Consider the following 72,089-nt stretch of genomic DNA (forward strand, 5'->3'; position numbering starts at 1 on the left):
GGAGCATTTAAACATATTAGGTAATCTGAAACAGATGTCCTTAGGATCAAGATCAGGCTCTCTTTCTTTAGCAGAGAAAGGCCCTACTTTGATGGATTCCATGTGACAATCTACAGTGCTGCGACACGGATCGTATACATACAATGTAAGATGCCATTCCCAAAAGTCAGTCAGCATTATGAGGTTACAGACAGCCTATCTGTGAGTAGATAAGGAAATACCGAGCATGCTTTCCCCTAATTCTTATGAGGAAGAAAGGCTAAGGTATTTACTTACTTTAACGCTTGGCTGGAGTAAATATACTTAATATGTAATTACAACACTAAACTGTCCATTAAATGTGACAAATACTTCTCTGTTGGAATTGTGCTGGAACACAAGGTAATCCCAACTGTCACTGAGAGACCATATGAAATTTGCCTTCCAAAAATGGCTTTCCCTCCAAGGCCTCTCCCATGTTGTAATAAAATTCCAAGGAGCTTTATCAGTTAATTGTAAGGCAAATACTGGCAATCCCTTCGTACCCAATACTTAGAATTTAACTATAATAATGCTGAAGCAAAACAAATGAAGTTTGCTGAAATTGAGTTCATAGAGTGATGTGACTATGACTCATTCTTGGTGGATAATATAGAAAAAATGTCATAGGGATGAAAGTGGAAAAACTGAAATTTTCCCCCAGACGTTTCCAGGTGAATGTCCACTGACCTCTGAGATGTCTTGACCTTGGCAGAGAAATGATATTTTGAAGTAAATGACTATTGACCTCTCTTCTGTGAGAAGCTGCCCTTTTAGCTCTACTTTTAGTGTCCAGGGATTTGTTTTGTATTAAAACATTGATGGGCTTGGCTAAAATGAAGAATAAATACAGAGATTTTTGAATATTGCCTGGGTATTCTTGATATTCATGAAATAATTTTCTGTGAGGGAAGGATGTTAAAAGAATTAATGACATGGGCACACCTTCGAGTCCTCTGGAGCTGTAGAAACCAAGAAGAAGTTATAATAATGGCAGAGAGCAGGAAGAAATGAATATTGGGGAGGAAGTCAACAAACCAAATACTTCAGCCGGAGCCCAATCCCAGACTCACAGTAATGAGAGCAGCAGCAATTTCTCTGTGTGGCCCTGGTTCACACCGTTTGAGCTGAAATGTCTGGTGAACTCCTCATAACTACTACCAATCTGAGGAGCGTGTGTGAGCGGGCTGAGCCATGTGTAACAACTCTCAGTGTTTTAGATCCCTTGCGGAGGCTGAAAGCTTCTGACAGGCACTGCATTCATTATTATTCTGGGTAGAAAGATAGGAGCCAAAATATTTATTTTTATATTATATTGATTGAAAGAAAGAAAGGAAAGAAGAAAGAAAGAAAGAAAGAAAGAAAGAAAGAAAGAAAGAAAGAAAAAAGAAACACCAAGCCTAGAGAAAATAAGATTATCTAGGCGAGATACTGAGAAAGTACTATAGAGTTAACACCTCAATATGAAAAGGGTATTTGTTGATCCTGACAAGATGATGAAACATAATGAAGCTTACTAATATGTACTTAAGGCATATTATTTGTGATTTAAAAAATAAAACCACCCGAGCAAAACAACGAAGGACCACCAAATGGACACTGAAGACACTGGCCATTCTTTATTTTTAAAAATAATGTAATATTGGAAATATTAATGTACTGACTTGTCAATCATGTGAAATATTAGGCAGCGAGTGTGTCAATGAGGTGACTGAATTATAAGCTCTTGAACGGATTCCAACTTTTCTCCTTTCCACTATGCCCCGATAGGAAGCCTATTTGTTCCTGTTACATTTTGCCTCTAACGCCAGACAAAAGTGTTATCTCCCTCCCTGAATTCAGAGGCACTTACACTATTTTAATGGAACAGATTTCTTGAAAATAATGATATGCTCATATTCATTTTTAGTCTATGGAGCACAAGTTAAACGCCTTGCACAATGTTTGTACAAGTTTTTGAAAGAATGACTTAATCAATGAATGTGTATTCAGAAACTATTTCACCAAGATTGATACAATAAATAGCAATTAAATGACAATAAAGTCACATTAAAATGACAAATTGACATGCCCTTTAGTTTTATCATAATGGTACCCAGAACAGATTGTAAATAGACAAGCACCTACACTACTCTGCATCTTAATTTGTTTTAATTTTAAAGACAAGGTCTATTTACACGAATAACTCATTGCAGTTTCCATTATCATGTGTAGCCTCATCACAGTGAATTGTATGGTTGTCAGATAAAATATGGAATATCCACTTAAATTTAAATTTCAGATAAACTATTGTTACCAAGTGTTCATTTACCCAGTACTAGCAGATTCATAACGCCAAGAATTGCAGTGGGAAATGATTGGCTACTTCGTTATGAATGGTGCACTCAAGAGAAGGGAAGATGGTGCGGAAAAACTTGAACTCCGCAATCCAGGGTTTTTAAGGATGTAGGGGGAACAGGTATATGGAAGTGCTAGTGGGGCAAGTTTTAATTGGAGGATCTTGGAGGTTGGCCATTTATAGTAAGGGGAGTCTGCACTCGATTTTCCTGAACAATGGACCCCTTGCTTCTGAAAGTATTCAGTGTTCAAGTTCCAGTTGTGTGTGTGTGTGTGTGTATATGTGTGTGTGTGTGTGAAGGGGGGTATGGGAGTTGAGACTTTGGTTCCTGGTGCAGCTAGAGATCAATGTTCTTCCCTCTGCCCATGCTTGGGCTACATGACTTGCTCTTTTACTCTGTTGTCTCTGAAAAACAACTCACTATCTTATTAAACAGAATAGGACCATTTTGAGCAGGTTCTGTGCTTACATAATATAGGAATTTAATGTGAATAAGTTTTTAGTATAAGAATTCCATGGGTCACACACATTTAAAACATTTGTGTGGAAACTTGTATATTATTTATCTGAAACTTAACTACACTTATACCACAAAATTATTCACTTTTTAACCCAAAATTCAAATTTATCTGTGCATCTTATATTTTTGTTTGCTAAATTTAGCAATCCTAGTAGTGACTAAAAGTCAAGGAGGAACCAAATATAATAGTCGTGCCATATGTGGAGTAATGAGAAGTTCCTCGCTTGCTAACGACTGATCAAATGTTTCTGCTTGTTTGATGTATGCTTTTCCCGAAGAAATACAGGAGGCTCACTCCTCTAAGGACCCTACTTTTTCCAGAACAGTGCCGACATGGGCAAACCCTCAAGCAGAATGGTCCTTGCTGTGGTTCTTGTGGAAACCTCTTACACACTCTCCTTGTAGGAGAGCAGTGTTGCAGCTAGCTCAGCAATAGCGACTTTTTCTCACAGCACTTTTCTTTCCATAGGTCTTTTAAATGATCAGATGAGAGGGAACCAGAGTTTATGTTGAATAAAATGGGTTTTTTTTCTAACCAAAATTCCCATTTTTATAATCGGGAGCAATAAAGCAGACTGTTTTTTCACTCAGAGTTTGAGCAAACAGGTTTGGGAGACAATCTGTGTAGGATGGAGAAGAGGAAAAGACCAGTCTGGACTGGCTCTAGGGGGAAGCTCAAAAGGCTCGAGGAAGGAAGACTGATCTTAGAGCCAGCCAGCCCTGGGTTCCAGTCAGGGTTCTACAGTTGCAACACGACTTTTAGCAAGTTACATACGCTCTCTGAGCCTCAATTTTGTCATTTGTAAAATAGTAAAAATGGCTGTATTCTTCAGAATATTTTCTGATGTTAAATGAGCATAACTCTTCCTTGGCATATATAAGTGCTCGGTCAATTGTTTGGGTAGTGACTTGTGAGCCCTTTTTTCTCTTTTTCAACAAGATGAACAAATATTTCCTGAAGATAGTCAACTTTCTTTTCTCCAGATTAAGATAACTTATGCTACATTCACTTTTCTTAACTTCAGTGGTCAAATACCTTTTTATTTCATCATTTTTTGATAGTCACAGCACCCAGTTCTTAGCCTGCAGCCTGACTCTAAAAGGAAAGGCTACACATATCAGTGAAGGGCCTCAATCAAGTCAACAGTGCCTTCAGGGTTAAAGGAGGAAATAAGAGTAAAGCTAAGTCAGAGCATCAAACTAAAAATTCAAACGAAATTCAAACTAGAAAAAGAAAAGAATGTGTAAGCTTTTAGAGAAAAGATCATTTGATTTCTAGAAGTTGCATGCATCAGAAGATAACCACTTTTACAACAAAGCTGGATGTCCCCTTTCCTCTTACTCACCACCCATATTGGGAAGACTGGCTAAAAGACGAGTGTGACCAGTCTCTCCCTCAGAAATGCTGAACAGCAAACGTCTCCCTTTAGGTAGACTGAGGAGACCACAGACCACCCTACCGAGTGAATCTAAGCTCTCTCAAATTTTTGCCAGTAGACATGAGGAAGCATTGCACAGTATAGAAGTTTCAACCTTTCTTTCTCTTGTTTTTTACATTCTTTCATTCTTACTCCCCTCTTGTCTTTTTTTTTTTTTTTTTTTGGTTCATAATAAATGCACCTTCTAATCACTACCTTTTCAGATAATCAAAATGACTTTGTTGGCCTCTGATGTAGAATTCCTTTAAGCAAGGCACTAAAGAGTCTTTGTTTTGCCAGATTCCTATGTCCATTAAGGTTCAATGGAGCCTTTGCCAGCAAACAATAGTCTTGATCCGAGGCCTTTCTGCTTGGCTAACTGCTCCTAAAACGCTAATGCTGAAAGGCAGTGGAGGAGATTCATATTACCAAAACCAAATTAGCAACAAAAGATTCTGACAAAAGGGCTGCACAAACCAGGGAGATTCTTTGCCATGAAGCTATTGATTGTTCCCTTTTCTCTAATTTTTCTACAGATGAAGCAAAGGGCTTTGCCTAACCACTGCACTGCCTACTGATATTATTGTGAACCGAAAGATGGTCTGGATGTCGTTTCCCTGAGAGTGATTATAGTAAAGCTTGCTTTCTCTTTCCTGACTCTAATGAGTTCTCTAACAGCACTGCTTTCATCGCTCTCCTTTTGTTCTGCCACTGATGAATTTAAACAGCAGTTATCCCAGAGCATGGCATTTATCTATTGGATAAACACAAGCCTGCGATTTGGTTGTGTTCCTTCAAAGCCTGCCAGCTCCCTGTTTGCTTATCAGCCAGCCTGGTTTGTCTCCTCCCCTCTGAGGGTAATTTTGAGGTTCTGGTCCTGCTTTGTAAAGGTAGACAGGGAAGGGGCTACAGAACCCTGCCTGGCAAAATGCTAAATCTTCTTGGGGTAGAATTCTAAAAGTATCCCCAGATTCTTCTAGGGCAGAGGTTGGGAACCTATGGCTCATGAGCCAGATGTGGCTCTTTTGATGGCTGCATCTGACTCGCAGACAAATCTTTAATAAAAAAATTAAATAACGTTAAAAATATAAAACATTCTCCTGTATTACAATCCATTCATTTCCTACTGCTCATGTTCATGGTTGTGGGTAGCTGGAGCCAATCACAGCTGTCCAGGACAACACCAAATTTTTATTGGATAATGCATAACATACACGGGTCGTTGTATGGCTCTCACGGAATTACATTTTAAAATATGTGGCGTTCATGGCTCTCTTAGTCAAAAAGTTTCCCGACCCCTGTTCTAGGGTCTCTTTATGGATCAATAAAAATATATGAAATTAGAAAGACTCGGCTTGTCCAGAAGACTGTAGACAGGTTCACTCAAATAGTGAACCGGCTTAATTAAAATCCCCTGAAACATGTGGCTGAACATTACAAGAATGGTAGCATTTTATAGGTCCAGTGCAGCAAGGTTTGACATTTAATGAGAGCTATGATTAGATTTGTATCTCTACCATTTTAAAGGAATCAGTCAATTTGGATAGAAGAGATTAGGCTTTTTCACCACATAGAGAACAGAAGCACCAGCTGAAATTACTCTAGAATAGTCATTCTCAACATTAATTGCACATTTAGAGTTGTCTGAGATTTTATAAAATCTAAATGACCAATTTGGGACCCCATCTCTTACATTTTTGATTAGATTAGTCTTGGGAAAGGGCTCAGCACTGATATATTTTTAAAAGCTCCTCAGATTATCTTACTGTACAGCTGGGAGTGAGAATTACTAAATCTTTGCTGTATGTTAAGATCACCAGTAAGGCTTTCTGAATAACCTGTATCTGGTGCCACTCAGACCAAATGAAACCAAATCACCGAAGCATGAATTTACTCATCTCATTTTGTAAAGGGCCCTCAGGCGGTTCTGACACACAGTGAAACTTGAGGGCCACTGTTGTAGGTGAAGAAGATCAGAATATGCCACCCTAAAATATGACACTTCGGCATGGGGACTATTTTGAACTAGAGGCAACTGAGAATCAGCAGATGCAGGGAGTTCTCCATATTCTCCTGATCTGCTTTAGAGCAGGGCATAAAATTCCTTTTATGGAAGGTGCTTCCCTGATACCAGAGGGAGAGAAGAGACTCTTATTATCAAAATTAGGGAGTCAATACCAAGTTGAGTTTGCACTGAAAACTTACTAAAATAGGCCTTACCTTCCATTAGTTCCCCAGATATTTTCTAGTCAATTCCCCACAATTTATTACCCTGTGAAGTCCAAATTCTCCTTCCTTTGTTAAAAGAATATATAGGGTTCTGAGTCTGACTACTTCTTGGTGTTTCACTTCTTTTCTGTGAACTCCTCCTGTGCATGTAAATATATATGTATGTGTATATGTATGTATGTATATATATATTGTATTTTTCTGAAGCTGGAAACGGGGAAAGACAGACAGACTCCCGCATGCGCCCGACCGGGATCCACCTGGCACGCCCACCAGGGGCGATGCTCTGCTCACCAGGGGGCGATGCTCTGCCCCTCTGGGGCATTGCTCTGCCGCGACCAGAGCCACTCCAGCGCCTGGGGCAGAGGCCAAGGAGCCATCCCCAGTGCCTGGGCCATCTTTGCTCCAGTGAAGCCTTGGCTGCGGGAGGGGAAGAGAGAGACAGAGAGGAAGGAGGGGGGGGGAGTGGAGAAGCAAATAGGCGCTTCTCCTATGTGCCCTGGCTGGGAATCGAACCCGGGTCCCCCGCATGCCAGGCCGACGCTCTACCGCTGAGCCAACCGGCCAGGGCTGTAAATATATTTTTAAAATTTCGTGCTTAGTCTTCTTTTTAATAGTTTAATTTGCAAGCCCTCACAAACTTACAAGCGCAGAGAAAAGTACTTCTTTCTATACATAAAGATATAATGCAAAGATAAGTTTTGATTCAATGTTAGGAACAAAATTACGTAATTGAGGACTGACTACTATGGACTGAATTCTGGCCACCCAATTCATATGTTGAAACCTTAGCCCCTGATGTGAGGTAATTGGAGATGGTGCCTTTTGTGAAGTGGTTAGGTTTAGATGAAGTGGTGAGAGTGGAGTCCTCGTGATGTAAGTAGTGCCTTTATAAAAAGAGACCAGTAAGATATTCTTTCTCCCTTTCTCTGCAAGGCAGGAGGAGAATTCTCACCACAACCCAACTAGGCTGGCGCCCTGATCCCAAACTTTGTAGACCCTTGAGTTGTGATAAATAAATTTCTCTTGTTTAAGTCATCCAGTCTATGGTATTTTGTTCCAGTAGCCCAAGCTGACAAAGACACTGACTCAAAATATCTTTTTGTTTTATGAGATTATGATGAGCTTCTTCCCAGGATATTTGACATGGATGGGACTCGACAAACACTGGCTAGTAGGTTTGAATTGTGTAAGGATACAGATCAAAATCTTTTTCAAATTTTCGACCTCAGGGCCACTACTAGGGCACACACTCTCACACACAAACCCAGACACAATATATGGCCAGGTCTTTGCCTGTATCAGCAGTTTTATTTTTTAAATGCATTATTTTTATTTTTATTTTCTTAAACAAAAGAGAGAAACCAATAGGCAGACAGGAAAGGAGAGAGATGAGAAGCATCAACTCACAGTTGTGGCTCCTTAGTTATTCACTGATTGCTTTTCCATATGTGCCTTGACCAAGGGAGGAGCCTCCAGCCAAGCCAGTAACCCCTTGCTCAAGCCAGCAATTTTGGGCTCAAGCCAGTGACCATGGGGTCATGTCTATGATCCCATGCTCAAGTCGACAACACTGTATTTAAGCTGGTGAGCCCGCACTCAATCCAGATGAGCCCACGCTTAAGCTAGTGATCTCATTGTTTCGAACCTAGGTCCTCAGAGTCCTAGGTTGATGCTCTATTCACTGTACCACTGAGTGGTCAGGCTTTAAATGCATTATGAAATGCTTACATTATAGGAAACAGGTATAGAGATTTATTGATGAAGACATAATAAAATAATAGGCAGAAAGGAAGTACTTACATGTTTATTATCAATTCAATACAACTGAAGCATCCAGGCATCATCTTTTTACACTCTCTATTTAAGTACACTCTCTTCTGGCTAATTCCGTATCTCCCACCATGAGGAAAAGGGACCCATGCTTTTATTTCTCAAAATGCCATGGTTCTTTAGTATTTGTATTTGAAGCAATGCAGATTTCTTTTTTTTTTTTTTTTTTGCTTTTGTAGTTGCCTACTACCATTTATGTAATGTTGACCACATCATTACTCATGATGCTGCATCATCCATTGAGCCACCTGTGAATACTTGTTTCCAATGACTCTATCAGACAAGATTGTTCCTGGATTTTATTGAAGAGGGCCACAAAGTCTTAGTCATCATATGCAGAGAAATGTGAAAAAATATTTGTTTTTTGATCACTGAATATTTACCTTTCAGAATGTTATAGCATAATTATAGAAAAACACATCTTTTAACCATGCTTTGACTTGTAATCATTGCATTCCTAGAATGTAAAATGCTGTTTATATATCGCCATCAGTAAGGACCACAGGCCAGGGACAGTGGGCAGAATGAAAAGAGCAATCTTATTTGTGCAAGCAATGGCCCTCCTTTCTCCAGCACAGCACTTTTTTTAAAAAAGATTTTATTTATTTAGTTTAGGTAGGAGAGAGAGAGAGAAAAGGAGGAGCAGAAAGCATCAACTCCTTGACCAGACAAACTCAGGATCTCAAACTGGTGACCTGAGCACTCCAGGTTGACGCCCTATCCACTGTGCCGCTGTAGGTCAGGCCTCCAGCACAGCTTCAAAGAGTCTGTAGTGATGCACAGCAGCTCAAGGATCAGAGGCAAGAAAGAACATGGACTGCAAAGTTTGTTGGCTTGTGGAACAATAATCTGAACGTTCTAGGAAAAGGTAGGTGTAGCCACCCCCAGGACAACCTGAAGAGTGCTGAGGAGGCTGTGAATGAGGTATGGCTGCCCTGGTGCCAGCAAGGCAAAGGAAATCCAACTCCATATTACATCCTTGGTGCTGAAGACAAGGAAAAACTTCAAGGTCAAAATATGGATGATGGATGTTTGACATAAATAAAGCTCCTGCAAATCAGCCTATCAACACTTTTCTGGAAGCTCAGTTTCATATGATTCTGTGAAAGAAATCTGATGCCAGAACCAGAGTGATCTTCTTGCCAAACTGTCCTCCTCCCTGAAATCCAGGCTTGCCACAAGAATAACCCCATAGGTATGAGTCTGAGTTCCTCAGGGCATCTGGTCAACCCCATGTATAGAGCTAAAGGTTTTAAAAAGAGTCCAGAAAGCATCCTAGAAACCAGGACTGAGGACCATGCGGGTTCTTGTCCAAGCTTGGGGTACCCCATCCAGGTGGCAGTGTTGGCCCTAACCAGCCAAAGACACCTGAGGGGTCATTGAGTGTGGAGTCCTAGGCAGCAACCCAGTTGTCTGGATTTAAGTGTAGTATTGTAGGACCACCGTGGGATTCTGTGTCTCAGTGATACAGTGGCTGTTTGTGTGTGGCAAAAGGTATCAGAAAATCTTAGAGGAAGCATCTGGCGTTCTTTGTTTCTAAGAGTAGGTAAAATTAATCTGATTTTTATATACATCAACTACACATTTTCCACCTTTGGAACTGAATTTTAAAAAGCTATCTATTTTAACCTTAATTTTTTATAGCAATTTCATATTTGTTCCACATAGAAAAACCCCCAATAATTTACATTTGACTTGGTTACACTGACAAAATGCAAATTGCATGATGGGGGCATTGTCTCTCTGTGGTTTGGTGGTGGTGACTTACTGGGATTCAAAATAGAAGGGATCAAGAGAGATAACTCAACATGTAACTATTTTAATAAACTATTTCAATAAATGTATAATTATAGTTGTATATAAAAACCTTCTTTTATGCTAATGGAAGAATACACTAGGTGATATCTTAATCTTTTCTCTAACTTATTGATTTTCTAGATATAATGCCCTCATATTTAAAAATTTAAAAAGTTCTAAATCAGATTCCCAGAAGTAATAACTTTACTGTTAATCTGAATCCTTCTACAGTTCATCTAATCATTATTTGATCAACTCTAACTCTTACAGAGTTATGGTCTCATAGGAGCAAAAACATTAATGATTTTTCTTTCAAAATGAACTTACTTATTAATGAATCGCACCTGCTGATAAAAAGAATTCTCTTATTGACATCCATTGAATTTCTTCTTTGTTTTCTTCTTAGTAATTTGTAAATAATATGTAATATTAATTCACAATAAAAAGATGCTTAGAGCAGCAATGATGGGGAGATGACTTACAACCCAATGAGCACTTATTAAAACAAAATACATAGTAGATATTGGGAAAGCAATTTGATGATCTGCATCTAAATCCAAGCTCAAAAACGTAACAAGAACAAATGAAACTCACTAATCAGAAGAAGGTGCATGTGAATTGGAAAAGGACTTAATAGAAGCTATTAGGCATTGCACATGCATTATCAAAATTACTTGCTCTAGTTTCAACCTAAGTATATTTCACTTTAAAGAACAAACAACTCAAACCAATCAATATTTATTAGTGCCCACTGTGTTTGGACAAGGCAGCAGGCTGAGTTAGGGGCTATGAAAATGGGTTAGTCATATCTAATTTGTTTAACTGAATTGACTAAATTTACTTAATCACTGAAATGTCTGTCTAGACTTCAAACTATTAGGTTTTAGAAACATTTTAAGAAGGCATTCAGTATTTTGACCATCATGGTTATGATTAGACAAAAGGGTTTGCCATTTTATTAGCATTTTTCCTATATAGGTCAGAAATTTAGAAAAAAATGCATAACATGTAAAGACAGAAAGTGGGCATCATTCTAAAATATTTGATATGTGTGATTTTCAAAAGGTTCAAAAGAAATGCTTGTATAGAAACTGACACAAATTCACTTAGGGTTTATACTGCGTCCAAAAGAAAAAGGAATTATAAGAAATAAAATACTTATTTATATAAAGATGGCTTTCATTTCAAAATTTTCACTGTATTATTTTTATCCCTCTCAAAGTGAAAAAACTGAGTAAAATTGCCTATTAAAGGGCAAACATGGCATTTGTATTATTAAGTGTCACACAAAGGCTTTAATAAATATGCAAGTACCTTAGGGAAGCCAAGGAACCATGATTCAGTATATGGTACTAAATGATTAATCAACTCAGCTGTGTTTTCTATTAAATTATTGTCATCCACTTCTGTAAATGCTCAAAGGGAGTACAATCCAAGAGTGGGGTATTTTATCACCCGGCAGGAGCTATATAAAGACATTTTTGCAGGATTTCTGTTTGGGTTAAGTTTCTATTGTATTATTTAAATAAAGAAACAAGAAAATAAAATAATCCTTGAAAGAATTAAGTTACACCTTTAAGGAATTAATAATAGTAGTGCCTAGCATTCACTTGGCTCTTAGCTATTGATAGATAGGTACTCTGTGGAGTTCATCCTACTTAATATGGACAACAGCTATGCAAAACAAGGATCATCTTCATTTTACAAAGGAGGAAGATGAAACTCAAAATTTAGTAATTGGTCCCCAATCTCACAGATAATGCATCATAGAGATAAAATGTGGATTCTAGTCTACCTTGTTGACATCAAGCAAGAAAGGTTTGGGTGGAATTGGTCTATAGTTATAATTTAGGACTCATGGCTAAGCTACGTTGATTGATTGGTTAAATTGGTTGGTTGATTTATTCATTCAATGCACTTACATTGACTACATTTTTTATTTCAGAAAATGGCCAAGGCCCTAAATGACAAAAGAACTCTCCTGAAGGTTAAAGTTTAAAGATTACATTTGATATCAGCATTAAGTCTCTCAGAATTTATACCTTTCCAAAGCACTTGGTGATGAGGACTCTTCCATAGAAATTATGCTCATTCATAGTGAAGGACCACTCCCCCCAACCTATTGCAGCCTCATTCTCAAGAGATAAGCAATGTCTCTTTGTATATTCTAAAAATTTCCTAGATATATGGAAATAGGAAGATAGCATCTACATTTTACAATATAAAAATAGCAGACAAAAATTCTTCATTTTCTTAAGCCCAAATGGGCAAAGCAATAGAGATTTTGTGGGGAGATTTTTATGTTGCTTTGCCTTCTTTGCAACCTCTGCCAGCTCGCTCAGCTGCTACTGCTGTCTCTGGTTCTCGCGTGCTATGGGTGACCAGTCGTTCTCCCGGGAGTGCTGAGAAACAGGCTGGCGAAGATCTGTTTTAGGGTCTGTAGATACCTTCTATACTTGGACAGATGTTATGTGATTTCAAAACTCCATCGTTGGGGTAGATTTAATCCTTCTAATCCTGTGGTCTCTAGACAGCCTGCCTCAATCAATAAATAAAAGTTGACATAAAAGAAGAAACTATTTGTCATTTAGAATCTAGTTCCTGCTGTCCAGAAATGCACATTTCCCAAGTGTAAACACAGAAATTACATGCAAGTTAGAATTTTATCAGTGTCTTAGAGTAGGTAAAATAAAGTATTATTGAATAGGAGGGTGTAAGGGAAAAAAAAACACCTTCAAACATTGAGAAACTTGGACACTCCTGGGTCAGAAGTAACTGATTTTCTATCACTATCAATAATTTAGTTATCAGAAAACATAGTTTGGAATCGAGAGGGAACAGAGCAGGGTGCATATTATAACATCCTGGTCATTGCTTTTTCCACAAGAAATATTAAGAGCCTACTATATAAAGCTACTGAGATGTTCTGATTTCAAGGGGCTGGCAGCCATCTTCAGCCTTCCTGTTTAGCTTATCAGACATAACTGGACATCCACCAGCCACAGACCTTCAGGCAATGTCTCCTCTGATGAGCAATGCTGTCTTGATGCATAATATGATCTACTATCTTCCTCAGAAAGACTTACTTTGTAAAGCATATTTTTAGGAGAAGGGTAAGGACTGCATTGAGCTATACTCATCACAACCAGTCCTTTTTTTTTTTAAGGCAGCAAACTATGTAAGTAGGCTGTTTTGAGCTGGGCATGCAATCGTATTCTGAACCTATGGAGCAGAGGAAAGCCAACTGGCCTACTCAGGAAGCAAGCAGAATATAAGGTAATTTTCCTTGTTAGACTTTAAAATTACTTAAGATGTTAAAAAATGTAGAAAAAGATTAAGTTCTGAAATGATCTTTTACTTATCTAGAGTAGACACCCATGGAGCACGAAGAGATCCAAGAGGCCAGTGGTCCTGAGACACGAAGTGTAACTCTGGGCCCCTGGGGCTTTTGGGCAAGATGTAAGGAGATGATCCACCACTTTTCTTCTTCAGATTCTCAAAGAGCCTATAGCTCAAAAAGACTCCTGCATCTCTCTTTTATTTAGTCCTACTTCACCCACAGCCAAATTGAAGTGGTTTACTGATGGTCATATAATGTTTTTTCTATTGTGCCATCTTCCATCACCTTAACTAACCTGGGAAATGTGTGTGTGTGTGTGTGTGTGTGTGTGTGTATGCACACACATACAGACATACAGTGGAACCTTAAGATACGAGCAGACCAACATTATTTTTTTAAGATATGAGCTGCGACTCAAACCATATTTTTGTTCCAGATCCGAGTGAAATTCCGAGATACAAGTCATGATTCGGGAAGCTGCCGCTAGTTGGTGCGTTGGCGCACGGGTCCAGTATCGGCAGCACAACACCAGCATCTCGTTCTTTCTCACGTGTTACCCGCAGAATCAAGTCAAATCCTGTGCGCTGTACTCGTTATTGCATTATTTTTGCATTTTTTACTAACTTTTCTTTGTGCTATCATGGGGCCAAAGAAAGTGAGTGTAAAGGACAGTGGTGAGAAGAAGAAGAGAATGATGTCGATAGAAGTAAAGCAAGAAATAATAGAAAAACATGAGCGTGGTGTACGAGTGATTGAACTGGCAAGTCTGTACGACCGCAATACATCTACAATTTGTACCATCCTTAAACAAAAGGATGCTTTCAAAAGCGCAAACCCAGCAAAAGGAACTATAATTCTGTCCCAATTAAAGACAAATATTCATGAAGAAATGGAGAAGCTTCTGCTGGTGTGGGTGAAAGAGAAAGAGCTGGCAGGAGATACAGTGACGGAGACTGTAATGTGCGAAAAGGCACGTATTATTTACAGTGACTTGAAGAAGAAAGAACCATCAACCTCAAAAGAGGCAGCAGAAGATACATTTAAGGCAAGTCACGGCTGGTTTGAAAATTTCAAGAAGAGATCTGGCATCCATTTGGTGGTGAGGCATGGTGAAGCTGCGAGTGCTGACGTTAAGGCAGCTGAGGAGTACATCACATGTTTTGCTGTGCTTATCACAAAGGAAGGCTATATCCCCCAACAAGCATTCAACTGTGATGAAACAGGATTGTTTTGGAAAAAAGTGTCCTGGAGGACTTTCATCACTGCAGAGGAGAAGAAGCTGCCAGGCCATAAACCCATAAAGGACTGTCTGATCCTTGCATTGTGTGCAGCTGCTAGCAGTGATTGTAAAGTAAAGCCACTGCTAATGTATCATTCTGAAAATCCTCGAGCCTTTAAGACTCCCAAGATTCTTAAAGAAAAACTGCATGTTATGTGGGGTGCCAATGCTAGGGCATGGGTTACGCGGCAGTTTTTGATTGAATGGGTAAATCTCATCTTTGGTCCTGCAGTAAAGAAATATCTTCAAGAAAATAAACTCTCCTATGTATGGAATCATATAGTTCTTAATTTTTTCTGATTTACTTATTTCACTCAGTATAATGTTATCAAGGTCCATCCATGTTGTTGTAAATGATCTGATGTCATCATTTCTTATGGCTGAGTAGTATTCCATAGTATATATGTATCACATCTTCTTTATCCAATCATCTATTGAAGGGCTTTTTGGTTGTTTCCGTGTCTTGGCCACTGTGAACAATGCTGCAATGAACATGAAGCTGCATGTGTCTTTATATACCAGTGTTTTTTAGTTTTGGGGGTATATACCCAGTAGAGGGATTGCTGGGTCATATGGTAGTTCTATTTTTAATTTTTTGAGGAAACACCATACTTCCTTCCATAGTGGTTGTACTACTTTACATTCCCACCAACAGTGTATGAGGGTTCCTTTTTTCCACAGCCTCTCCAACATTTGTTATTATCTGTCTTGTTGATAATAGCTAATCTAATAGGTATGAGGTAGTATCTCATTGTAAAAGTCAGACTCAGGACATGGACAAGAGTGTGGTGGTTACTGAGGGTGGGGAGGGAAAGAAAGGGGTGAGGGAAGAGGAGGGGCACAAAGAAAACCAGATAGAAGGTGACAGAACACTATATGATGTTGGGTGATGGGTATGCAACATAATCAAATGTCAAAATAACCTGCAGATGTTTTCTCTGATCCTAAGTATCCTGATTGATTAATGTTACCTCATTAAAATTAATTTTAAAAGAAGAAAAAGAAAATAAACTCCTAATGAAAGCATTACTAATCCTTGATAATGCTCCAGCCCACACACCTGGTCTTGAAGATGACATTCTTGATGAGTTCAAATTTGTGAAAGTCCTCTACCTCCCACCCAATACGACTTTAGTCTTGCAACCTATGGATCAGCAGGTCATCTCCAACTTTATAAAGCTTTACAGAAAGCACTTGTTCCGCCGCTGCTTTGAAGTGACTGAGAATACAATTCTAACCCTTCGAGAATTTTGGAAAATCACTAAAACATCGTGATATTTTTATGCATTATTGACTTGGCATGGCAAGAGGTTACAAGAAGAACCTTGAACTCAGCATGGAAAATGTTATGGCCTGATGTTGTTGCAGACAGGGACTTTGAAGGATTCGAACCACAGACCGAGAACGAGGTAGAAGCATTTGAGGAGATCATGTCCCTCAGAAAGTCGATGGGTCTGGAGGTAGATGAGGGTGATGTAAACAAGCTTGTCAAGGAACATGAGGAGGAACTCTCAACTGAGGAGTTGAAGGAGCTACAGATGATGCAACATACAGAGCTTCAGCAAGAGATTAGTAATGAGGAGGAGGTAGAGTCGGAGGAAGTGATTTCTACAAGTGAAATTAAAGACATGCTAGCAATGTAGGAGAAGCTTTCAAGCTTTATTGAAAAGAAACACCCAGAAAAGGTTTCAACTGGTTGTGCTTCAGCACTTTTTTTTTTATTATTATAAATGATCCCTTTTATTTTAAGTAATGCACGACACTGGCCTGGCTTTGCTCTGCAAGCCCTCAGTCAAGATACAGTCAAATAACTATGGCTTCAGCACTTTTTAGTGACACTTGTTTGTCACATTTCTGTAACATTTTAAAAGGCAGGCAAAAGCAAACCTCTTTGGATGGATTTTTATTCAAAAGTCCTGCAAATGAAAGTGCCCAAAGTGCAGCCAAAAGGCAAAAACAGGTGATGATTAAAGGAAAAATGCATAATGTTAAACTTAGTTTAAGTTTAAAGTTAAGAAAGTGCATTTTTTTACAATTAAGTTTTTGTGGTTTCATTTTAACTAAAGAAAATGCAGTTTTAGTTTACATTTAGTGTTAAGAAAGTGCAGTTTTAGTTTACGTGTCTACAGTGCCCGCATCCCTTCCTCCCTCCCTCCTCCTCCGCCATTCACCTCCATTAGCCGCACTCATCTGTCTCCAAGGTAAGACTACAGTACTAAATAACACTTTTTTTCTTTTATTTCATATATTTTGTTATGCATTGGTAAAGTATACATGTGTGTTTCTTAATTACAAACATGTCTTTTTTCATAATTTAGGATGGTTTGGGGATGTTTCACAGGGCTAAAATGGATTAAATCCATTTCAGTTATTTTAAGTGGGAGAAATTTGTTTGATATGAGTTGACTGACTTATGAACTCGGTTAAAGAACGAATTAAACTCGTATCTCAAGGTACCACTGTATATATATAAGATTTGATCTCTTTAAAATGAAAACAACTTCAACTTCTTTTGAGTTTCTAAAATGCTTAACATGGGCTTGGGGCTCCAGTGTAGACATCACCTTGTAGAGTAAGCAATAGAAGCTTCTTAGATTTGTGCAGCGCACAATCACACAACAATATGTGACAATACTGAATAAAGATTGGCACTTTCCTCAAGAGATTTGGAAATTAGAAAACATCTTATTGGGGTGATTTATCCCAAATTCTTCAATGTCTTATTCACCCATCTTTCTGTGGTTTTATGATATGAAATATCTAGCCCATGGTATTGAAAAGTTTACTTCTAAATATTCAAAACTTCCTTATACAGAATTTTTAATAAAAACTTCTTCAGATCATAAAAATTGTGTTATAAGAAAAGAAGGTTCTTAGCAACATTTTTATATATATACATTGAGAAAATGGTTAGTTTCATGGAAGAAGTTTATTATTATTTTCAAATAAATTAAAGTCATAGTGAGTTTTTTGATTGGCCCTTTAAGTTGCCCCCCAAAATAGTAATCACTTGAGAATAGAAGATGTTCTTTTCTCAATCTGCCTCCCCATCCCCACATTTTATCTCTGTTCTATTGATGTAAAAACGTTTTCCATAAGTCAGAACTGGAGCTCAATATAGGACATACAGAGAACTCCTGAGAGATCAAAGAGGCCACGCATACAAATTTTGTACCAGTGCATACTGAGCCCCATAGAACCCCCATTTTTTTGTTGTTGTTTGTTTTTTTCATTTTTCTGAAGTTGGAAACGGGGAGGCAGTCAGACAGACTCCCGCATGAGCCCGACTGGGATCCACCTGGCACGCCCACCAGGGGGCGATGTTCTGCCCCTCTGGGGCGTCACTCTGTTCATCCAGAGCCATTCTAGCGCCTGAGGCAGAGGCCACAGAGCCATCCTCAGCGCCCGGGCCATCTTTGCTCCAATGGAGCCTTGGCTGAGGGAGGGGAAGAGAGAGACAGAGAGGAAGGAGAGCGGAGAGCGGGAGGGGTGGAGAAGCAGATGGGTGCTTCTCCTGTGTGCCCTGGCCGGGAATCGAACCCGGGACTCCTGCACGCCAGGCCGATTCTACCGCTGAGCTAACCAGCCAGGGCCCCATTTTTTCTTTATGTCTTTATTTATGTGTTATTTATCTTTCAAAAGGTAATTCGCAAGTTTTGTAGAACACACTAACTTATTTTCCCTCAATGGCCCAGCCCATAACTAGATGGGGTGAAAGAGTTCTGAGTTTACTTGGGCAAAAAGTTGAAATATAGCCAAGGGAGAAGTTTTCTAAATTTCTTCATGTGTTGAAGTGGAAGAAAAGAAAAATTCCATAGGATGTCTGTAGTTATCCCATACCTCTCCAAGAAAGCATTTTACGTATCACCATAATTGCATACTTCTGAAGTATACGGTACTCATGCTCTGATCATTTTAATGGAGAAGCTGGACCTGAGTACATTGAGCTATAGGGTAGTGGGGACCTGGAGGTATTTACTCCATCTACAGTAATTTGAAGGAAATATGGAAACTCAGCAATATGCATAAAGCGTTGGTACTACCATGCAGTTATGGAGCACTTGAACACCCACAGGTAAGTACGTCTTCAGGGTGGGCATCAAAAGATCATTATTTATTCTCTTTACTGTTGCTCTTCTCATGCGGGAAATGGAGAGACGGGCTGGATACAGTGTTCTCAGTCAGCCAAGGAGTAAGAACAAAAGGAAAAGTAGAATTTGGACAGTTTTCAATACATCAAGTAACTCTGTAGTTATCTCGAATTCCGAAGCGTTTGAAAGGACTGATTTTAAAATAGAACAGCAATTGTCTGGAGGGTGATGACAGCAAGCAGAGTAGTCAGAGCCTTCTGTACTTGGCTTGGGGAAGTGGAGCCAAGTCTATTCATACACCTGAGAGAGATGTGTTTCTGAAGAGATATTTCTCCAGGGGACCAAGCAAAGCTACAAAGAGAAAGAGTATGTATCTGCTATAGACAAGCTTAAGTGAAAAGAACTTTGCACCATGGTTTTAACTTCAATTCACTTTAACCTGGGAATTCACTTTTGATATAGAAATGAAGATGAGTATGCATTTGGATTAACAACTATTTCATTTATTCACTTATCATTTACTCTCTATTGAGCAAATGCTGTATTGAAGACCCTGAGGTGATGTTGTGGGGATACAAAAATATAGAAGATATCCTCAAGGAGTTTATAACATTATCAACTTGGAGGGAAAGTGAGTATTTGGGAAAACAAAAGGTCCCTAGACAAGAGAGACTGCTATTTTCAGGCATAGTTTGGTTAAAATGGGGAACTATGGGCAATGATTTCATGCCAGTACTTAGCATCTCATCACAGCTCCTGGAGATCTGATGGAACTATCTGCAGATAAAAGGTTGGGATATTGATCAAGGTATATTTCATTCACTTCGAAAATTTGCAGGTACTCTGTATTGTCTAAAGCAAGAGACATCATTTCAACATAACTTCAGCTTTTTACCTCCTCATGATTGCAAGAAAAAGGACAAAATTGGAAAGATTTAGTATTTATCTTTTTTGACATATCACCTATAAAAACATCAATATTATATTTGCAGCTTACAACCTGGTGCTCAATAAAAAGTGCAATGAGACCTATAACAGTGTTAGACTATATATCTCCTGTGCCTACTCACATTTTCTTTCATAATTTATAACTATAATCAATGATCTACTAGATTGTATAAACATTCTGTGTACGATTCTTTCTTCTATTGAAGTGAGATTAGGGGAGACTAATCTTATAATAGAACAAAATTAAAAGATAAGAATAAAATAGTGAGGACATCTTGGGGCCAGAGAAATAAAGTTAAGGTCCAGAATAAAGAAAGGATGGCTGTTGCTATGATCAAAGTCAGAGCACCTGACAGGAAGAGCTTTCATGGACTCTAATGAGAGACCATCACGTCAGCTAGCGGGCAGTCAGTGAGAAACATACACATTCAAGATGCTCACATTATAGTTGGCAAGAATGATGAAAAAAAAGAAACCCATACCTCAACATACTATGATTCTTTTTTGTCCCAATTATGAAGAAAGAAGGGGAAAAAAACCTTTAAGAAAGTCTTAGAGTAAAACCATCTGGACAAATTTCCTACAAAGGAACAAAAATCAGATTGGTTTTATATTTCCCTGTTTTTTTGTGATATAAAGGAAAAGTAGAACTCTACTCTGGGAAGGGAAAAATTGTAGCACAAGAAGTTTATACCCAGAAGCTTCAGGTATGGAGGCAAAAACAAGGCATTCTTTCAGAAAATGTTCCAGGAAAATCACTTTAAGGCGCAGAAGAACCCAAGGTAAAATTTCAGAATCACAGAAGAAATGACTTCTAATATTTAAGTCAGTTAAAAATAAAAATAAGTCGACAACCAAAAGCAGACCTTGCAAGTGCTAAATTTCCAGGTCATAATTATAAAAGAAACATGAGGATATAATGAATGAATACATGTCCTAAATACCTAGATTTATATTGGCAATATTAAAAGATTGTTCATACTTGACTTTGAGGACAAAGAAAAATGCATAGTTTTGAAGAATTTATAGTTTCCTGTGGAAGTTTTAAAAATAACAAAGTATGCATATTTTGAAATCTTTAAATGCAAATCCCTAAAAAAGAAACAAGCACTGTCCTTATAACAAAAGTCAAAATATAAAGAAAACATATAAGAAGAGCAAAAGAATTATTAAAAACTTAAAATTTCAAAATTAAGATTAGATATAGTAAGTGCCATAAAAATGAATAGCTTAAACTTCATAATAAAAGACAAAGAATTAACAGGATAAGAGAATATACTCTAACCAAAGTTCCCTACAAGAGATAGAAATAAAGCTAAATAGCACAAAAACATTTAACAATGTAAAATTAGGAAAAGATTTATTAGCAAATATGACAAAGGAAATACTAGCTGATTGGTTAGTTGGTTAGCTTTGGTCTGGATAAAAATAATTACTTTTAAGTAAATAGCCAAGAATCTCTCCTCATTTAAGACAACCTAATTCTTAGGTACAACTAGGTCTGAAGCGTAAGGGGCCTGTTTGCTTTGTATGAATGCTTGAGATAATATTTATTTGACTATACTTGTAAATCAAGGTAACCCAAGATTTGTTCTATTGAGTGATGTGTTCACTCAAGGAAGCCTAAAAACTGCTCTGAGCTACTAAAACGTATCAGTTGATTTTATTCTGGAGATTTTTTATATTTGGGGCATATGTTTTGTCGAATCCTTATAAATGCATAAGGACTTTCATGCCCACATACAAATACATACCCACAGTGCACTGGGCACCCTAATAATGTAAAAAAAAAAAAAGCACAGTGAATTTCTCAGCCTTGTCTGTTGTCTCACATTCATTTCCTATGAAAGCTACCCTTCCTAATTTAAATAGTCTAAAGAAACTTTGACAGCTTTCCAAGCAGTTTCTCTGCAGAGACACAAATAACATGCATTTTCTTCTTTCTCCTTACTTCTGCTTTTTAATAGGAACAAACGATTAAAAGCAAAGCTATTATCAACATAGAGATACTGAAAACCCAGATACAACAAGAAGCAGCATTACTTATCTTTAAAAAAAAAAAGGTTTGTGGGTTAGATAATACATATAATACATACAGAAATAGCTACATTTTTTAATTGGAATTATTGCTATCGTTACAGATCTACAGGAGTCACAGTGTTGCTGAATAAGTAAATTTTAATTCTAAGTTAACCAACTGGGTCAGACAGACAGGTGCAGCTGACCATTAATTTTATCCTTAGGGAGAATAAAGGACAAAGAGTCAGAAAGAGGAGGGAAAAAAAGAATAAGCAATAAAGACATGCAGGACTTTTAGTCTCTAGGGTAAAAAACTCCCTGCCCACATAATTTTCCAGACCAATAGAGGGTGTGCTAGGACTTTTGAAAGTAAATCCTTATGCCTTTTAAGAAATCTTCATTCATGAGGCTGAAACACTTGTTTTAGAAATGAAACTATGTGACTGGTTTTCAATAGCATTTTTAAATGCATGCAGGTGTAGTGCCTGAATGTGGTAGTTTAAAAACTGTGACTAAGAAGTATCACCAACCCATAGTTTTGCTTATCCTCATGGTCCATTAAAGAAAGGTTAGTGTATTTAATTCATCAGCCTTTTTCTCCACCTACTGTCACATGACAACACATAGAATGTATCCTTTCTGATCTGTGGTGGCGCAGTGGTTAAAAGCATAGACTAGAATGTATCCTTCCATATTCTCCTCCATGTACAGGATTTCCAGTGTTACTCAGGTTTTTTAAAATGTTATGTTACACACTTTTCCATATCTTGCTTTTTTTCTCTTGAAAACACCTCTTGGCCCTGGCCGGTTGGCTCAGTGGTAGAGCGTCGGCCTGGCGTGCAGGAGTCCCGGGTTCGATCCCCAGCTCGGCACAGAGGAGAGGCGCCCATCTGCTTCTCCACACCCCCCCTTCCTCTCTGTCTCTCTCTTCTCCTCCCGCAGCTGAGGCTCCATTGGAGCAAAAAAAAAGATGGCCCGGGTACTGGGGATGGCTCCTTGGCCTGTGCCCCAGACGCTAGAGTGGCTCTGGTCGCGACAGAGCGACGCCCCAGAGGGGCAGAGCATCAACCCCCTGGTGGGCTGCCAGGTGGATCCCGGTCAGGCGCATGCGGGAGTCTGTCTGGCTGCCTCCCCGTTTCCAGCTTCAGAAAATTAAAAAAAAAAAAAAAAAGAAAACACCTCTTGGAAATTCCTCAAAGATAAATTACTATAGGTAACATTCATTATTTTTAAAAGTTGCATACTATTTCCTATGGATATACCAGCATCATTTAACTATTTTCCTTTGAAGTTTTATTTTTTCTTGAAATTTTCTTTCTAGAAGATTCATTGCCAAGAATGATACCACTGAGTCAATGATATATCAATCATAAATTTTATAAAATATTGCTAGATTGATTTCCCAAAAGTACCAAAGTTCATATTCCCTCTACCCTTACTATTTTCTCCTACTATCACCTACAATACAAGTATGTTTTAAGCCTTGCCATTCTGATGGGTATAAAAAGATATCTAATACCTTTAGTTTGCATTTCTCTGTTAGTGATTGTGAACTTCTTTTCATATATTTTTGGCTATTAAGACTGTTTGCTTGTTAATTGTTTTTATAACCCATTGGTTTGCCTGCTTGACAGTATGAGAAATAATATCTTTAAAATTTTAAATATTTGTCTTATGGCTATCTGCTTTACCATTTAAAAAAATATTTATATTTTATTGACTGACTTTGTTTTTAATATTTTTTCTGTATTTATATTGTCTTTTATCGTTTTCTGTTTTTTTTTAAACTGGATAAGAATATATCTTTATCTTGCACTTTATTATTTTATTTTTTTACATTAAAAATTTATCTGGAAATTTGAATTACATAATTTCAAATTTTATTTTCTTCTAGGTAGATGGACAATTGTTCCATTTATTAAATAGTTATTTTCATACTTAACTGAAACACTACCTTGTATATTTTATTTATAAATAAATATATGATATGTGAAAGATGATATACTTCTCGATTTTTCAAGATCTTTATTTATTTCTAACTTCATTGAATTATAATCAGATATAAATACCTGTAAAATATCAACTTTTAAAAAATTGTAAGGGTTTTGTGACCAAATATACAGACTACCTTATAAATTTTTCAAGGACAAGAAAAAATTATACATTCTGTTAGAGAGATGTATGATTCTCTCCATGTTGTTATTAATCAAGTTTACTAATAGTATTTTTTATTTACCACACTTGTCTTATTGTAAGGGAGGTGTATGAAAATCATGCATTACAATACATTGTAATTTTATAAAATCTGCCTTATAGTTAAAATAGTTTTTACTTTAGTTATGATGATATAAGGAACACATATGCATAGATCTATGGTATTTCCTTTATATGTGATTTTATCAGTGTTCTTCTTCATCTTATATTGTGCCTTTAACTTCAAATTATACCTGTTACAATATTAATATTATCTGTTACATTGTTTATTTTTGTTTGTATTTGCTTTTCTTAATCCATTCTTTATACATAACTTTCCTTGATTGCTTAATTTTAAGTACTTTCAGGTAAACAGCATAGAGCTGTGTTTTCATTTTGACATACCTGGTTATCTGTGCTTTTAGGGGTGAGTTCAGTCCATTCATATTTAGTATAATGACTGATATTCTTACCTAAAAACTTCCATCTTACTTTACTATTTATTTCATATTTTCACTTTTTTTTTTTACTTTATTGATTTTCTAGAAAGAGGAAGGGAGAGAAAGAAAGGAACATTAACCTGTTCCTATATATGTCCTGACAGGAATTGAACTGTCAGCCTCTGAGCTCCAGATCGATGCTCTAACCAACTGAGCTATCTGTCCAGGGCTTTTTATTTTGGGGGGGAGGTTAATTATGTTTCTGTTCATTTCATTTTTTTCCTTATAAATTAGGAAGTTCTTTATTACTTTACTGTTCCATTAATAATTGCATTTTTATACTTTTATCACTTACAAATTTCTCTACTAATATTGGAAAACTCTCAAGAGCTCCTATTTGCCTCCATTTCTACCAACTCCTTGGTTTTTACAAAATAGTTCAATACTTTAATTTTAAAACTATCATTTATGGATTAAATAATTTATTATTATCTGACTTCATTTTTCACAACATCTGTACTGTGAGAATTGTCATTGTAGTAGGTCCCTTCTGTTCCAGGAGACCTATCATCAATCACATTACACGTTTAAAATCCTCCAATGTATCTTTAATCTGATGCTCAATGTTAATTTCTCTGCAATTTTTCACAATCTCACCTCCTTTCCTTTTGTCATCTTATTACATGCCATTTTATTTTTAATCAGTTTGTCCTTTCATTTTATAATTCGTGACGTCAATTGAGACTTCCAAAAAATTATCTAACATTTTGTTCTGCTCCCTGTAATAAGTATGTTCTCGCTGTTTCTGAAGATATCACTAAAGGATGGTTTACCTTTCCCTTATTCAATGACATTTCCTTCCTCTAGCCCTGTAAGTGTTTTTTGTTTTGTTTTCCTTTCATTCTGTTTTCTAACAAGGAGCCATTTCTCCAGAATCAGTTTGTCAGCAAAGGTGTGAATTTTTCTTGTCTATTTGAATAACTATTTAATTCTCTTCTCAGACCTACAGCTGAAAAGGTGACCAATGGCTACCTATCATATTTTTATAATCTAGATAGTACTTATATTTTAAGACTTGGGTGGAGGAAAAATAATATCTTCCTCTTCCTCACCAGTCGGTGCCTCTCTGATATCTGGATTTGTGAAGTGTAGAAAGCTGCTGTGACCACCGAGCAGGTCAACAGAAAGCACCCAGAGTTCTTCATGCTCAGGCTGCAGGATGCTGGTGACCACTGCCGACCTCTGACCTTGATGATTTTCTGAAACCTGTACTCTCTAACAGACACAGTAAGAGAAGTACCAATGGTGATGACAAGGGGAGGACACAGGGACAATGATGTTTATGTTCTGACTGGCACAAACCTCAATTTTCTCCCAAAGACAGCAAACACTGGGGAGGGTCTGGCTGCCCTTCTTGCACACTTATAGGTAGGCATAGCAGGAGTTGAGCCTCAATCCATTTATAAGTTGACAGGCAGGGACAGTATTTTTTCAAAAATTGTAATTTTAGTGCATTTTTTAAACTCTTTGTCTTTAAAGAAACTTTAGTAACAAATTGGGAAAGGCTGCATTGTTGGCTTGTGAGCCATAAGACTGTTTACATTTCTAATTGAACTTTGAATTCAGTTCTCTATCAAAATCTCTGCACTTAAGTTCTAGTTATTATAAATTCTTTCTTGCATAATTCATATTTTCCTCCCCACTCCCTCTCTCCTACTTTTAATAACAGTCCTCAATGTTTTCTATCCTTAAAATGAGCAAGGAAACAGCAAGCATACCCACAAACATCCTGCTAATACCTCATGCCTACCTTTCTTTTCTCCAAGGAAAAACTTTTGTGAAGAACATCATCTCTTCTTCTCCAATTCCCATGATTTTGTAACTTACTTATATTTGATATTTTTAACCTTCTTACTTTACTAAAATTACATTTTTGTTACATAAAATTACATTGTTTGTTAAAATAACTTCTTAGTGTTTCCTATCCCTAAATTCTCTCTATTTGGCTTTTTTGCAGTATTTCATTTCAAAAATTACTCTTTCTTTCCTGAAGAGGTGACAGAAATGACAAGGGCTTTGTAGTCAGAGGACAGAGGTTAGAATTCTGGCTTTCCTTTTCACATACTCTGCACACTTTTTTATACCTTCTGAGTGTCAGTGTCCTCATAGTAAGAAGGATGGACTGGGTTACATTGCCTTAACAATCAACCCAAATCTTAGTAGCTTGAATTAACCAAAGATTATTCTCCTTCATTCTCCATGTGGCCATCACAGCTTGGCTGTGGGCTCTGCTCACAGTAATCACTGGGGCATCCAGAATGAGAGAGGCAGCATCTGCTTTGTGCTTCTCAAACACTGGTGCAGATACAAATGGCATCATTGACATTTACTTTCATTGATTAGAATTAGTCATATGGTTGTGGGGTGGGGTAAGGAACTGGAAATACATTTGAATTGATTGGGAGAGGAGCATGGGCATTTTCATTTATAAAAACAAATTTTATCAAGCTGTTCAATGTGTAATGAGAATTGAATATGAGGTAGAGAAGAGAAATTAACTTAGACATTCAGTCCAGTGGCTAGAGAAATGTGGATGACAGCTAGAATACAGAAAATGAAAGACAGGTTGGAAGTGTGTGAGAACATATGGAATTTGTCCTAAAGGTCAATAGCAAATGGAATCTGGAACTCCGAAGAAGGATTAGGATTAGAGAGAAAAAAAATAATTTACAAATATGTAAATGACAGAGGAACTGAATAGGATTTCTCAGTGAGAGAATTTCCTGTGAGAGAGAGGACTGGTACTAGACCTATGAGAAACAATGGCCCTCCCGGGGTGTCCTCATGGGCATGTGGAGGGAGAGACACCAGAGAGGAACTTTGATCCAGACCAATGCTGGTCAACCTGGTCCCTACTGCCCAATAGTGGGTGTTTCAGCTTTCATGGTGGGCGGTAGTGGAGCAACCAAAGTATAAATAAAAAGATAGATTTAACCATAGTAAGTTGTTTTATAAAGATTTATTCTGCCAAACTTAGTGAAAATTTGACATAAAGTACTTGGTAAGTAATTATTATTATATGCTTTAACTTGCTATAACTCTGCTTTATAAATTTTAAAAAGTAAAGTTACTTCCCTACTTTAATTAATTAATTAATTTATTTATTTATTTTTTACAGAGACAGAGTGAGAGAGACGGATAGACAGGGACAGACAGACAGGAACGGAGAGAGATGAGAAGCATCAATCATTAGTTTTTCATTGCGTGTTGCAACAACTTAGTTGTTCATTGATTGCTTTTCTCATATGTGCCTTGACCAGAGACCTTCAGCAGACCTAGTAACCCCTTGCTGGAGCCAGCGACTTTGGGTTCAAGTTGGTGGGCTTTTGCTCAAACCAGATGAGCCCACGCTCAAGCTGGCAACCTCGTGGTCTCAAAACGGGGTCCTCTGCATCCCAGTTCGACGCTCCATCCACTGCACCACCGCCTGGTCAGGCTACTTCCCTACTTTATAAATCACCATTACTGTGGAACCGGTGGGCGGTTAGAAAATTTTACTACTAACAGAGATACAAAAGTGGGCGGTAGGTATAAAAAACTTGACTACGCCTGATCTAGACTCTTCTCTATTAGTAACAGAAATGTTCAGGGGGCCTAGAGCAGGGTAAAAATCTATCCTTTCTTGATAAATTGAGAACTTTTATAAATCTTGTGCTTTTTAAAAATGATGGTTATATTATTAGGATGATAATTTATAGTTTATATAATATATATTTGCAAATTACTTGGTTAAAGGGAAATAATATGGACAGAAAACAATCTTATCATTTTAAACATTAAAATTATATTTACATTATGTTTTTGTGGTCTATAAATGAATTATTACTAGTAGTTTATACAATACTAAATAAACATTTTTTTCATGTTGCTAGTTCTGCTGTCTTAATCTCACATTTTTGTATTTTATACTAGGAAATCAAAGTCAGCCAATATTGCCACACAGCAGTAGTTGTCAGTGAGGATATAAATCCATGACATTTTTTTTGTGTGTAACAGAGACAGAGAGAGGGACAGATAGGGACAAACAGACAGGAAGGGAGAGAGATGAGAAGCATCAATTCTTTGTTGTGGCACCTTAGTTGTTCATCAATTGCTTTCTCATCTGTGCCTTGACTGGGGGGCTGCAGCAGAGTGAGTGACACCTTGCTCAAGCCAGCGACCTTGGGCTCCAGCCAGTGACTTTTGTGCTCAAGCCAGAGACCATGGGGTCATGTCTATGATCCCACACTCAAGCCAGCGATCCTATGCTCCAGCTGGTGAGCCTGCGCTCAAGCCGATGACCTTGGGGTTTTGAACCTGGGTCCCCTGCATCCCAGCCCAATGCTCTATCCACTGTGCCACTGCCTGGTCAGGTTCCATGGCACTTCTTTTACACCATTGTTAGAGTGTAGTTTGGCATTATGTCTTGAAGTTATCATTCATTTTACCATGACTCAGCAAATCTCAATCAAAGAGAAAATTTTGCACACTTACAAAGGAAGTGTACAAAAATATCATAGTACTGTTTCTAATAGTAAAAACTGGAAATAACTCAAATGCCCACTTATGGGAGAATGGATTGATAAATTTATTCACATGATAGAATATCTTTAACAATGTTAATGGATTATAGCAACAAATAACATAGAAAATCATGGCAATAAATATTATAGGAAAAAAACTGAGTCTCAGGTTACACTTGACATGCTATCTTTTTTGGAACATTAAAAATAACTAAAGCAAATTAACAAATGATACATATAGATGCAACAAATTATTTTCAAAGGAGAGCTAGAAAATGATGAGCACAGAATTTTAGATAATGGCTGTTTTGCATAGTAGAACAAGAAGAATGTGCTGAGGGCATAATTAGATGTAAGTTATACTCAACAAAGTAACTTTGGTTTTGGGATGGTGAATTAGCAAGTGTTAGTCACATTCTTCAAAAAACACTAATTCAGTAAGTAACCAATAAAAGCAAGCCATACATGGATCAATGATATCAATGTTATAGCACAAGGATAGGATTCAACCAATACTGTATGTCTGTAGTCAAATGGGGAAAAATTCAAATGTATAGTTTATGACCAAAACATAAGGAAAAGTTGCTACTCTTGCTCTGTTGTGATTATGAGATAGTGCTGCTTTGTTAACTGAAACATAAACTCTCATTGTGTATATTGGGAGAGGCTGAGGGGAAAGCCTTTTTAAGAGATGTTACCTTTTCCAGAGGCAGAAATATTCTTTTTAAATAGCTTGTGTTAAAATCGAATATAGGAATCATTTTATTCGTTATCTGTTTGCATAAGTTCAGGAAGAGTTCATTTTAATGTTTTTTCTGTCTCTCTAGATAAGAAACTGTTCCTTGAGGCTTATAAAATATTGTTAAAAACTGTAAATCCTGAATTTTTCAAACCAGAGTTTGCTGTTCCTTTTTCCTTCATTTAGTTTTTCTTTTCTGTACAACTATGGTAGGAACATTTTCCCACACGGTCTCATTTTTCAATTTTACACTTTCGTTAATTGCCCACGTTTCTAGTGAATCATTTTGGTAACATTGGCCACTCACATTGTATTTCAGCTTCAACGTACTGTTAGCCTCTGAATTCCGTATTTTTGTGCCCCTTTTTACTCAGTGCTAAACATGGTGAATTTCTTGTGTGTTTATAACAGTATAAATAAGGAGGGGTTCCATCAAGAGCCTTTCTATTTCAATAGGCCTGTTACATTCATTTATGTTGAAGAGTTTCACTCACATCATCATGAGGACTTACTCATTGTTGTTGGAGTAAAAATATTTTTGTGTTATATTTTAGAATAACCTATGTTCTTCATGTTTATTTTCTTTGAAAACTTGATTCTCAAGAAAAGAGAGCCTCTGGCAATTATTTTCTGTGCTATGTTGATCCCATCGGAAATAATATTAAATTGTTTGTTTTACAGAAAGAAGACATTTTATATATAATCAATGCTTCTCTGAATATATTAATATCCAGTTGGTATCACCAGAAGGGCCTTACTGATTATTAAAGTATCAAAATTCTTCTAAAGGTTGTTAAATATTCACTTGCCTAAGCTTATCAAATGCTCCTCCTTTGTTCAAGACTCCTTGCCAAGACCCTAGAAAGTACTCTCAATCCTGCATCCAAATGGTTAATACATGGCAAACAGGATTTGGTCTAGCTCTATAGCAATGTCTATTATTCTTACTATAAAAACTATCGTGTAATACCCATTGTTATTATTATAATTTATTTAACAATAGATATGCATCTTTCACTATATGAGTAATGGTTCAAATCTTTACAGGAAAACTGAAGACGGTCAAATCTTCAAGAAGTAATTTCTAATTAGCAAGTTTAATTTAGGTTGATAATTATTATAATAAATGTAATTCCTGATGCTTACACAAATGCATTTTAATAAACTCAATGTAAACAATACCCATATCATTTTCTATGTTATTCAGCAGATTAACACTCTCCTTGTGCACATTGCCCAAGGAGAGACACTGAGACAAAGTTTCAAGTGAAAGTAATTTATTTGGGAGGTACAAAAACCACCAAAAATGAAATAGGAAAGTAATACAGGAAAGGGAGGTAACCCATACCATATACGTATTAACACAGTGTGTGAGGAGCTAGAAATTGTTCAGATGCAGGCTTCAGAATGAAGGGGAGCAGGATTTGCCACCCCAAAATATGCCTCTTTGTCATAAGAATTATTTTTAAGAAACTAAGATAAGCTGAATATGAGTACTAGAAGTTACCCTTTTTAAGAGACATTTACATTTATAAGAGAAATCTCCACGTGTAAGTGTATTTCCCTCATTGTACCAGGAAAAGAAGTATGATTAAATCTCTAGAAACTCTTATCAATAGAGAAGGCAGCAAATTAAATCTGCATAATGACATACTTGGGTTTGACCAGGTAAACTTTCATAACTGGCTCGCTACCCTCCCCAACATCTGTTTTTATGTTTAGATGGCATTTAAGGTTGTGACTTGGCCATTTTGGGGAATTATTGTGTTCTTGAGTATCTCCAAGTATCTAGGAGGTATACCTTTTATTAAACTTGTGCTTATTTTTCTTCTGCTAATGTCTTTTATTGCAGAAAGGTCTCTGCCAAGAACCTAGAAGGGTAGAGAAAAAAATCACTTTCCTTCCTTAAAAGAATAACCTGACTAAAGGGTCAAAGGAGTTGTATTTATACACACACTGCCAGTCATTGGTTGAGGGCTGCTCCCCAGAATGTTAATGCGTGGACACCTCTGATTGTTGTCTTAGAACAGAGCAGCCTTCAGGAAAGCCTTCAGACAGAGTGCCCAACACTGTTCTTGGAAGTCCTGCCTTCTGAAGTGATAAGGACTGAGGGATATGGACTTAGCACTGATAGCAGCTACTATAATTACTTTGCCATCATCAGTTAGGGTCCATGTTTTGCAGCTCTTGACTTGCTCTTTTCAACTATCCTCATCGGAGATCCTTTTGGCTGTGATAAAGAACTACGGTATATATTTTAGCTTTTTGGGAAGAGATGGAATTAAAAGCTTCTTCCTAAAAGGTTATGTTTTTGATTTTTTTTTAAAAAAATAAAAGGGCTTAGTAAATTTGAAGTTTTTGAGGACTAACTTGCCTTTCAATTTCAAGATTACCTCCTGTGTTCATGTAGAGCAATATTTATTTCCATCTGTGCACCTTTCCATGTGTTCAGTTGGTAGTTTACGTTTATTGTCCCAAATATTTAAAGAATAATAAGAGCTGTGTTTTCTCACTTGCATACCCCACGTGTACATGTTGGTATGCAGAAGGACGTTGTTACGTCAATGAGCACACAGGCAAGCTGACTGTACAGTGCCATCATAGGTAGCCGTTCTGGTTTAGCTGATAATATTAAAAGACCAAAATAAATGTGCTCAATAATATACCAAAAGTATTATAATCATTGCAGAAAATCTAGATAATTCAAAAACATATAAAGAAGAAAATTAAAATCACCTGTAAGTTTACTATCTAGCAATCAGAATAGTAGTACCACCATTTGTCATATTTATTTCCATTCTTGTGTTCTATGCTAATTTTATATCATTAAAATAATATGTCTAAACTTTTTTCATTCTATAACAAAATACATTTCTCTAGTTGAGTGTTCTTAAAATTTAGTGTGCTTCAGAGTCACCTATAGGCTTTGATAAAATGCAAATAGCAGGGTCTCATTATTTCTGAGCTTCTAATTGGGAAAGTCTGGGATGGAACTGGAGAATTTGCAAGTTAGAGAATCTAACAAGTTTCTCTGTGAGGTTATGCTGCTGGTCTGATGACGATAATTCTAGAACTTAGGCTTTTAAACATTTTACATATTGGAATAAAGTTAATATTATGTTTCCTCATTAGGGCCTGGGGACACATGTATGTTTATTTTATAAAAATTCATCCAGCTATTAATTTTTATGTGTATGTTATACATCAATAAAACTTTAAAGAAAACTTCAAAGGCATTATTGTAATCACTTAGTAATATTTTCTCTATGCATGTACCATAATTTATTTAACTATGTCCTTAATTTCATTTGTTATTAATGTAAATATTTTAGAGAATTTCAAAATTGTTTTATAGCAATGCAAATACAAGATAAAAATAGATACAAATATTTTACCACTGTTCATGTATAGTCCCATAATGCTTTCACAAAATTATAATAATACAGTGTGCCGATAAAGTCATGGTGCACTTTCGACCAATCACAGGAAAGCAACACAAGATGATAGAAATGTGAAATCTGCACCAAATAAAAGGAAAACCCTCCCAGTTTCTGTAGGATGATGTGGCAGCATGTGCGCATGTGCAGATGATGACATAACACTGTGTATACAGCGGAGCAGCCCATGGTCATGCCAATCGAGATGTGGACAGTACAGAGGAAAGTTCAGTGTGTTCTGTGGCTTGCTAAATTTGAATCTGTGACCAAAGTGCAATGTGAATATCGGCGCATTTATAACAAAGTGCCACCATATAAGGATAACATTACTTGGTGGGATAAGCAGTTGAAGGAAACTGACAGTTTGGTGGAGAAACCCCGCTCTGGTAGGCCATCAGTCAGTGACAAGTCTGTAGAAGCTATATGGGATAGCTACCTAAGGAGCCCTAAAAAATCTGTGCATGGGCCCACATCGAACTGCACTGAATAGGTATAAAACTGGGAGAATTTTCCTTTTATTTGGTGCAGACTTCACATTTCTATCATCTTTTGTTGCTTTCCTGTGACCAGTCGAAAGTGCGCCATGACTTTACATGCACACTGTATATGTTTCAAGTAAGTTATACTTACACAATCTCTTTTGTATGTGCTGAATGAGAGAGTGGTTTGTTTGGAAGAAGGGAGTATGATAACATTTCTTCATTGTTTACTTAAGTTTTAACATCTAAAGTATATTCAAATGAGTGATTAACCTGTATGGCTTTGTGTGTGTGTGTGTGTGTGTGTGTGTGTGTGTGTGCGCGCGCTAGCGCACTGCTGTTAGAATTATAGGTGATAGCATTCTTTGAAAGATATAAGTTCTTTGAAAACTTCTTCAAAACTTTGTTGTAGGTAAAATTTTAGAGATTTTTTTAAATATGAAAAATTTTAAAGACTGGGAGCTACAACTGTATTTTGACTAGACCCAATAATTTTTATGCATTCCTTCTAGTATTGTAATTTTTTTTCAGAAAAAAACCCCTGAGATTTCTCATTAACTTTCTCTCTTTCTTGTTAAAAAGCAAAATACCATTATGTGAGAAACAGGACTACTGTTTTAGAGGTCAGTAATGTGAAGGAATAGGAGTATAACAAGTCCACTAAATAAGTTTTATATAAATGTATTACTTGAGTTTAGCCCTCTATGAACTCTTACTAATATTCTTTACCAAAAAATAAATATTAAGAACAATCTGATCTTATCTCTAAAGGTATATTCAACACATAATGCATTATATTGAAGTAGAGCCCTTTAAGTAGCGCTCTCTCTCTCTCTCTCTATATATATATATATATATATATTATAGATAGGTAGAAAGATATAAATTTGTATGTACATATTTGTACATATAATTTTCTTTGAATTGTTGAACGTAAATATCAGTATAAACTTAAAGAGAGTTTCGGTGTATATATTTTTTCTATGTTCATTGAAAATTACAGACAGGGTAATCAAATATTGCTATACCACTCATGGTTTTGTATTCAATAAAAACTTCTTACAACTTTGACAATAGTCACATTCTCCAATTAATGGAACAGTGACCTGTTTCTTGTGATGAGGTTTTTCAGGTTTGAGCAAGAAGGAACAGGGTAAGCGTCTTATGAAAGTACAGCATTTCAGAAACTGATGTGATTCTCAGTGAACATTTATACTACTAATACATTAAAACAAAAACTAATTAACCTGACCTGTGGTGGCACAGTGGATAAAGCATCGACCTGGAATGCTGAGGTCGCTGGTTCAATACCCTCCACTTGCCTGGTCTAAGGCACATATGGGAGTTGAAGCTTCCTGCTCCTCCCCTCTTTCTCTCTCTCTCTCTCTCTCTCTCTCTCTCACTCTCTCTTTCTCTCCTCTCTAAAATGAATAAATTAAAAAAAAGAAAAAGAAAAAAAGTGAGACAATGGTATAAACAACAACAACTAATCATTATTTAACTGGGGCATGTTTTTTTGGAAAAATGTGGAAAGACTTGATGATGAATTAGAGTTGCTGGTTTTGTTTCTTGTTTCTAAATGTTTGGGAGGTAAATAATAGGGATAAAATTTGAAGATAAGGGGGGAAAAGACAATACAATAAGTGTTCCAGCCATTGCTTGCTTCCTTCATTTCCTTTTTTATCAGTGATTGCTTTTAACTGTTCCTCAATTAGAATTTAATTCACTAATAAAAAGAAAAAGAAAACATTTTACAGTGATGTATCTATTTTAGGTATATTAAGATTCTGTGGTTTCTTCTCCCAAACCTTTCTCTTTCTTCATTCTTTTTACATTTATAATTTATAATTAAAATGTAGCTGGATGTATAACAGAGATGTTATAAAAATGTGATAGAATTATGTAAACAATAAAAATATAGTGAAATCTGGTGTGAGAGCTTTCTTGGGATTTGTATCCTTTCCTTTTAATCCCTAGCTACTAGTGGTGTTAGGATTTGCAAAAGGTGTTTGATTCAAATTTTAATATCTCACAAATTCTTTAAGAGAGAGAAATGGTAGTCAATAGTATATTATGTAGGATACTAATCAATAGCATAGTTTTATATACAACATAATACCAAGGGTACAGAAAGTTATGTAGCAACAGGATGATGTAATAAAATAGAGAACTACAAGTTTAGTTTGATGACATATGTATATAGTATTTATATATAATATATAATTATAATGGCTATAAATATAAACCATTATCATTTTATAAGTGGACTATATATTCATAATATATATACCATAGTTCATCTAAAAGCATCACTGAACACTTCACAGCCAATTACTGATCTTAAATGTCAGTGAGAGGATGTGTTAATTTTTAAGCGAAACCAAAATGACTTTCTTATCTGAGCAGCCAATGAAATTCTGCAGCTAAGGGATTTTTCTTCCACAAATGCCAAACTGGGTACATTTGCATATGTTCTCTCTGCTGTATCAAGAAGTTGGAATTTGAACATGACTTTAAAATAATTTAAGAAATTGTTTAGCAAACTGGGTGTTTACTTCTGTCTGTGATTATTTTAATTTTTGGTGTTAGGTGATTCTAAAAATATAACCAATAAAGATTACTTCTATGTATGATTATTTTAACTTTGATATTAGGTTATTATAAAAAAATAATAAAAATTAATTTATCTTTTTTAAAAAACTTTATTTATTTGAGAGAGAGAGAAAGAGAGACAGAGAGACAGAAGCACCAATCATTTTTTGTATGTGCCCTAACTGGGGATCAAACCAGCGATCTTTGCATATTGGGACAATGGTCTAACCACCAAACTATCTGACCAGGACAGATTTTTTTTTCTTTTTTGTTACCTAAATGTAGTTAAACTTTCAGTGTTTATAAATTGATAGTCAAGTTTATAGAGTTAATATTAAGTATAATAATTGTTCCTTAACTGAAAATATAAAAATAGTTAAAATTTGATAGATCAGGTAAAGGACTACTATGCTTCAAAGCAAATAAATCAGGTCAGTTTATTATAGTATTTGTAACACTTAAATTATTGGGGACTTATTAAAACCTACTACAGAAAGCAAGTAGTCATGTGGATTGTTCCCTCTTTTGACTAATTGATTAATTAGCAGCTGAAATTCATAATCAAGAATAAACTCAACCTAACTTCTCTATAGGAAACCATTTGTCACTAAGTTAACTTCTTTTGTATTATATCCAGAGAACTAATGAACTTCTTCTGTCCCATCATGAACCTTTTCTGTAGCCGGGAAATTTACTGCATATGTTGTATAAGCTTCTGAATACAATTTATACTTAAAATCACAACATGCACATTATGAGAGATATGGACTTAGTAAAACATACTGGATTATTTTGGTGCATTTTAGGATTTATTTGTATGGAATTAAGTTTTAATTATAGAGCATATAATAAAAATAACAAATATGTAATAACCACTATGACAATTATGAAAACATTGCTTAGTAGCTTATTGCTATTACTGTCTAATTTTTAAACAACCAAGCCACCTAGTACTGCCTGGTGACATGCCAACTTACACTGGCACTAAAGTACATAGTATTAAAAAACACAAAGTAGGTATAAGTATATAATTAAGTAAGTACTTTTGCTGATGGACAGCCATGATTAAAACAAAAAATAATAAAAGCAGCCATAAAAATAAACTAAAATAATTTAGGGAAGGGGTAGATCTCTCCTTTTTATCTTTTTCTGCCAATGTCATCTGTGAACACTAAGACGTAGGATAGATAAAAGGGAAGGTATTTTATTTCATGCTGGGTATGTCTGATTTTTCTTGATAAGGCAGAGATACATCAAGTGGTATCCCCACATTTGCAATATTTCATAGTGGAAAAGGATTCCCTTGAATTTGGAATTTGTATTTTGACTGACTCTGACAAAATAAGTTTATCCAGAAATTATTTATTAACTATCCATTGGATAGCAGCACACTGTTTGGAATAAAAAAGCAAAGATAGCCCTGGCCAGTTGGCTCAGCGGTAGAGTGTCGGCCTGGCGTGAGGGGGACCTGGGTTCGATTCCTGGCCAGGGCACATAGGAGAAGCGCCCATTTGCTTCTCCACCCCCCCCTTCCTCTCTGTCTCTCTCTTCCCCTCCCGCAGCCAAGGCTCCATTGGAGCAAAGATGGACTGGGTGCTGGGGATAGCTCCTTGGCCTCTGCCCCAGGAGCTAGAGTGGCTCTGGTCGCGGCAGAGCGAGCGACGCCCCGGAGGGGTAGAGCATTGCCCCCTGGTGGGCAGAGCGTCGCCCCTGGTGGGCGGGCCGGGTGGATCCCGGTCAGGCGCATGCGGGAGTCTGTCTGACTGTCTCTCCCCGTTTCCAGCTTCAAAAAAAAAAAAGCAAAGATAATTCTACACAGAGCTCCCTTTCATATTTTGCAATAATTATTATGGTTCAGTGAAAACTGTACTATTTTTAACTTGGATCAGCTTCAATTGAAACTTTTAAACTTCGCCACAGATCCTTCCTCTTAATTTTTGTTTCTATTGTGTTAGTGTCAGTGTCCTATACTGATATAAAATAAATTGTTGGATTTGGGAAGTATAATGAATCTTAACATGCCTGTTACATACCAAGCATTATATTAGGTGCTATGAAGAAGAAGTAAATAAAGGTTGAGGCCTTTTCCCTAAATGGTGTTAAGCATTCAGTTAGAGGTGTTAAGGACTCAGAGCTAAAACAAAACCAACCAAACAAATGAACAGACAAAACGAAAAGCAATAGGTCCAAAAGGGAACAAATTCTTCAGAATGGCCTTTTGTTATTAAAATCTTAGATGACTAACAAAGATCTTACCTTCTTTACATCAAGGGATGGTTTATTCAGATCAATAAACCCACACATTTACAGAAATGATTTGCACAGCAAGTATGGAACACAGCTCCTTAAACAGCATGTATTGTGGTGATTGCAACCAGTCCATTAAGAACCTTTTGGTGCCCATATCACTCATTGCTAAAGTGTTGCTGTTAAAAAGGTGTTGCGAGCAAAGGTCTCCTGAGAAAGAGTATACTTGACCTCGTCTGGGGCTTGGGCGCCCGCTCAGGAGAGACGTTGCATTCAGGTAACTGCAGGAGAGGTTTATGTTGTGACCAGAAAAGCTGTGTATAAGCAAGACCATTTTTCATTGAGTCCAGACATTTTCACGTGCTTGTTTTAAATAAGCTGAGGAGTCTATATTGCATTTTCTCTGCTATGGTTTAGCTAAGATCTCTAGTGAGTCACTGAGAACTCTATGCATTTTAACAATGATAATGTTTTGTGTTTCTTGTGTCAGAATTTCAAAGCATTTTATTAAGAACAGGAGCACTTTGCTGGGTTAAAATGAAGAGCAGATTGATCATATATCCAAGGCGGGGCTCTGGTCCCTGAGTCACTCTGCTTTCATTCAGTCTTATGGTCTCCTATGCCAGACATATGGTGGCATCATGGTATCACGGTCTTTTTCCCTTTTTCCTCAAGACAATGTGGTCTCCATTTAAAAAGTGTTTCTGAAGTAGGATGAGTCTCCCGGGATGCAAGCTCTTTGTTTATTTACAGAGCCGGAGGATTGTGTTTCCTCTTTATTGTTTCCTTTAGATAGTTTGTTGCAAGGGCTGCAGACCTGAACGACTGTGGGCATTTTCTTTCATGAACACACACGACCCCAGGCAGAGCCCTTTCGCAGGCATTGGGCACTCCAGAACTGACATCTCCTCTCACTCCACAAAGCATCTTAAAGATGATATGACTTCAGATATTCTCCCTTATGTTAGAACTTTGAAGGGCGGAGGTGTGAAGTCTGGCTTCTCCTAAGGCTCTCTCGTGAGTGTGAGTGTTGGTTTCACAAGCCATCTATGAAAAGGGTGTAGGAACAGACTGCACAGATGCTAAGTCTAGCTTCATTGTGCCAAAGAAACTGAGGGTATTCTGCCATCAGGTTTTCTGTTTCCAGACAGTTTATATATTATTGCTGGTTTAAATTTATAGGAGATATTTTGTTGTTGATAAGTGACCTAAACGTTGTGGCCAGTGAGATGCAAAATGGCTCGCGAACTCCTTTCTATCCAGACATCTCTGATTTGTGAAAGGAATGGAACCCTCAAGTTAAATCACGTGTTCTCGTGGTGAAACATTCTAAAACATGGTTTGCATATTTGAAAATAAGTGAAACTAGTCTCTTGGTCTTTAAAGTAGCTTTATCTGAATGTAAGTTGATTATTTCTCTTCTGCCTCATCTCCCTCTCACAGGGATCACATGCTCATGAGATCCTGCATCCCTAGGCCACACAGGGGGAGATGTGTCTGCATCAGAAGGCACGTTTCTGGCTCTCTTCTCTGTAATTCCAGGGAGTCCAGGACCACTGCAGTTTCCCCTTCTTTATTGGGGCATTTTTAATAAGTATCTTAAAAGCGCTGATGAATTAGCTCTCAACTTGTATGTGACTCTTAGCATTGTCTCCCCACAGGTTTTCTTTCGTGTGTCTGTTCTGTCACCAATGTGGGCTGGTCCAGCCAGCTGCTCTTCTCTGCCTCCGTGAGTTCTAATAGTCGCCCCAGACAGAGTTCTTCCTGGGCAGTGAGGCTGTTCTGACTCACCATCACATAGGAACAAATGGCTCTTTTGCAAATATATATGAAATCTCCAAAAGAATGAAAAGCAGGGACTCAAATACATATTTCTGCACACATGTTTCTAGCAACATCATTCACAATAGCCAAAAGGTAGAAGCAAACCAAGTGAAGACAGACAGATGAATGGGTATACAAAATGTGGCATATACATAAACATGAGATATTATTCAACGTTAAAGAGGAAGGAAATTCTGATACACGAATGAACCATGATGATGTTTTGCTAAGCGAAATAAGCCAGTCACAAAAGCAAGTTATTGTATGATTCTAATTATATGAGGTACCTAGAGGGGTCAAACTGACAGAAGTGGACAAGAAGTGGACTTGGTGGTTTCCAAGGGTTGAGGAGTGGGGAGTGAGGTGTGGGGAGTTATTGTTTAATGGGTATAGAATTTCAGTTTGGAATTTGAAAAAGTTATGTTAACAGATGGTGGTGATGGTTATAGAACAATATGAATGTATTTAATGCCACTGAACTGTACACAGAAGATAGTTAAAATGGTAAAATTTTGTTATGTATTTTATTGTAGAAGAGATGGCATATGCTTCTGCTCTCTTCTTTTTTTCCTTTGCCTGGAATTTAGACCTCATGGGTGGAAGTTTAAGCAGCCATCTTGGACTGTGAGGTAAAAGCCACATGTTGAAGGTGGTGGAGCAATGGCACACAAGGAATTAAGGATCTGATCATTATGGAGTTGATAAACCAGTACTGAGTAACTCATTTTTACATTTTGTTTGAGTGAGAAATTAACTTCTATCTTGTTTGAACCACTATTAATTTTGCTATCACTCTTTGCTGAACTTAATCTTATTTTAATCACTTTAACACTGACTTGCTTGGCTATAAATGAATGTCCTTCAATTTCTAACTTTCAAATTTTGATTGTACTTTACATAAAAGTCTGTTATTATCCACTATAACTGTGACCAACATCAGCAAATTAAATTCACAGGAAATGTCATTAAAAAATGATGATTATTTCTCTTTTACAAAGAGGAGGTACTGTAAACCTGATAAAAATGTATGATTTTTCATCTTCTTTTGTTTCTTTTGAAATTCCTTGTTTTAGGGGGTAGATTGTTTCTATAATTGGCCTTGGTCACTTGTAATTTAGTTCAAGCTTCTGGAATGCCAGCAACCTGGACATGATATGCTTCATTTTCTCAATTTTGTTTTTGAGATATTTATAAAAATATATTTAATTATACTAGACACAGTGTCAAGTCTTCAGAAGCACCATTTGAATTTCCAACCAACTGGAAGTGAGCCAAGAGATTATTCATGTGGGAGGAACAAATGCTGGATCTTGAAAACAAATACAAAAAACAAAACCCAATTCTTATCAAGCATTGACCTGGAACACTGAGGTCGCCGGTTCAAAACCCTGGGCTTGCCCCGTCAAGGCACATATGGGAGTTGATGCTTCCTGCTCCTCCTCCCTCCCTCTCTCTCTCTCTCTCTCTCTCTTCTCTAAAATGAATAAATAAATAAAAATAATTAAAAAAATAAAAATAAATAAATAAAATTTAATTCTCTTCAGAACAATGTTTAAACTACATTTAAAAAATTAGGCAGTATGTATTATGATTCATACAAGTTATGTCATTGAATAAGACTGACTGATAGACTATCCATTAATTATTATGTATTCAAACCCACAATAACTAAAATTGAAATTATAGAACTGTTTCATTCTGGAGAAGAGCACTTTTTATTCATCAGACCCTTAAATCCATGAAGTTTTGAATTGAAGACAGTCGTTTGCACATAATCATGATTACTTCTATAGCTTTGGAATGTAGCTATCATGCATAAAATACAAAACTTTCTAATATCTAGTGGAGAAATATTCCTTATGTCTTTTCTGTGTAAATATTTCTTTTTCTATTTATTTATTCTATTAAATGATACATGTCAAAGAAATTAATATAAGCTTCTGGCAGCATCATGGATTATTTTATATTTATTTGTAGTGTTCCAGGTAAGCTGACACTTGACAATTCTCAGAATGCTAACGAACATGATTGGTATGTTGACAAGACTAAAAAATGGTCCTTCTGGCAATGGCTGGAGTTAAGAATGGGAGAGGGGACTAGGAGAAGGTGACACTGGTGGGTAAGAGCAGTGGTCCTCAACCCTCAGGCTGCAGAGCAGTACCGGTCCGTGGTGGCAGAGAAAGAATAAATAACTTACATTATTTTCGTTTTATTTATATTTAAGTCTGAACGATGTTTTTGGTTTTTAAAAATGACCAGATTGCCTGACCAGGTGGTGGCACGGTGGATAAAGTGTTGAACTGGGATGTAGAAGGACCCAGGTTTGAGACTCCGAGGTTGAAAGCTTGAGCATGGGCTCATCTGCCTTGAGAGAAAGCTCACCAGCTTGGACCCAGGGCCGCTGGCTCCAGCAAGGGGTTGCTCAGTCTGCTGTAGCCCCATGGTCAAGGCACATAAGAGAAAGCAATCAATGAACAACTAAGAAGTCGCAATGTGCAATGAGAAACTAATGATTGATGCTTCTCATCTCTCCGTTTCTGTCTGTCTGTCCCTCTCTCTGACTCTCTGTCTCTGTTAAAAAAAAAAAAAAAGAAAGAAAGAAAAAAAATGACCAGATTTCCAGCCCTGCCCGGTTGGGTCAGTGGTAGAGCATCAGCCTGGTGTGCAGGAGCCCCAGGTTCGATTCTCGGCCAGGGCACACAGGAGAAGCGCCCATCTGCTTCTCCACCCCTCCTCCTCTCCTTCCTCTCTGTCTCTCTCTTCCCCTCCCGCACCCAGGGCTCCATTGGAGCAAAGTTGGCCCAGGCACTGAGGATGGCTCCATGGCCTCTGCCTCAGGCGCTAGAATGGCTCTGGTTGCAACAGAGCAATGCCCCAGATGGTCAGAGCATCGCCCCCTGGTGGTATGCCGGGTGGATCCCAGTCGGGCGCATGAGGGAGTCTGTCTGACTGCTTCCCCGTTTCCAACTTCAGAAAAATCCAAAAAAAAAAAAAAAAAAAGACCAGATTCCCTTTGTTACATCCATCTAAGACTCACTCTTGATGCTTGACTAGGTCACATGATACATTTATCTGTCCCACCCTAAAGGCCGGTCCGTGAAAATATTTTCTGACATTAAACTGGTCTGTGGCCCAAAAAAGGTTGGGGACCACTGGGTAAGAGTACCTCTATGCCTTTAGGTCTCATCTCTTCAGTGAGAAGATGGTCTTATTGTCAGATTAGTCATTCCCTCAACTCTTCGGAACTCCATCTACGACTTTATCTGCTTCTTTAACCCATTCTTCACCTCTCCCTTTGAACTCTGAAGGATGTTATCTGTTTGGAAAGTCAAAGTTAGTCCTCTACATCAGGGGTAGTCAACCTTTTTATACCTACTGCCCACTTTTGTATCTCTGTTAGTAGTAAAATTTTCTAACCGCCCACCGGTTTCACAGTAATGGTGATTTATAAAGTAGGGAAGTAACTTTACTTTATAAAATTTATAAAGCAGAGTTGTAGCAAGTTAATGCATATAATAACAATTACTTACCTAGTACTTTATGTCAATTTTTCGCTAAGTTTGGCAGAATAAATCTTTATAAAACAACTTACTATAGTTAAATCTATCTTTTTATTTATACTTTGGTTGCTCCGCTACCGCCCACCATGAAAGTTGGAACGTCCACTAGTGGGTGGTAGGGACCAGGTTGACTACCACTGCTCTACATAATGTATATCTTATCCCTCCTTGCTCCTCCAGATTCGTGTAACATTTCTTTTATCTTCCCTCTTCCTTAACATGTTTCTTTCAGCTGATAAATATATGTGTCTCCTTCCTTTACAAAAATTTAACCAATTTTTTTCCTACCCCATGCAGTAATCCCCCACCACCACCATCTATCTCTTTGCTCCTTCATAACCAAACTGTTGAAACCATAATCTAGACTCACTATTTCAACTGCTCAGCTGCCATCCACTCCTTCTAACCTGGCCTCTCTGCCTCCCACTGAAAGTGCTCAACAAATTGCTGATGACCTTGTAGATGACAATTCCAACGGGTATTTTCTGGTGGTATTTTACTAGAGCTCTCAGCTACATCTAGTGATGTTGAATACTAAGTGACCAACTTTTTTACAATGAAAAGGAGAAAAAAAATAAATTGAAGAAAACAATATTGTAAATAAAAGAAACATTTTATTTATTACAACAATAATACACTATAATATGATAAATGCATAATAAAACGTTTATGATATTTTATATTGTAATTATGCTTACATGCCTATTAATTTTTAATAATAATTATAAGAAAAAAGTACTCATTTAGTAAAACTAAATATCAAACAAAACCACTAATTTGTAGTGATATTTGTGTATTTATCATTTTCTTATTAAAAAATGTTTTATGCAACTATTTAATCAAAATGCATTATTAATAGATATGATTTGATGTTAGATTTCCATTTTAAAACTCAAATTTTGGGAAATACTTGTAAATAAAATTATATGTATTTGGAAATTATTAAATAGATAGTGAATTAATAAAACGTGAATTGTGCTTATCTGCCTATGATTGAATATTCACTGAGAAATAATTGTGAGTCTACAACGTCATATGTGCTGTGTCATGTTTCACTAAGAAGTACACAAAGCCATTTGCGTGCTTGGTATATCACGCTCTCTCTCAAGGTCTCCCGTGCGGAGCACATGCTTCTCATAATTGTGTCTCGCCACACTGTACTGATCCTTGATGAATCATCATGTCAAATACAAATACGTCACATCACTCGCAATGGATCGACTCTGCATCGACTGATCGAATACAGACATTTACAGATTAGTCTTCCAATATCAAAAAGGAGGACATGTAGGAGGACAATTTTCGAGGGAGAATGGAACTTACAAAAGAAGGACTGTCCTCCCTAAAGGAGGACAGTTGGTCACCTTATGAATGCCCTTTCCTTGAAATGCCTGATTTCTGGATTTCATATTACCTCCCTTTCTCCTGATTCCGTGTCATCTGACATTTTTCCCCTCCATCTCTCCCTTAAATATAGTTGTGTGCCCCTGTGAGTCTGTCCTTCACCTCTTCTGTTCTCATTTTCTGCACTTTTTCTGGGAAATGTTAACCAGCCTCACGGCTTTATCTCCTGTCTTGTCTCTCAAATCTATTTCTCCAGCCAACCCAAACAAGGGTGATAACTCCAGAACTCAATCTCTCCATCTGAATATCCCATGGATGTCTCCAGCTCAACATGCAAGAATTTAGGCTTGACATCACCAAGCCTCCTTATCTTCCTATCTTCCCTCTCTTGGTGTATGATGTTACCTAGTCTTTCATGCAGTTTTCCAAACAAATAAGTTTTACTTTCTTACCTCAACACTCTTACACATGCTAGTCTACCTTGAGGAATATTTCCCCAGTCCATTTCATCTAGCTTCTATTTTCTTGTCATTAAGATCTCAGTAGAAATGCTATTTCTCTCAGAAATATTTTAATGAACTCTATGTCTGGGCTAGAATTTCCACTGCATAGTTTTCCTGATTCTGTTTACTTGTTTGTAACCCCCTCTAGACTGTGAGTTCCTTGAGGCTGTGTCTTGTTTATGTTGTATTAACAAAGTATAGGACATAGTACACACCTGAGTAAAATCATTGAGTGATACTAGAAGCCTGGGAATCATCCTAGACCCTTCTTGTTTATTCCACAATTCTGAGTCAACTTCCTGGATTGCTATTGAATCAGTTCCTTTGCCTTCTTCCTCTGTCTTGGTTTCTTGTTTGGTTATCACCATGGTCTTCCAGGAATATTCCTCTCAAATGCATCATATGTGTTGGCTCCAGAAATATTTTTCTAAAGTATGAATCTTATCTTACTTACTCAAAATCCTTCCACAGTTCCTCACCTACCACGTATGTCATATTACGAAAACCAACGTGCAAGGTGCTTTATGCTTCTTCTCCCACCTCCCACACATCTACATTATGTTGAAGTCCTGACTAATCTGTCATAGTTTCCTCAAATGAGATGTTAGATCTACCCCTTGTGCATTACTACAAGCTTTTCTGTTTGCTCCAATATCTAGTTCAAATGTTGATTTTTGAAGCTTAGCTCGTTTCACTTTCTCTGGCTGGACTCTCTTTTGACTTTTTTAGACCAGTTGAAGTTCCCTTTTTCTTTTCTAAGTATTTTTATTTTAGCATCTTCTTTCTAATTCTTTCCTTTCCTGTAGATGTGACACTCCAGAGAGCCCTGGAACTCTGGCATCTAGGTGCTTTTGAAGGCTGGAAGTCCTGAATTTAACCAACCTCTTGCAATTTTATCTTTCCGGCTAAATTTATGTTCTTTGAGAGTTTTATGATTTGTAAGGCTTAATGCTGAAATCTTCTCACATTTTTCAAGGTTGCTATCCATTATGACAGGACAAATGTTTTCAGTCTGCTGAATGATAAGTAACAAAATAGAAGAAAAGCCTAGTCCTTCTTCCTGGAGAATGGCACGGTATTTCCTTTGTCCATGGACTCATTCCTCCCAGCTCTGCTCTTATGCGCTCTTTTCTTTCCTTATATGCTCTCCTGGGATTGCATTCCTGTGCTTTTCCTGGGAGACAGAACACTGGAGCACATGGCAGTGTTTTGATAGCTGCCAGGAGAAATAAAAGAGACATTTCACTGAGCAGTGTGCCAGGGAGCACCTTCAACCATGGTTTAGGACTCTGATCTAATATGCTTCCTTATAGTGCAAAAAAGGTACAGCTATTCAGTGGACCTTATCTCGCTCCATTCATGCATTTATAATTCCCAAATAATTATGGCATTTGCAAGGTGCTGAGGATACAAAAGTGAGTAAGTCAGAGCTCTTTCCCCCAGAGGACTTATAGATTAATAAATAGAATAGATACTTTTTTTTTAAATGCATGCAATAAAGGTCAGTGGTAGACAAAAAAATATGCCCCAAAGGCAAGCTTGATCAATTCTAAGTAGTGGAAAGGATCAGGAATGAAAAATGATGGCTTTGGTTTCAGCCACATTGAGTTTGAAGTGCTTGTGTGACATTTAGGTGGAGCTGTGCACAGACAGGTGGCATTATAAGTGTGGTACTCAGGAGATAATCCTATCTTGATAACAAAGATTAGGGACTCACCAGGCAAAAGAAGATACTTGAAGCTGCATACAAATTGGTAGAAGAAGGTTAATGGCAGCAATATTTAAGGAATATTAGAGGGGGGAAAAGAAGTTAGCAAAAGAGAGATGATATAGTCAGTGATCTCAGAACAAGCTTGCAATGGGGACATTTCAAAAACCAAAGAAGGATATTTACAAAGAAAAGAGTGGTGACCAGTCAAGTGCTGCAAAGAGGCCCATAACAAGTCATCAAAAAGAGCCCATTAGATTTAGCATGAAGGAGGAGGTCATTGGTGACCACTGTTTGAACAGAAAGAGCAGTGGGGGGGGGGCAGTAACCTAACTGGAGAGCCAATGTTAGGTAAAGGAGTTCAAATGGTAAATGTAGAATATTTGTCAAGGATTGTGGCTATGAATGGGATAAGCTGAAAAAAAGAGACGTCAGGAGAAGCAAGGCTCAAAAAATAATATCGTTCATATTTCAAAACTTTGAAAGACATGAGAATGTATAAATGCTGGGATATCAGTGGAGTAAGAGATCAAAGATACATGAGAGAGAGAAGAAAGAGCTGATGCTGGAACGAGGTCCCAGAGAGACCGGAAAAGATGCTATCATACTCCCCATTTCACACATGGGATTGGACAAGGGAGCAGTTCAAATGGGTACACAGGAGCTCGTGGACACCAAGCATCACGGATACCCTCATGAAATCCATCTAACACTTTCCATTACATATTGTATAGAGGCCTTGTCAAATGTGATAGCTTTTTTTTTTTAGTTCATGTTAGCAAATAAGAAAATGGCCCCCTGAGTGCTATGGAAGTAGTTCCAAATACTCATTTCTTTAACTAGAACAAATCTCTTTGGCTCTCCCTGGAACTGCCGAGATCACTTAACTACAGCACTGAAAATGTCCAACCTCCCTCACTTCACTGATTATCCCAAATGAGCTTCAGCTGCAATCTGAGCATAGCCGAGATTGTCTTTGCAGTTCCTAAATCAGACTGAAAATCAGGTCATCGCCGCAGTACTTATTAAGTGCTCAAACCCCTCTGATCTTTTTCTCCTACCAACAGTTCGTCATTCATTCCTAAACAAATGCCATACAAACTCTTGTAATCACAAATCATTTTGTTCTCTTCTTATTTAAGTTAAAATCCATGGCAGTCTGACCAGCCAGCCATCAGGAGGGCACATCACTTAACCAAGGGGGAATTTAATTTGCACAAATATTTAATATCTGTAGATTGTATAAAATGAATGCCTTTACATTGACCAGCATGTTGTAGTCTATGGATCAATAATCTTATAATGGGAAGTGAAGGTTTAGATTAGTGTGTCACTAGAGGGTAAAGCATTTTTCTTAAAGACAGGTATTTGCAACTAGAGGGTCTTGGGACATAGGAGTACAGTGTTTGGAATAGTTTGGGGTTTGGCTCATGTTGTTTTCTTGGTTGTAATACTGCTTCTTTAATTTTAAGTTTAGAAGCGTCTCTTTCTGGGACTCTTTCTTTGAAACTTCAAGAATGGGGGGGGAGTTCTTCCTCTGAGCTCACTTGCACACACAGAGGACAGTAGTGAAATTGCTGGGTTACTTCCTTGCCCCACCCAATTAGATGGTCTCATTACCCATCGCACCACCTCATCCTAGTCCAGGCTCTAGTTTCTAGCTGCTGTTCAATAAAATGTATTAAATAGTAAAATGAATGAGTGTGTCCATATGGTGTACTTTTGTTTTCGAAAGTTTTAAAAACAATCTGCCTAACATAGCAAGGGCTAACTTTCCGCTGTGACATGTTATCTGCTACTTACAAGCTGTGATTCTCTCAGCACAGTTTATACCAGAAGTTATCTTAAAATTTTGAGTCCTCAAAAAATCCCATCTTCTCAGAACACTTGAAGAAGTAATTCCTACTTCTTCATATAGGGGGTAAGTTTTTCTTTATTTTATCAAATTTTTATAGATATTTTAATGCCTTTGGTTTTTTTAATTTTTTCTTCAGTGAAAGGAGAGGCAGAGAGACAGACTCCCGCATGCACCCAGACCAAGATCCACCTGGCAAGTCCACTAAGGGGTGGTGCTTTGCCCATCTGGGACATTGCTCTGTTGCTTGGCAACCGAGCACTTCTTGGAGCCTAAGGTGGAAGCCATGGAGCCGTCCTCAGTGCCTGGCACCAACTCTTTCCAGTTGAGCCATGGCCAAAGGAGGGGAAGAGAGACAGAGAGAAAGAGAAGTAAGAAGAAGAGGGGTGGAGAAGCAGATGGGCGCTCTCCTATGTACCTTGACTGGGAATCGAACCTGAAATATCCACATGCCAGGCTGACGCTCTCCCATTGAGTCAACTGGCCAGTGCATTATGCCTTTGTTTTTTTAGGTAATTGCCACAATTTGAGGGGTGTGGGTCAAATAAGTTTGTAAATATGATGTATATGTTTGCTCACTTATAGTTTGCATTGGGTGTGGGGGACAGCTTGTAAGCAGGCAGGGTCCTTATAGCCTAAGGCTTAGTTTGAAGACTAAGCCTTTCCCACTCTTTCAATCCTAAGATCTTCTTAACACTAAGCTTTTCCCTACACCCTTGACTGTTGCATGATGGGGGGTGGTGGTACACTCTTATGAGGAATCCCATTTATGCCTCAATAGGTGACTTTGTATCATAGACTTCCTTATTGTATGCTGGCTTAAAGGCTTTTATAGAGTAATTTCTACTCTATAAAATGGGGGAGACCAGGGGCTCTCTCTCTCTCGGTTCCTGAAATTAGCATTGCAGCAGAGAGGCAGCCAAGATGGCGGAGTACTGAAGGAGAAGCCAGTTTATGCGCAGTTAGTGCAGAGAGGAGATGGGGGACAGAGGTGAATAAGGTTAGTCAGGTAGAAACCTTTGATTCTAGGAAACTTGGATGAGTCAGTGGCTTTGGGAGCCCTGAATGGAAAGGGAAGTGTTTTCCCACTGTGTGTATTTCTCGCCCACAGGATGCGAAGTAGGATTAAAGGTAATGGCCCACCAGTTCATGGCTCCATTGTTTCATTACCGTCTGTCTGAATCAAATGCGAACCTGCACGGGCCAGGCGGCTGTGATGGTGGCCGTGGCTACTGGCTTTACAAGGGGTAATAATGATATACACATATATTTAAATATTCAATTTCTTTACTGGCTTATAATTTACTTGGAGGGAGGGAATATACTTATTTTACTATCTCCAACAGAGCTTAACACGGTGCTGTGCTTACAGGTAGTGATTAATAAATATTTGTCATACTGAACTTCATCAGCAGCTACCACTTAAAAGAGTCAGCAAAATGCTAAGGGACTTAGGTGCACTGGTGGTAGTTTACGGCATGGAAATAGGACCAATAGATGATGTTAATCACCCCCGAGTGATGCTCCCTTGCATTAGCATGCTCCTCAGGTTCTGACAAAGCCAAGTGCACCGGTCCCGGCCTCCAGCTTGGCAAAGGCTGATAATGATTGCGCTAATGTGAATCCCCTGTTGCCAGCCAGTCATTTACTAAGTACATCAACATTGCAGTGAGAGAAACTCAACCAAATGGAATGACCTAAAGGGAGAATCAGGTGCTTTCTAAGCTAAAACATTTTTTTGGAGGAAAATATATCCCACTATATCTTAAATAATAGAACTCCACTTATAATTGAGGTCTCTCAGGGTACCTGGCACTGTATGAGATATAGTGAATAGGCTGACTAAAATAAGTGAGAAATTTGCAGTTTGTTATTATAAAACATACCCATTACAGTCAAAGAGGTAATCTTATTTGAGCATGTACGAGTAAACAGTCAAATGTCTATGTATATAAAATAGGAATGAGACAAGGTGCATTCAAAGTCCATGCTCGATGTCTCCTTTGTCACATTGTGTTCCTCAGTGGATTTAAAATCTGTGTAAGTGTGCCTTCCATAGCAACAGTGCTTGAAAGCTAGCTTAAAATGCATTCTATAAAATTGTTCAACATCTTAGTATTTATAAAGCAGATCAAAATAATCTTTATATTTATAAGTTCATCACACTTAATAAATTAAGATGATTTAGAGAACTGCGGATTTAGAAAACATTTTCTGCCAAACACTAATTTTTGGAAATCTAAAATTATTTGAGAGGTAAATGTGTGCATATCTATATCTTAAATCTTAGTTTTGTAGAAAATTTATATTAAAAAGGCATGACTTTATTAGGTTTTGAAGCTGTTTTCAAGATACAAATCTTTAGGAAATACTACAATTAAACTCAAAGTTTAATGATTTCTATTATAACTACAAGAATTACAGAGAATTTATTTCAATATAGGATATTAATCTATTTTTTACTTTATTGCCTGTGATTTGGGTGTTATATTGAAGAGATTATTGCCAAATACAATATCATGAAGCTATTTCCTTGTTTTATTTTTCTGAGTTTTTTTTTTTTTTGAGATAATGTTTCTGAGATCTATTTTATTTCTTCTTAATTTTAGATCTGGTTCCAAAATCGGCGTGCAAAACTAAGGAGGACCCATAGAGAATTACAGTTTCTGATGGCACAAAAAAATTTCAGCACAAATCTCTTGGAACAGATAGAAAATTAAACATGTGAAATTATCTTCCAGTCACAGAACATGAAGAATCAATGAAAATACCAAGTTTTTAAAATGTGATGTTTCTTTTCTGCATTTAATCTGAACATTTTCAAGTTTCTGAAACTGTATTGTAAATAATTACTATTATATCATGGTACCTATTATACTTGGGCACTTTTAAATATAATGAAGGCCTTTTCTATATATTTTAATAAACATTTTCAGGAAAAGCCAGATATTTTTTAAGTGAGCAAATTTAATCTAATAAATTAGTTTGCTAAAATTAGTAAATTCATGACTAAGTGGCTCCACAAACTGGATTACATTTACAAAATAGTTCAAGTATATAAATAATCTGAAGGCGCAAAGGTGTGATTTATTTCAATTAGCTTCATTCACATGTACTTTGAAACCTGATTATGCTTTAATATATCCTAGAAGATGGTTTACTTATACATCTTTAGTTTCTCTTTATTTCTGGCATAACGCAGTCAGAATTTTTCACCATAAATCCTTGTAGAAAGCCAGTTTCAGCTTTTTCTTTAAAGCAAAGTCATTATACCAAGTAGAATTACAAAAATATCAGTTGCCATATTCATACCATTGGTACTGCATTGCACAAAATAATTGAGATGCAAGTAAATGTTAATATTTAAATATTTTTCTAGTTCATTTGATGCTGTACTTTAATTTCATTCATTAAAGTGATAATGACCATCTGGCTTATATCTATTTCTAGAGTAGTGATTGCCAATCAACTACATATTTTGTCACAAGTAGTATGTTGACTGAGAAGGTAGGATAACTGACCTGCCTTGTGTACATATTCTAACATAGTTGCTGGACATAATCAGAGCACTTTCTGGGACAAAAACTATGTATTTGCTATGCATATGCCATTGTATCTGTTAATTAAAGGTGCAAAAAGGACTAACTAGCATCACAAGAAAGGGGTTCTACCAATTGGAAATCTGGGTATTTGTTTTCCAGTTAATTAATGGAAGGCTAAAGTGGGGGTTTTTTGTTTGTTTGTTTTTTGTTTTTTTTTTATAATTTTATTTTTTTAATGGGGTGACATCAATAAATCAGGATACATATATTCAAAGATAACAATTCCAGGTTATCTTGTCGTTCAATTATGTTGCATACCCACCACCCAAAGTCAGATTGTCCTCCGTCACCCTCTATCTTGTTCTCTCTGTGCCCCTCCCCCTCCCCCTTTCCCTCTCCCATTCCCCCCTCCCCCCCATAACCACCACACTCTTATCAATGTCTCTTAGTTTCACTATTATGTCCCACCTACGTATGGAATAATACAGTTCCTGTTTTTTTCTGATTTACTTATTTCGCTTCGTATCATGTTATCAAGATCCCACCATTTTGCTGTAAATGTTCCGATGTCATCATTTCTTATGGCTGAGTAGTATTCCATAGTGTATATGTGCCACATCTTCTTTATCCAGTCATCTATTGATGGGCTTTTTGGTTGTTTCCATTTCCTGGCCACTGTGAACAATGCTGCAATAAACATGGGGCTGCATGTGTCTTTACGTATCAATGTTTCTGAGTTTTGGGGATATATACCCAGTAGAGGAATTGCTGGGTCATAAGGTAGTTCTATTTTCAGTTTTTTGAGGAACCACCATACTTTCTTCCATAATGGTTGTACTACTTTACATTCCCACCAACAGTGGATGAGGGTTCCTTTTCCTCCACAGCCTCTCCAACATTTGCTATTACCTGACTTGCTAATAACAGCTAATCGAACAGGTGTGAGGTGGTATCTCATTGCCGTTTTGATTTGCATTTCTCTAATAGCTAAAGAAGATGAGCATCTTTTCATATATCTGTTGACCATTTGTATTTCTTCCTGGGAGAAGTGTCTATTCATATCCTCTTCCCATTTTTTTATTGGATTGTTTGTTTGTTTGTTGTTGAGTTTTATGAGTTCTTTGTATATTTTGGATATTAAGCCCTTATCTGAGCTGTTGTTTGAAAATATCATTTCCCATTTAGTTGGCTTTCTGTTTATTTTGTTATCAGTTTCTCTTGCTGAGCAAAAACTTCTTAGTCTGATGTAGTCCCATTCATTAATTTTTGCCTTCACTTCTCTTGCCATTGGAGTCAAATTCATAAAATGCTCTTTAAAACCCAGGTCCATGAGTTGAGTACCTATGTCTTCTTCTATGTACGTAATTGTTTCAGGTCTTATGTTTAGATCTTTGATCCATTTTGAGTTAATTTTTGTACAGGGGGAGAGACTGTAATCCAGTTTCATTCTTTTGCATGTGGCTTTCCAGTTTTCCCAGCACCATTTATTGAAGAGGCTTTCTTTTCTCCATTGTGTGTTGTTAGCCCCTTTATCAAAAATTATTTGACTATATATATGTGGTTTTATTTCTGGACTTTCTATTCTGTTCCATTGGTCTGAGTGTCTATTTTTCTGCCAATACCATGCTGTTTTGATTGTCGTGGCCCTATAATAGAGTTTGAAGTCAGGTATTGTTATGCCCCCAGCTTCATTCTTTTTCTTTAGGATTGCTTTGGCTATTCGGGGTTTTTTATAGTTCCATATAAATCTGATGATTTTTTGCTCTATTTCTTTAAAAAATGTCATTGGAAGTTTGATGGGAATTGCATTAAATTTGTATATTGCTTTGGGTAATATAGCCATCTTGATTATATTTATTCTTCCTAGCCAAGAACAAGGTATATTCTTCTATCTCATTATATCTTTTTCGATTTCCCTTAACAATGGTTTATAGTTTTCATTATATAAGTCCTTTACATTCTTTGTTATGTTTATTCCTAAGTATTTTATTTTTTTTGTTGCAATTGTGAAGGGGATTATTCTTTTGAGTTCCTTCTCAGTTGTTTCATTGTTGGCATATAGAAAGGCTATTGACTTCTGTATGTTAATTTTGTATCCTGCGACCTTACTGTATTGGCTTATTGTTTCTAGTAGTCTTTTTGTGGATTCTTTGGGGTTTTCGATGTATAGGATCATATCATCTGCAAAAAGTGATACCTTTACTTCTTCTTTTCCGATATGGATGCCTTATATTTCTTTGTCTTGTCTGATTGCTCTGGCTAGAACCTCTAGTACCACATTAAATAAGAGTGGAGAGAGTGGACAACCCTGTCTTGTTCCTGATTTAAGGGGGAAAGCCTTCAGTTTAGTGCCATTTAATATGATGTTAGCTGATGGTTTATCATATATGGCCTTTATCATGTTGAGATATTTTCCTTCTATACCCATTTTGTTGAGAGTCTTAAACATAAAATTGTGTTGTATTTTATCAAAAGCCTTTTCTGCATCTATTGATAAGATCATGTGGTTTTTGTTCTTTGTTTTGTTGATATGGTGTATTACATTAACCGTTTTACGTATGTTGAACCATCCTTGAGATTCTGGGATGAATCCCACTTGATCATGATGTATTATTTTTTTAATATGTTGTTGTATTCGATTTGCTAGTATTTTGTTTAGTATTTTAGCATCTGTATTCATTAGAGATATTGGTCTGTAGTTTTCTTTTTTTGTGCCATCCTTGCCTGGTTTTGGGATGAGGGTTATGTTGGCCTCATAAAATGTGTTTGGAAGTATTGCTTCTTCTTCAATTTTTTGGAAGACTTTGAGTAGAATAGGAACCAAGTCTTCTTTGAATGTTTGATAAAATTCGCTGGTATAGCCGTCAGGGCCTGGACTTTTATTTTTGGGGAGGTTTTTAATGTTTTTTTTCTATTTCTTCTCTACTGATAGGTCTGTTTAGGCTTTCTGCTTCTTCTTGACTCAGTCTAGGAAGGTTGTATTTTTCTAGGAATTTATCCATTTCTTCTAGGTTGTTGAATTTAGTGGCATAAAGTTTTTCATAGTATTCTACAATAATTCTTTGTATATCTACGGTGTCCGTGGTGATTTCTCCTCTTTCATTTTGGATTTTGTTTATATGAGTTCTTTCTCTTTTTTCCTTGGTAAGTCTTGCCAAGGGTTTGTCAATTTTGTTGATCTTTTCAAAGAACCAGCTCCTTGTTCTATTAATTTTTTCTATAGTTTTTCTGTTCTCTAATTCATTTATTTCTGCTCTGATTTTTATTATCTCCTTTCTTCGGCTGGTTTTGGGTTGTCTTTGTTCTTCTTTTTCTAGTTCCTTAAGGTGAGAAGTTAAGTGGTTCACCTGGGCTCTCTCTTGTTTGTTCATATATGCCTGAAGCGATATGAACTTCCCTCTTATCACTGCTTTTGCTGCATCCCATAAATTCTGATATGTCGTATTGTCATTTTCATTAGTCTGTATATATCTTTTGATCTCTGCACTTATTTCTTCTTTGACCCATTCATTTTTTAAAAGTATGTTGTTTAGTTTTCACATTTTTGTGGGTTTTTCCCCCTCTTTTTTGCAGTTGAATTCTAGTTTCAAGGCTTTATAATCAGAAAATATGCTTGGTACAACTTCAATTTTTCTGAATTTGCTGATGTTGTTTTTGTGGCCCAACATATGGTCAATTCTTGAGAATGATCCATGTACACTGGAGAAAAATGTATACTCAGTCACTTTGGGATGAAATGTCCTGTAGATGTCTATCATATCCAGGTGCTCTAGTGTTTTGTTTAAGGCCACTATGTCTTTGTTGATTCTCTGTTTGGATGACCGATCTAGAGCCGTCAGCGGTGTATTGAGGTCTCCAAGTATGATTGTATTTTTGTCAGTTTTTGTTTTAAGATCAATAAGTAGCTGTCTTATATATTTTGGTGCTCCTTGGTTTGGTGCATATATATTAAGAATTGTTATGTCTTCTTGATTCAGTGTCCCCTTAGCCATTATGAAATGGCCATTTTTGTCTCTGAGTACTTTTGCTGTCTTGTAGTCAGCATTATCCGATATGAGTATTGCTACACCTGCTTTTTTTTGTATGTTATTTGCTTGGAGTATTGTTTTCCAGCCTTTCACTTTGAATTTGTTTTTATCCTTGTTACTTAGATGAGTTTCCTGTAGGCAGCATACAGTTGGATTTTCTTTTTTAATCCATTCTGCTACTCTGTGCCTTTTTATTGGTGAGTTTAATCCGTTTACATTTAGTGTAATTATTGATACTTGTGAGCTCCCTATTGCCATTTTATATCTTGCTTTCTGTTAGTTTTGTGTCTTGTTTGATCCTTCTCTTTCGTTTTTCTATCTTTTGTTTTTATTTGGTTGTATTCCATACATCTTTCCTCTGTTGCTATCTTTTTTATCTCATGTGCTTCTGTGGTGGTTTTTTCAATGGTGGTTACCTTTGAGTAATGAAAAGGGTCCCTACCCTGTTCATTGTAGCAAACTATTTTGTGAGTACTTTTGCACTCCATCGTCCTTTGCTACTGTTAATCTCCATCTTCTCCCCCTCTTTCTTTTTGTTGTTGTCACAGTTTAAATTTGGTTTTATTGTGTTCTTCTTGGAGCTTTTACTTGTGGCTCTGTTTTTTTCTGTTCTTTGTATCTGATTGGAGAACCCCCTTTAGTAATTCCTGGAGTGGGGGTTTTCTGATGATAAATTCCCTCATCTTTTCTGTATCTGTGAATGTTTTTATTTCTCCTTCGTATTTGAAGGATAGCTTTGATGGGTATAGTATTCGTGGCTGAAAGTTCCTCTCTTTCAGGACTTTAAATATTGGGGTCCACTCTCTTCTAGCTTGTAGAGTTTCTGCTGAGAAATCTGATGATAATCTAATGGGCCTTCCTTTATATGTTGTATTCTTCTTTTCCCTGGCTGCCTTGAGAATTTTTTCTTTGCTGTTTGTTTGTGTCAATTTCATTATGATATGCCTTGGAGTAGGTTTGTTGGGGTTAAGAAAACTCGGAGTTCTGTTTGCTTCTTGAACTTGAGGCTTTAGTTCTTTCCACAGGCTTGGGAAGTTCTCATCTATTATTTGTTTGAGTATGTTCTCCATTCCATTTTCTCTCTCTTCTCCCTCTGATATACCTATTATTCTTATGTTATTCTTTTTGATGGAGTCAGATAATTCTTGTAGGGCTATCTCATTTTTTTAAATTTTTGAGTCTCTTTCTTCTTCTCTCTGTTGTGCCTCAAGTTGCTTGTCTTCTATTTCACTAATCCTCTCTTCTATCTGACCTGTTCTATTAGCTAAGCTTGTTATTTCGTTTTTCAGCTCGTGAATTGAGTTTTTCATCTCTGTTTGATTTGTTTTTATACTTTCAATTTCCTTGGACATATATTCTTTGTGTTCATTGAGTTGTTTTCTGAGCTCCCTAAATTGCCTTTCTGTGTTTTCTTGTATACCTCGGAGGATTTTTAGTATTTCTATCTTGAATTCTCTGTCATTTAGCTCCAAGGTTTCCAATATATTAAATTTTTTCTCCATAGATTTTTCCTCATCTCGCTGTGTTACCTCTCTTTCTTTTGTATTCATGATATTCGATTTTCTCTTCCTTAATGGCATCTGAGGGTGGTTTTGTTGATAGTATTAATGAGATTTAATAAAGAATAAAAAGTTAAAAAAATAACAATAAAAAAAATAAAAAATTGAAAAGAGTTGTTTTTTTTTAAAAAAATTAATAATGAATTAAAGAAAAATAAAATAAAAATTTAAAAAAAGGAAATTATTCCCCCCCTCCTTTTTTCCTCTCCTCTCCTCTCCCCTCTTTTTTGAGAAAATCTTGTGGTGGACTGTGAATTATAACAAACAATGCCTGCGATGGAGGGCCTGAATTGGGGAAAAGTAATAAAGGGGCAATAAAAAAAAAAAAAAAAAAAGGAAAGAAAAAAGAAAAAAAAAAGAGCGTATGGACCCACAAAAAGAAAATAAGGAAAAAATTTGGGTCAAGAATGAAATGATTTGCTTTTAGGTGTTGGTTGTCTAAGAGTTATGATGAGAGGAATAAGAGGAAAACAGAAAAATGGGGGGACAAATTAAAAAATTACTATTGTATTTAGTGGAACAAGAACTAGATAATATGGAGAGCCAGGGATGAGAGCACTGCTAGTGAGTTAAAAAGGTGAAGTAAAAACCCCCCAAAATGCCACAAACATATGTTTGAGTCCCAGATAAGATAATTTGTTTGTTATTGAGGTTTGAATGAGAGGAGATGTAAAGGAGAAAGGAAGAAACTAATATAGAGGGAGAAAAGAAAGAGAGAGAGAGAAAAAAAGAGGTAACCACTAAAAGAAGAAAAAAGAAAGGAGAGAGAGAGAGAGAGTTAAGGGTTTTGGAGTGCAACCCTCATAGAGAGAAAGGAAGAGAAGAGAAAAGATAATGGGAGATGTAACACTTATGGGTAGTGTAGTTCAAGGAGAGGAGAGAGTAAGACCCGTAGAGAGTTAATCGGCCAAATTGGAGGAGGAAAAAAAAGTTTCAAGAATGAAGATAAGAGAAACAAACGAACAAATATAATAAAATGGGATAGGTTATAAAGTCTGCAGATTATTCTTGATTTTGAGAGGTTATCTTCTTGCTTTTTCTTTTCTCTCCCTCTTCCTGGTCGGTGACTCTGTACCCCGGGTTCTGCCCCTTTGGCACGCTCAGGTAGAGGTTTGCAGTTGATAAGTCTCTATGGCAATGTCATGTATTGTGCTTTAGTCTCGTTGGCAGTCGAAGCTCAATAGCATTTATAGGCTCCAACAGTGAGAGAGTCCGTGTTCCTGGAGACTTTCTCCTAGTCTTTCCTTCCTTAATTAGTAGCCTGATAATTCAGCTATGGGGTTGCTGCTGCCTCTGCCTGGATAGTAAGAGGCTCAAAGAGCTGGCAACTCCCCACTCTATTTCCACTCAGCACAGGGCTCTGGGTAAGGCTCAGTCAGTCAGAGCTGCTAGCATAATCAGGCGGGCTTTCCGCCCACTCAAAGACCTCTGGCTCTGCCACTCTGTCCGGTAACACAAGCGGGCGCCCACTTCCGGGGCGCTTGGAGGAAACCCTCACTCACTGTCTGCGACCAGGATATCCGGCCAGCAGTCTCACGCTCTGAGTGAAACCCCCAACCGCAGGGAAAAGTTGTAGCGTTGGAATTGAGTCTCACTCCGTCCCCGTGCGCGGCTTTTGCAAGGCGCTGGGGCGGCTCGAGATTCCGCTTTGGCCCACACAAAGGCCCCTGACTCTGCCCCTCTGTGCGATAACACGGGCGCGCACTGCCGAGGCACTCGGAGGAATCGCTCACTCCTTATCTGCGCGCGCAAACCAGGATATGAGGCCGGCCGCGGTTCCCTGTGAGTGAAACATCCTCCAGCACGGAAAATCTCCACTGTTGGAATTGAGTCTCGCTCCGTCCCCGTGCGCGGCTTTTTTTTTTTTTTTTTTGCATTTTTCTGAAGCTGGAATCAGGGAGAGACAGTCAGACAGACTCCCGCATGCGCCCGACCGGGATCCACCCGGCACGCCCACCAGGGGGCGACGCTCTGCCCATCCTGGGCGTCGCTATGTTGCGACCCTCCTGGGTGTCGCCATGTTGCGACCAGAGCCACTCTAGCGCCTGGGGCAGAGGCCACAGAGCCATCCCCAGCGCCCGGGCCATCTTTGCTACAATAGAGCCTTGGCTGCGGGAGGGGAAGAGAGAGACAGAGAGGAAGGCGCGGCGGAGGGGTGGAGAAGCAAATGGGCGCTTCTCCTATGTGCCCTGGCCGGGAATCGAACCCAGGTCCTCCGCACGCTAGGCCGACGCTCTACCGCTGAGCCAACCGGCCAGGGCCTCGTGCGCGGCTTTTGCAAGGCGCTGGGGCGGCCTGAGATTCCGCTTTGGCCCACACAAAGGCCCCTGACTCTGCCCCTCTGTGCGATAACACAGGCGCGCACTGCCGAGGCACTCGGAGGAATTGCTCACTCCTTATCTGCGTGCGCAAACCAGGATATGAGGCCGGCCGCGGTTCCCTCTGAGTGAAACACCCTCCAGCACGGAAAATCTCCACCGTTGGAATTAGTTCTCACTCCCTCCCGTGCGTGGCTTTCCCAGGAAGAAATTCTCGCCCACTAACTGCGCACCGACCAGGAGACCGGGTAAAATGGCCGCTCTGCTTTTCTTTCTTTGTTTGGGTTTGGCGCAAGTGTTAGCTTGTATTGCCCGGGTTGCCACAGGATCAGATTTTCCTCGGCTTGGATCTCTATGCCACAGCCTGGTTCGGCCGTTTGTGCTGCGGCGGCCTGGATCTATTCACCCCCTTTGCCCGCCTCAGTTTCTATATTCACAGTTACCAGAGAAAGCCACCCTGTTTAGGTTAGTGAGGAAGGAGGAGCATTTCTTACTCCCTATTTCCTTCGGGGTTTGGTTATATATTTAGCCAATTTTTCACTCAATCATACCTTTGGGTGTATTGCGAAGCATCTGGAAGCTCCAAGTATAGGTTTTTCTGTTTCTGGTTGAAGATCTTGTTGAGTTTTGGGGGAGATTTATCGGTATCGCTTCCTACCCCGCCATTACTCTGACGTCATCTCCATTTTTCTGAGTTTTATAGTGTTAACTCTTATATTTAAATCATTGATCCATTTAGTTAATTATGGTATATGAACTAAGTAAGAGTCCAATTTCATTCTTTCACTTGTGGATATCTATTTTTCCCAATACTATTTTTATTTTATTTTTTATTTATTTTTATTTTTTTCTGAAGCTGGAAACAGGGAGAGACAGTCAGACAGACTCCCGCATGCGCCTGACGGGGATCCACCCGACACGCCCACCAGGGTAGACGCTCTGCCCACCAGGGGGTGATGCTCTGCCCGTCCTGGGCGTCGCCATGTTGCGACCAGAGCCACTCTAGCGCCTGAGGCAGAGGCCACAGAGCCATCCCCAGCGCCCGGGCCATCTTTGCTCCAATGGAGCCTCGGCTGCGGGAGGGGAAGAGAGAGACAGAGAGGAAAGCGCGGCAGAGGGGTGGAGAAGCAAATGGGTGCTTCTCCTGTGTGCCCTGGCCGGGAATCGAACCCGGGTCCTCTGCACGCTAGGCCGACGCTCTACCGCTGAGCCAACCGGCCAGGGCCCCCAATACTATTTTTAAAAACAACTACCCTTTCTCCATTAAATCAATTTGGCACTTTTGTCAAAAATCAATTGACCATGTACATATGGGTTTATTTCTGGAATCTCTAGTCTATTTCATTAGTCTATGTATGTGTCTTTATACCAGTACCACACCTATGTCAGTAATGTAGCTTTGTCGTAAGTTTTAAAATGAGAAACTGAGTCCTCCGATGTTCTTCTTCTACAAAGATTATTTTGGCTATTGGGCCTCCTTTGAGATTTTATATAAATTTTAGAATGGACTTTTATATTTCTGCAAAATACTTATTGGAATTTTAGTATAATTTGCATTGAATATGTATATTGCTTTAGATAGTATTGATATCCTAATAATATAAGTCTTCAAAGCTACAAACATGGGTGTCTTTCCATTTATTTGTGTCTGCTTTACTTCTTTTTAACAATCTTTTTTTTTTTAATTCAGTGAGCAGAGGGGAGGCAGAGAAATATACACCTCAACCAGGATCCACCCAGTGAGCCCACCAGGGAGTGATGCTCTGACCTATCTGGGCATCGCTCTGTTGCTCAGCAACCAAGTTCTTCTTAGTGCTGGAGGCAGAGGCCTGGAGCCATCCTCAGTGCCTAGGGCCAACTTGCTGAAATCGAGCCAAGGCTGCAGTAGGGGAAGAGAGAGAGAGAGAAAGAGAAAGAGAGAAGTGAGAGAGGGAGACGTAGAGAAGCAGATGGGTACTTCTTTTGTGTGTCCTGACTGGGAATTGAACCCAGAACAGCCACATACCAAGCTGATGCTTTACCACTGAGCCAACCAGCCAAGGCCCTTTAATAATCTCTTATAGTTTGGGGTATGCAACTCTTTTGCCTACTTAAGTTTATTCCTAAAAAATTTTAGTCTTTTGACATCGCTGTGCATTGAATGTTTGTGTCACCCCAAAATTTATACATTGAAACCCTAATCTCTAATGCAATGGTGTTTGTAGATAGGACCTTTGGGAGGTAATTTGGTCATTGGTGTGGAGCCCTCAAGATGGAATTAGTTCCCTTATAGGAAGCGAGAGAGAGCTTTCTGCTTTCTATGAGCTTTCCATGTTAAGACACAGCAAGAAAATGGCTATCTGCCAACCAGGAGGAGGATCCTCACCAGAACCCAACCATAATGGCACCCTCACCTCAAGCTGCCCAGTCTCCAGGATCATGACAAATAAATGTTTATTGATTGAGCTACCTAGTCTATAGTACTTTTTGTTACAGCAACTTTAACTGACTAAGACAGATACTATCTTTTTTTAATTTCTTTTTTGAATTGCTCATTGTTAGTATATAGAAATGCATCTGATTTTTGTGTGTTGATTTTTTTTTTCATTTTTTTTTTCATTTTTTCATTTTTCTGAAGCTGGAAACGGGGAGAGACAGTCAGACAGACTCCCGCATGCGCCCGACCGGGATCCACCCGGCACGCCCACCAGGGGCGATGCTCTGCCCACCAGGGGGCGATGCTCTGCCCATCCTGGGCGTCGCCATATTGCGACCAGAGCCACTCTAGCGCCTGAGGCAGAGGCCACAGAGCCATCCCCAGCGCCCGGGCCATCTCTGCTCCAATGGAGCCTTGGCTGCGGGAGGGGAAGAGAGAGACAGAGAGGAAAGCAGGGCGGAGGGGTGGAGAAGCAAATGGGCGCTTCTCCTGTGTGCCCTGGCCGGGAATCGAACCCGGGTCCTCCACACGCTAGGCCGACGCTCTACCGCTGAGCCAACCGGCCAGGGCTGTTTGTTGATTTTGTATCTTGCATCTTTGCTGAATTTATTTGTTGCTATAGTTCTTTTGTAATCTTTAGGAGTTTCGGCATATAAGATAATATCATCTGCAAACAGAAATGTTTTGTTTTTTTTTTCTCTCTCAAGTTTGGATGTCTAAACACTTATTTTTAACCAGAGTTTTGTGGTAAAAATAAAACAATTGATTGCATATTCATTTCAGTTTTGAAGTTATGCTTAAAACCTTACATATAATTGTGAAAAGACAGTCTTTGATATTACCTGTGTGTTTCAAACAAAAGGACAAATCATACGTACTCACTAGTAGCTCTTCTTTTTATCTTTTTACCAGGTTTTGGCTCACACACATGAGTACTACCAAATTCAAGCAATAACATTTAAAGTGAACTGATCTGACCACTTTGACAAATAGGACTGGCCTCTAAATAGAAAATAAAATTGTATTTTACCACCTACATTTCTACCGGCTCTCGCTGGTTCTATATAATTGATTTTTCCACATTGACTGTTGACAATTTGATCAGTTCTTTGTGACAAACATTAGTGACAGAAGCCAAAACAATTTGGCCTACAAATATTGAACTTGGTAGTGTTATGAAATGTAGCTCAGATCAAGCAGCCATTTAACAGTACAACAACAAACCCATTAATGGGCCAACGAAGGAAAATGCCACTAGAAAAAGCCATCTGAGTGATGGACAAATTCTTCCACGTGAACTCTATCTGGAAAGTATTCTTTCTCTATATAAAATCCAGGGTTTCATAAAAATTTTTCAGAGCAACAGTAGAAACTTAGTAATAAATTTGCATAGCCTGGTGAATGTTATGTAAGTGAAAATTATATAAAGCTGGAATTTAAGCATTTAGTATTCCAATATTCCTTTGTTGGGGGGGGATAATTTATAATAAGACCAAAAGTAGAGGCAAGAATAGCAAAAAATTCTGTCCTCTAAAGAGTCTTTGGATAAGTGTGCAAAGAGAATCTAAACACTGTTATTCTTTTTAACCATAGAAAGTGGCAAAAAAGAAGTTTCCTGACCTTAGAAGATACCACAGGCAGTGTGGTGTGTCTGTGTTGTAACCATTAATAGGTAACATAGAGAGAGAGGATTTATGTTTTAAGATATTTTTTAACATAGGAAATAACAGATTATTGCTACTACTCCTGGTCTGGCAGGATTTAACTAATCAGCTTCTGAAATAATATACAGCAGTTCTGGTTTGCATTTTCCAAGTATCACTGAAAAGAGGCTCGTTTATTATAGTCATTATGCTATCAGCAGACATTTAAAGAACACTGCTATGGAAAATTTGATGAAAACAGGCTTCATGCTTTCTTTGGACTCCATGATTTAAGCTTCTTTTTAACAGAGAAATCTACAGAAACCTGAAGCTGCATCATGGCTTTTTTCCATCCATCTGAATTCATGTTGAGTATTAAAGCATTAGTAGAGTTTGAAATGAAGAACAAATAGTCACTTAGACAGCACATACTTCAGAAATATTCCATAAAGATGCGAGAGTCTGCATTAATCATCTGAGTGGGACAATGGGTGACCTTTTCTAATAAGAACTGGAGCATCTAAAGTGAACATTAAATTTCACTGCAGCTGTATTTGCTGTCTATCTGTGGCATTCATCATGGCTGAGATGGAAATGGCCTGAGACTTTTGGAATCTGACAATACTTCATGGAGAGGGAATGTTCTGAAGAGCATAGAAAGCTTGTTCACCCCCAAATGTTGGCGACCTTAGGGCCATTATGGCTTCGTTTCTCTTTCATTATGAAAGCAGAGCAGCTGTTGAGCGAGCAAGGTTAACAAACCTTGGAAAAAACATTAAAGTTAATTTGTTTTTAGGGCTTTCCTAAACCCAGAAGTTGGAAGAAGATTATTTTATATGGACCCATTAGTCTTTCAATAGTCAAATCTGCAGAGCTACTTATAAGATTTACTCTTTGGGTTTTTAAGTAGATATTATCATGGGTGGGCATCTGTTTAACTGGCATTTAGAGTCACCAGGGGCTGATGGTTTGGCCTAAAAAGTGTTTTGGGCTAATGAACCTATTCAGAGACTGGAGAGTCATGAAATCACAGCTCAACTTCTCACATTAAAAAGGCTTTGAAATTAACTGGTGAATGGAGCTGATGTTTATACAGAATTATAACCACTATTTAATTTAAAATAGGTAAATTTAAGTCAACCAAATTTTAGCAGGCAGTGTGGTAACACAACAGCCATGGTCTTTAGGTCACTCACATCTACTTACTTAGATACTTGAAAGCTAGGTAGTCCTCTCTGAACCTCAGTTCCTTCCTCGTGGCTTTGTTATAATGGGGCTGTTTTAAACTTAGTTTACCTCACTATCCCCGACACTTAATAGTCCCAGACATTTTGCTAGGTGTAAAATGACCAGATATTCCAGGACTGTGAAATTATGCTGGGTCTTGTAACATGACACTACTTCTTTTGGACAGGGTATGTAGTAGTATCATGCACACAAAGTTTGTATCACATATTGAATAACACAAATTCAGAGAATTTTACTATACTTAGGATGGATATATTGGAAAGACTTCAGGATTTCCACCAGGCATCTGGGCACTGGCGTGTCTGGGCATCCAGCAAAGTCATGAAGAGATCAGTGCTGAATGTTTAGTGCATAGTATTTTAGGGATTTCCCCAGAGAAGGATCATTAATGGAAACTGATTATCGTTTACTTTTAAATATAAAATTAAAGGAAAAATATGCTTTAAAATATTTTTATTTATTTTCATATTTGCATTCAAGCTAAATGAGCTGGGAAAAGTAGCAATTGCAAATAAAATCGAAACGTAAACTTTGAAATTGCAGATGAATGATACAGGTATCCTGCCGTTCCTGGTTCACAAACTTGCTTTGTGTCAGAAACTGTGTTAGTTGCTTTGATTCATCTAATCCTCTCACTTTAAGCCTGTTAAGGTGATACTGTTACCATCACTTTTATTCAACAGAAAGTTTAAATAATTTGTCTGAGGTTCCAGAGCAAAAGCAGGAACCAAATCCAGGTCCTTTCCCTCCCCTTGTGCCAAGCTCCTTTGCTATTTCTCTTCTATTCTTAATGCTACTTAGTTTCTACAGATTAGAATGTTTCCATACTTCCCTGCTTCATCAGTATTCCCAGGAATATATACAACCATTTGTGTTAAATGGAAGTGAACGTGACTAACATTGACAAATACAATCTACTCCCAACTTGCTGGAATCAATTCATGTAATTTAGACATTGCCATAGTGTCTTTAAAAGGAACGCACTCACCAACTTATCAAATATTCATTGAATTCCCACTCCAAGGCAGGCATTACGCTAGATACATAGTGTGTGTGGTGTGGTAAAGGCCATTCAATAGCCTCATGTGACTCTTTGGTGACACCTCTCAATATACAGCTTCCATACTTTAAAGTTGAAATACTCTGAATTAACAGGTTTCCAATTTACCTAGAAATGATGAACTAGAAAGTACCAACTCCAGGCCTCAGGAGGCTGCTTACCTTTAACAAGAACCAGCCTATATATAGTTTGTACAAATAATACAAGCATACTCATATAAAAGAAAAAATTGATCAACTGAATTGTAGGGGAGGGCTGAGAAATGATAATTGTATGCCTTTCTCATATTTCTACTTGAGAAATAGCAATTTTGGAAGAATGGGCTAACATTTGAAAAGAAAACAATGATTTGGTACAAATCAATCAGCAAGCAAGTATAAAAAGAAACATGGTGAGAGTTTTGGTCAAAGGTTTTGTGCACTGTGCTATCAATGGCCTCCGTAAGCACAGTTATCAGACAATTGGTTGGAGACACAGTGAAGGTAGCAGTACTATTATATAGTAATTTTATGTCAAAAGGAATTAATTGTCCAGTCTCTCTGTGCTCTTGATGGTTGTGGTCAATGAATTGATCTGACACTGAAAATGAATGCCTGCCATATATTTTCTGTGAAATGATGATACTGTGCTCACCAGGTTGTCAAGGCAAGCTGTTACCGTCACTGAGAAATCTATCTCATGATTAACTTTTACAAAAAGATTGAAAAGTCTCTGATTTATCAGTCAACCACACTTTATATTCAGCAGCAAACTTCTGCATACCTAACCAGAAGACCAAATTTATCTTGAGTTTTGCTCCCCGGTAAAACGTAACTGAAGCTGTTTACACATGTCACCATGACGACAGCTGAATCAGAACTAAAGGGAACTGATGAATGGGTCATGCTATCTCAGGCAGGAACCAATACAGAGCGAGTTCTTTAGAAAATCAGTTGGTGCAAAATTGAAAGTTTGTTCAAGTGATTAAACCATTGCAGACCTACGCATTAATAGTTGAATCTTAAGATGAACTCAAGAATTTGGGGTTTGGGGGAGAAGAAGTCAGGTGAAGGTGCTTATCTGCAAAATGTAGATAACACCATCCCAAGCAATATTAAAGATCAGTGAGGTAATATGTCTAAGATAAAATTCATTGTGCCGGAGGGGGAAAAAATCATCTAAAGGTTATGTCAATTTTTACCTGATATTGTTACTGAAGCAAATTAGTGCCATTAAAATCAGTCAACATTAAATAGCAAGTCCTCAGTTGTGAGACACAAAGTGATTTTGGCAAGAATGGAGAAAGAATTTAAGAGTCAGAGTCTGTCATTAAGCAGACAAGCATTCCATTTAAGAGTTTGAAATATAAGTATATATTAACTATGCTTTGTTTTTAATTTGCCTGTATTTTGTTTTTGTTGGAAAATACACAGTCGGTTGAAATAAGAACAATTATTATTTATTACACACTTGATAATCAACATCTATGTAGAAGACAAAGCTTTAAATAATAAGCTAGATATTTGCATCTTCTTTTCCTTAGGTCGGCTTAGGACAGTATATATATATATTCTTGAATAGCATAGCTTAAAATGTGTTAAAAAATTTAAAAACATTGATTACCTTTCAAGAAGCGTGATTGTGTCCTATTTGCATTATGCATTTAAAAATCTTTATACAAGTTGCTACTTCACTAATTACAGATTGGCAAGTGATCAAGGGAACTAATAAGGTCATGCAGATTTTTCTCTAAAAAAGTATATTGTAATGTTAATCAAAGGGGCAAAGTTATTAGGTCAACACAACTATTTTCTTTTCCAAACACTTGATCATAATGAAGAGCTATGCTTGAGGAAGACAAATACTCCTAAAGAACTCATTTTTCCCCCATAATGGTATTTTGAAATCTGTGACTTGTTACAACTATCAGCAGGAATTGTAATGGCCAAGCACGGCTTACCATGTCATTTATTCAATTAACATGGTCGCAGTTCTGTGGGTAACAAAAATTCTCTATGCCTTGTTTCCCCTTGGCTACTATTTTAATCAATGATTACAATGAAAGAATCAAGTTTGAATTTACAGAGGTTCTTTATTCTGGGTAAAGTTCAGAGTCACCTTTTCTCATCTCATAAGAAATGCAATTTGATGCCATCCAGTAAGGAGAACAACAATAACATCACCAACAAGTATACTTACTTTTCTGGGTATGGAAGGTAGGTAACCTAAGATCTAAAAAGATCCTTTTCTATATATGATGGAAGTTCCCCAGAAAAAAAATGTACATATAAAGAAAATATACAAGTTTCCAAATATTTTCAGAGAGCACAGCCCAAATTGTAACCCCTACTATAAAGAAAATGGTAGCTTTATGGAAGTCAGAGGTTACTGTAGAAATTTGCATGAGTTTGTTGCGAGCCTTCAAGACAAGATATCTGCATTAGCTGCTGAGTGTAGTTCATATGACTGGAACTAAAGTTACCAGACTTAAGTTACTGCTGTGAAGAAGAAAAGCCATCGGGAAGGAACTTTCCCCAACAAAGAGCCATTTGACACACAAGTCCTCTATCTTGGTTTTATAGAGTGTGTACACCACTTCTTTTCACTTAGTCCTCCTAGCTCTTCTCTCTTACATCATACTCGATTTTCCAGGAGTTCGTGTGTCCTCCAACCACAATTTCAACAACTTTGTTTTATAATGTCACAGCATACAACTTTTTCCAATGTGTTCTATTCTAGGTCTCCATGAAAATTAAAATCCTAGTATCTTATCAAAATAGCCTGAATAATTCCTTAAATATCTGACAAAGAATAGTGCAATGCCCTTGATTTTGTATTGCTAACCTAAAATTAAAAGGCCAGAGTGAGGGGCAGCAAGCACTTATTTGAAATTCAAAAGCATAGGTATTCCGGAAAAACCGATTCAGGCAGAAACCCAAACAATGTTCTGATTAGGAGGTGAAGGCAAGGGATATAATGTGAAAGGAAAGGGGAATAATTACCACATGAATAGAAAGAAATTTCTGTGGGTGTTAATTAGCTAGTGAAGGAATTTCTATAGGTGCAGATAAACTAACAGAGTGATGCTAGTTCTAAAGAATGTCTTTAATTTTCAGTCCCTAGTTATAATGACTGTTTTCCTGTTAGCTTTGGAATACAGTGTTGCATTAGGCTCGGTCCAAAGGTTATTTTGCCCAATTTTAACATTCCAGAAATTTGAGGAGTAAGACACGCACAGCGGTTCCTCTGGGATGGCAGTTCCAACTCCATTTTGAATTGGCTATATATATATATATATATATATATATATATATATATACACACACACACACACACACATACACACACACACACACACACAGTATATATAACTTGCCAACTTTTAAGATTCATTCTTATTAATGTATAGTTGGCATACAATATTGTATTAGTTTTAGGTGGACCGCATAATGATTTGACATTTACTGGTATATACTCCACAATGTGATCACCCTGTTAAGTCTAGAAACCATCTGGCATCCAACTTACAGACATTTTTAAATGTTCTGTTAGTCTATGTTTCTCTATGGCCTGCAATTAATTACGTAATACTTTCTCTAGGATTTAAAGAAGCCACTGTTACCACTTTGCTTGGGCATCCCTTAAAATCAGTCCTTTCATGTATTTTACCTGTGTCCAACTGCTTCAAGCTTGATTACATTCATTGTTTGAAGTACACAGTCTTTTGAGGGGCATTTCAGAAGGAACTTCTTATACTATTTAAAATGCTACTTTCTTTTGTTTCTCAGTGCTTTTGTTATCTTATTATTATATAGTTTAGGATATAAAAGTGTAAAAGTTTCTTATTTAATTTTAACTTTGAATACAAACCCATACAAAATGGCATGATCTTTCTCAACCTTGATCAGTTAAAATGTAGAGGAACTAGCCCAGTGAATAACAGAAACAAAAATAAAAAACATCAATTTGCTTTCTTGGAAGTAAAGAATATCTCTCTGGGTTCAGGCATCACTCATGCAATATAGTGGTTCATATAGTGAAAAGAGTATAGAGGTTAGATTACCTGGATTCACTTAAATCCTGGCTCTGCTTTTTCCTATCCAGATCACCTGAAGCTAAATTCATTACCCTGTTCTGAGGCTTGGTTTCCACATGTAAATAAGAATGATAATAATATCATCAAGGCCATGGTTTATTGGGAAGTTAAGGGAGACACTACATTAAAAAAAAAAAAATTGCCCTAGCCGGTTGGCTCAGCAGTAGAGCGTCGGCCTGGCGTGCGGGGGACCCGGGTTTGATTCCCAGCCAGGACACATAGGGAAAGCGCCCATTTGCTTCTCCACTCCCTCCCCTCCTTCCTCTCTGTCTCTCTCTTCCCCTCCTGCAGCTGAGGCTCCAATGGAGCAAAAGATGGCCGGGGCGCTGGGGATAGCTCCTTGGCCTCTGCCCCAAGGCGCTGGAGTGGCTCTGGTCACGGCAGAGCGACGCCCCGGAGGGGCAGAGCATCGCCCCCTGGTGGGCAGAGCGTCCGCCCCTGGTGGGCGTGCCGGGTGGATCCCGGTCAGGAGCATGCGGGAGTCTGTCTGACTGTCTCTCCCCGTTTCCAGCTTCAGAAAAAATACAAAAAAAAAAAAATCTCTTGTGTGGAAAAGTGCCATACAAATATTGTTGTTATTGCTTTTGTATTTTTGAATGTGCAGTTTGGTGAGAATAAGGCAATGTAATGAATTTGAATAATTATACCCCAAATGGCTTCTTCCTATGAATTGTTTATATAGCCTTATTCGAGAGCTACTTAGAAAAGCCTCTACAGAATAGAGATGTTCCTTCCAATACATGTGTTTCCCTCTAGTCAAGAAGGTATTTGGATGGAGGTGAGGAGGAGTGCTTTACATTTTAGAATATATTGCTCTGAACACAGCCACCAAAATCTCCTAAATGAGTTATAGACCATTGGCCTTTATTCTACCACCTCTTCTCCCA

This window comes from Saccopteryx bilineata, chromosome 11 (genome assembly GCF_036850765.1).
Source record: "Saccopteryx bilineata isolate mSacBil1 chromosome 11, mSacBil1_pri_phased_curated, whole genome shotgun sequence".
NCBI lineage: Eukaryota > Metazoa > Chordata > Mammalia > Chiroptera > Emballonuridae > Saccopteryx > Saccopteryx bilineata.